This window comes from Topomyia yanbarensis, chromosome 3, assembly GCF_030247195.1.
Source record: "Topomyia yanbarensis strain Yona2022 chromosome 3, ASM3024719v1, whole genome shotgun sequence".
NCBI lineage: Eukaryota > Metazoa > Arthropoda > Insecta > Diptera > Culicidae > Topomyia > Topomyia yanbarensis.
The window spans coordinates 209,143,138-209,215,226 of record NC_080672.1 but is presented as its reverse complement, the minus strand read 5'-3'; the positions used below and the strand labels follow the sequence as shown (position 1 = coordinate 209,215,226).

Sequence of the window (72,089 nt, the reverse complement as noted above, 5' to 3'; positions counted from 1 at the left end):
TTATACACCGGTGTGAATATTGATAACCTTTCACAGCCAGATTTCGCAAAACAAAAACAAGATAATCTCGAAAGAGTAATTCAAATTTTTAAAAATAAGAACGACAATGTAAAGGATCCCACATATTCAAATTATAAACCAAATACGTATGCATTCGAAAAAGTCAATAGTGTCGCTAAAAGGGACCCCAAATTCAAGAAAATCAAAATCAAAGAAAATCATACTACTTACGTTATCGATAGTAAAGACAGGAAAATTCAGAAGTCGAATTTGAGGAAGTTTTCCAAATGATGATGTTCAAAGTTCTATTACCTTTTCTCTTCTCTTTTCTCTAATTACAGACTAGGTTTAATTGTTTGTGTCAGTGCGACACTTCATATTCATAATATAAATGAAAACCCGGTAGCCATAATACCTCTCGGAGAGGCTCAAATAAAAAACTAGGAGTGGGTAATGTCCGGGACATAACCGCGGTGTTGACGTAGGACTAAACTTGGGCATATCATATGACATTCATGGATAATTTGAGCCAATGCCAATTTTGAATGTATGTTTACTGGAAATTTCATGTCGAATGAGATTGCCACATTCACTGATTTTCTAGGACTTGCAAAAACCTTCGGATTTGTAGATTAATTTGATAAACATTTGCTTATATGAATCACTGGTACATGTACAGAAGAATTAACAGGGGCAAACTCAATCCAAGTTATTAAATGGAACTTTCTAATTCAATTCTTTCTCTATTATGTTTTCATCCTAATAAGAACGGTTTTCAGATAACTATTTTTGGTGATACCAGACGAGAATCCTTTCTAACAACTCGAACCTTGCCCAAATTCGCTTCTGCTGAGTACATACACGAACACTCCCCTTTTGCAGCTCACATCGAATGAGCATTGTATATCGCAATGCGATCTCTTTTATAAACTTCTTAGTGCAGATGGAAGTCCATCCTTTTGTGCGACAAATGGAAATATTTTCATCATTCTTTTTGGTGTGGCTTTCGCTTATTAGCAGGGTTGCCACATTCACTAATGTTCTTGAAAGATTTGCAAAAACCTACGGGTTTGTAGATTAATTTGATAAACATTGGATTATATGTGTCACTGATAAAGTACAGCAGACTTGACAGGCGTAAACTCAATGCAAGTTGTTAAATGGAACTTTCTAATTCAATTCTTTCTCCATTATGTTTTCATCCTAAAAAGAACGGTTTGCAAATAACTATTTTTGGTGATACCAGACGAGAATCCTTTCTAACGATTCGAACCTTGCCCGAATTCGTTTCTGCTGAGTACATACACGAACATTCCCCTTTCGCAGCTCACATCGAATGAGCATTGTATATCGCAATGCGATCTCTTTTATAAACTTCTTAGTGCAAATGGAAGTCCATCCTTTTGTGCGACAAATGGAAATATTTTTCATCATTCTTTTTGGTGTGGCTTTCGCTTAGTAGCAGGGTTGCCACATTCACTAATGTTCTTGAAAAATTTGCAAAAAACACCAATCAAAGCAGGCTAGTTAATGCTTTTACAAAATCTATCAAAATTTACGGTAAAATCTACGGAATCTACTACACAATTGTTTTGATTATTTCCCAACGAATCGCGCAAATATCTGTTTGTTCCGTACAGCACAGCGCAAATAATTGACGTTGGAAAACAAATCGGCAACTTCAGCTGCCAAACACGATCGAAGCATTTTTCCGTCAATGTCACTTTTCTGACTCAAATTTTTGTAGGTATTTTCTTGCTTCCGTCCAATTGGTCAGTTTGTTAGTTTTATCGTACATTTTTCGGATATTATTATAGAAAATAACTAACCCGATAAGAGGGAAGTTATTTTCCAAAGCACGAAATGGAAATTTCAATTGTAATTCTTCTGAGAACGATTTTGTGGTCCTAATAAAAACCGTTTGTTGTGAATATTATTTCGCCGTTTCCCGCTCGGCATGATGATTATTCGCTTGGTATGGATAGCGCACAGATTGGTATCTTCCAACAAACTAACCAGGCAGGCCTCGCTGGCTTCATAGAGGGCCATTACGGCTGAGCTCCGGAAGAGTAGATCGGTTTTGAAATGCTGTGCAATCTCACAGACCAGGCACTGGAAGAGCAGCTTGCGAATTAGTAACTCTGTCCACTTCTGAGAGCGAAGAATTTCACGCAGGGCGACGACAGTTCTTGGTTGGCAGCGATAAGGCAGTAGCTATGATTTGGTTGGTGGTCAAAATGCAGCTTCTCGTTGATCAGCACACGTACGTGCGTTCTGCTCTGTGGCTTACACACGTCTGGCTTTAAGTAAAACTGTGACACCCATATTTATAGGTTCTAGCATTAATGTTGATTCGCATTAAAAGTAGTTTTTGAACTTTTTAAACAAGTTTTACATAGCAAACAAGGTATCAATAGCAAGCGTTGAACGTTTTCCTTTAGATTTATGAAACAATATTAGTAATTCCATTAGTAGGAGAAAAGTTATTAAGGTTCAACGTGTACGTAACGCATCCGTTTTGAAAATTTTGAAATGACACCCGGTATAGTAAAGAAAGACGTAAGTCCTACGTCAAAAGGGGTATGTTAGAATCATACACCCGATTGATTTACAGGAAATCGAAAATACAATAAATAACATAACCGACATTTATATAAAGCAGGATGTTTTTGGTCCATTGTACGACCTTATTCAAGCAAGGAAGCAGACTTTCCGACTCTTTTCTAAAATTAAAATCAATAAAATTAAGCCGCTCCAAGCGATGGGATGCGATTGGAACCGCCTGGAAGTGGATTGGAGGAAACCCGGATGCAGACGATCTACGAATGATCGAGAAGGCATTAAACTCGTTAAACACGGAGAACGATAAGCAAATACGTATCAATAATGCCATTGAGATTCGCCTAAATACCATTACCGGCATCATAAATACCATCCTGCGAAACGAACGAGAGCGCGACCAACAGTACGTTGTTTTCATCAACCTTTTGATCGTGGTATTCATCATTGAAGCTTTGCAAGAGCAGCTGGACATCATCGAAGATGCTATTACCATCGCCAAACATGGAATCCCAAATAGCAAACTATTCATTACCAAAGACCTGATTTCCGTTGTAGACTATTTGGATTCACAAGATATCATCATTCGAAGAACTAATGTCTTTGTCATCCGCCCAAGTGATGACGAATAATACTCATGTTGCATACATGTTAAAGGTATCGCAAATTACTAGACAGCAATACGAGTACAGCTATTTTGAACCTCTAATCAAATTCGGCAAGAGAGTTTCTACTATGTACAACTTCTACATTCTTCTATCTACACAACGAAACCCAATTTTTCTCATCAGATCGACCATGCAAACCAAACAATAATCAAATAAGCCAAGCTCCCGAATGTATCCACCGACTTGCAAATGGAAAAACTTCGAATTGCACATTTGAAAGAGTTGGCCCGACTCAAGGATCGATCAAAATGATCAATGAGGGAACAATACTCATAAATAACGCGGTAGCCGAACTTCTGTCCAATTGCAGCGACCATGTCCAGAATATAAACGGATCATATTTGATCAATTTCGAGCGATGCACATTACAGATTAACGGAGAAGTTTATACAAACGGAGAGGCTACTATGAAGAGACGCCCTTATCTTCCAACAACGGGTATCCGAGTGAACGAGATGAATCTAATAAATGCATTGCCGAGAGAGTATCTTCAAAATATCACGCTGGAACAACGCGAGCAGCTGGAGATGGTAAACCTGACTTCGAGAAGTGGATGCTTGGAACAATTGGATCTATCGAAGTTTCTACGGTAATTCTGTTAACCATTGCCGGAAAATACTTTATCTATTTTCTCAGAAAACGAATAACCAGAGTCAACATCAACATCTCGCATGGCGAACCACTCGCGAGCATACAGCCAAATCCCTAGTTCCAATAACTGCTTTGAGGACAAAGCAATTTAAGAGGGGAGGAGTTACCAACATCGTATCGCATCGGCACCGGCGTCCACCAATTAGCAACGTAAGGATCAGCATACCTCAACACCGGATGACAATCATAAAACGTTCAGACGAGGTGAGATTGCGACCCGACAGGATGAGGTACAATTATCGAGCACACCGCCCCGACGACGACGGTCACCATTGCACACCACCTTTCCAGCACGATGTTTACGATGAGACGTGATCGGAAATCCCGAGACAGGACATCCCCGCAGCACACACATCAATGACGACGGTACCTGCACCTTATCGGAGCATAGAATGTAAGAAGTGTTAGGTTATAAGTAAAAGTGATAGCTCTTAAGGATTCATTCTTTTTCTGTAACTCGTAGAAACCAGAATAAAGATTATTAACTTATATATATATATATATATATATATATATATATATATACATATATATATATATATATATATATATATATATATATATATATATATATATATATATATATATATATATATATATATATATATATATATATATATATATATATATATATATATATATATATATATATATATATATATATATATATATATATATATATATATATATATATATATATATATATATATATATATATATATATATATATATATATATAAATAATGCTTCGGGTTTACTTGGAAGCATAAAAAAAATATTATTTATTTCACTTTTATGAACGATTACAATCACATTCAGGTTAAGACTAAAAGCTAAATTGATTTTCCCTACTATTTAATGGATTAATCTATGTAGTCAGCATTTCTGATCCGCGCCGCGATCGCCGTCTGGCTGCTAGGTGATTATTGAAGCCTCAGCAGAATTGTCCTATTTGCTGGCTCGATAGTCGCCGTTGCCGTGTGATCGATGTCGCCGCGTGGAACCACGTTATTTCATGTGTTTTCGTGTATGGATGGTGCACCGGAAGCTAAACTGATGCTTCAGCGTCGTTTCTGGGCAGGATACTTTGTAACGTCTCCCCCTACAAGTATCAGACGACCTCGGCTGACTTTTAGCGAGAGCAAATCTTGGTAGCTGCAAGGGTTTTTTCTTGTTGGACGACGTGGTCTCTAAACTGTTCCAGAGTTCTTGGTGTTTCTCCTTTTTGGTTATGTTTATTTCTATGTGACTGGTATGGTCTCCGTCGCTCTGGTTAGTCCACTGATTCGTACTGTAGAGACTTTTGCAGTATACGAAACATCTAAAAGAGATATAAAATGTTAATAGAAACACGAAAGCTAATGCTCCATAGCCAACGGTTCGTTGGGTGTTGTGCAGTGATAATTGAACTGTTCCAATTTTTTCCAAATTTTGCAGATGCAATTGTTGTACATCGTTAGTTTCTATTGATGAGTTGATAATTTGTAACGTTTTCCCATAAATCGGGACAAGATATTCTTCGTTGAATATTTTGAGTGGGTCATTGGAAAAAGTATAGTTTAGGAAGTTCACTGTGCAGTTATTGGTTTCTATGATGGTTGGCTCGGATATGATCCGCTGGTCGCCGCAAGAATCTCTAATGAGGATGTTTTCGTTTGTATCTACAAGAATAATGCCTCTTTTGATTTATTTAACTCGCGTTGGTTGTTGTCTTCTGATGAGATGACATTTTGGTGTTTGGTGTGTTAGCAGATTGAAGATGCAATCGTCTTGTACTGGTTTTGTGTTTTCGCAGATGGTACACGTGGCTGATTGGGCGTAAATTTTGTTGAGATGTTTGGCTACAAGTTGAATGTTAGTGTTAACTGTTGTTCCGTTTATGTTGACTGTCTCCAGGCTGATCAGATCGTATTGGTTTTCATCTAGTTGAGGGATTTTGACCAGGATTAGAATTTGTTTCTTACCGAAAGATACACTACTTGTGGTATATTGAAAAATTTCATCTACTACTTTCAGATTTAACTTCTGCCTTCTAAGATTGTTGAAAATATACAATTTTGCTTCTGATGATAATATGTTTTTGTTTAACAGGTTTGTTCTGGAAAATGAGATTTGTTCTGCTATATCTTCTAATATTTTTATAATTAGATCAGTATTGAATATGAGGTTAACAAATTCCAAATCTACTATTGTTTTGTGCGTATAATTGTGGTTTGCTGCTAACTGCGAATTAATTTTTTTCAATGTAGAGGTTATTTGATTGTTTCTGTCTTTTAGTAATTCGTTAATTATAATTTGCTTGTTTTGGTTTTGAATAATTTTGTTCTCATTGTTTTCTAAGGTTTGAAGGCTGTTTTGAATCATTTCCAAATCTTTACTATCTGGGTTAGCAGCTATGTATTTTATTGTAGTTCCTAGAACATCTATTAATGCACGTTTTTGTCTTCTGGGATACAAATTATGTAGCTTTTCGTTTGCAATTTTTATCTTTTCTGCTAATGTTTCTTCTAGATGGTCTGATATTTTGTAATTTTTGGTAACTTTTTCTATGTAATTTAGGTTGCTTTCAATTGATTTTAAATTTACTTCGTGAACTATTCTCTCATATCCTATTTTCACTCTAACTTTATCTAATTTTATAGCTATTGTTTGTGGCACTAAAAACTGGATTCTAACCGAACTGCGCACTTACTACTCTTCTATTAAATTCTTCTCATAGACTGGTTAGTTCGACTGGTCTGTCTATGAAAGTACCATCTCTATCACTTGAAATACATGTGTTTTGACAGCTAGCAGTTTTCAGTAGCAGTTTGATCACTCGCACTTTGAAAGTGCGGAGTCCAGGTTGGTGGGAAGTGCGCAGTACCATGCCATTATTGTGTGCAATGCCTTTAAATGTGGTCGCGTTTATGAATTTGACGATTAACAATCTGAAATGAAAATATTGACTTGTTTAGAAGTTGTTGGTTTGTTTAATATTTTATTCGCTTTTTATGTATTTTTATGTCGTTGATGTCTTTATACGTCAGTAGGTTATTTTCTTTAACTGTTGAAATTTTATACGGGTCTTTATCTTTTGTTTGTCTTTGGGTTATTTTAATGAAGTTTTTGTCATTAGTTGGTAGTTCTTTAGGTTCTTCTTTATGTTGATGTTGTTTTTCATATGCTTCTTTACGCTTGGTTAGTTCGTTTTTTATGACGGTGTGAAGTTTATTGGCATTTTGTGTTATTTCTTCTGTATTAGTGGTATTAGCGGTGTTAAATATTACGTCGCGTGGTTTGTTTTTAATTACCGAGTGAAATGTGTTGTTATAAATATCTGTTAATATATTGATTCGATCTTTAATTGGATGATTTTTATATTTGAATTGCATTGTCCGGTACAATTCGATTAATGTAGAATGGTATCTTTCGACTGTTCCATTTGCATTCGAGTTACTCGCGTGGTGTATTTCGATTCCGAGTTCGTTGAGAAAGCCGACAAAATCTATAGAAATGAAAGATGGTTCTTGATCGCAAATAATCGTATTTGGTCGTCCGAATTGCCGAATGTGTTCAGTAATCGCGTTTTTCAAATCAACAATCGTTCTAGATGTGAGTAATATCGTGTTAGCAAATTTAGAAAAGGAGTCTACAATGGTTAGCCATTTATTTCCTTTCATGAAAAATATATCGATGTGAACTCTATCAAAAGGAGTTTTCCCAAAAGTGCTTTTTCTGATTAATTTTGGAGGAGTTCTATCATATTTACTTTTCTTGCAAATATTACAAGAGTTCACAAAGATTTTTAGTTTTCTGTCAATTCCTGGAAAGAAATAATTTTGTATAATTTGTTGCTTGTTTTCTTTCATCCCCCTGTGGGCTGCTTCGTGTGTTTGCCTCACGATTGCGTCCTGTGCTTCGTCTAGTCGCACATCTTCTAGTAGGGTTTCTGAAATGAGAATCTTATAAATATTGTTTTCCGAAAAATGTTTTCTGTACGTTTCCTGTACAAGCTGCATCAATGAGACGGGGATTTTTAAACAGTTTACTCCTTTTGGGTTCAGAAGTTCTTTGAAAATAATTATTATATCTTGTTCTACGAAATCTTGTTGGCATATTATGTGGCGGTGGCATCCCGGAAAAATTTCTTCGTAAATTTTTGTTTGCACTCTCGATATTCTTAGTATAATTTGGGTCCTAAACATATTGATGGGTTTCTCGGTGCATGGGATGAAATAGTCGTCACTCGTGTCGGCTGAGTGAACAGTCATACTGTCACTGCTTTCGTCTGATGAATCTTCTTCTGTATTTTCATTATTTAGTTCGGTCAGTTTTATTCTAGACAGTGCATCTGCTACTGCGTTTTGTTTGCCTGGTTTATATATTATTTGGTAGTCAAACTCTTCTAAATCTAACTTCCATCTAATAATTTTATTGTTTGTGTTAGTCATACTGTAAGTAAGTGGTTGATGGTCTGTATAAAATTTGAATTGTCTGCCGTATGGTATTCAAGGTGTGGTCTAAAATGCTTTACTACCCACACTATAGCCAAGAGTTCTTTTTCTGTAGTGGAGTAACGTTCTTCAGTTCTGTTCAATGTCCTAGATGCGTAGGCTACTGGTCTATCTTTACCCAATGGTCCTTATGACAAAACGGCTCCGATAGCATAGTCGCTTGCATCGGTTGTCAATATGAATTCTTTGGTAAAGTCGGGGTAGATTAATATGGGATCTAACATGAGGATTTGTTTACATTTTTCGAAGCAGGCAGAAATTTTCGGAGTAATTGTGAAATCGGAATCTTTTCTTAAAAGATATGTGAGAGGTTTAACTACTTCAGCAAAATCTTTAATGAAGCGCCTATAATAACCCAGTATTCCTAAAAATTGTCGCATTTCTTTTTCTGATTTTGGAATGGGCCATGACTTTATCGCTTCGATTTTATCGCTGTTTGGTTTTACGCCTTCTTCAGTTACGTTATGTCCAAGAAATTGAACCTCTTTTCTAAAGAATTCGCATTTATCTAGTTGAATTTTCAAGTTTGCTTCTTTCAGTTTTTGAAAAATTTTCCGAAGATGATATTTGTGCTCTTGGAGTGAGCTCGAGAATATAATGATATCATCCATGTAGACAAAACAGCATTTTCCGACAAATTCTCTAAGTATACAATCCATCACTCTTTGGAACGTAGCAGGGGCATTTTTCAATCCGAATGGCATTCTGGTAAATTCATATTTTCCAGAGTTTATTGAAAATGCCGTTTTTTCTGTGTCTTCGTCAGAGAGTTGAATCTGATGGAATCCAGATACTAAATCAATTGTAGAGAAATAACAGGCTCTCCCGAGTTTATCGAGGATGTCGGTTATTTCTGGGATGGGGTATTTATCGTTTATAGTTTTCTCATTGAGTTTTCTATAATCGATAACTAACCGAAATTTCTTTTGCCCTGATGCGTCTGCTTTTTTTTGGAACAATCCATACAGGAGATGTGTATGGAGAGATGGATTCCTTGATGACGCCATCGTTCAACATTTTGCGAACTTGCTTCTGAACTTCTTCTTCAAAAATTTGTGGGTATTTGTAGGATTTTGTATGAACTGGAATATCATCTGCCGTCCGAATTTTATGTTTAATTTTATGTGTAAACGTTAGTTTTTGGTTCTTGTCGTATAGAATGCCGCGGTATTCATTTATGAATTGTTTCAAGGCTTTTTCCTCTTCCATGTTCATGTGGTCTTTCCTGAAATCGTAATTAATTGCTTCTATTTTTGAAGGAGTGATTTTTTTCAGTGTAATATACTCATTTTCAAGATCCATTTCGTTTAGATTAATTTCTGTAACGTTGTGTTTGTTGTTTTTCCGTATTGCTACTATGGCCTTTCCATCATTACTCTTGTAGAGACCGGGTAGTATACTGAAATGTTCTAACTGTTTTTCCTCTTCGATTAAAGAATCACCTTTATTCTTAACTTTAATTTGAATGAATTGGTGCGTTTGGTCGTTTAAATTTATTGTATGGCTCCCTGGAAATTTTTTGTTCAATTGGAAACTTTTTCTTCCTACTTTGAGCGTGTTTTTCGCGATGTCAAGTTTTGCATTTAAATCACGAAGTGTTTCGTAGCCAATCAGGCCGTCGAAAAAATCGTGGAAATCGAATATAAAGAACTTAACGTTTTTCTTTATCTGAAAGATGTCCATAGAAGCTAATTTCTTAATTTCGTGAATTCCTCGGATATTTGTTACTTTTATTCCAGATTCGGTTTTGCAATTTTCTATTTTAACGTGTTTGGGAGAAATGTAGTTTTTGTTAGCTCCCGTATCGACCAAGAATTTCATATTACCTTTGGAAGTGCTAATAGTCAAATAAGGTATAAAATTGTTACTTTTTAGGTTTTTAATTTTTCGCCTAGTTCCAGATGAAAATTTAATTCGTCTGAGATGAAACAATCATCGTCGTCAGAGTCCATTATCGAGTCGTCGTTAATATTTGCTGGGTCTATTGGAGAAGTGTTATCCTCTGTTTCTGGTTCATGATTGTTTATTTGCATTTTTGATCTATGTGTTCTCATAGATACGTCATCGTCCGAATTTCTATTCTTGAAGTTTCCAGATGGGGTTTTATTCTTAAATTTAGTTGAATTCCCAGAGGTTCCAGGATTTGAATAATTTGGCTTAGCGAAGTTTTTATTGTTTTCATTTGATGATTGTCCCGAAGTTCCGTTGTTTGAAAAATTTGATCTGGTATTATTGCGTTCTAATTTCTGCCGATAAGCAGCGTTCGAAGATTGTGTCGCACAAGTGTACGCTTCCTCTAATGTTTCGGGTCTATGGCTCCTGACTATCATCGAGAGAGACTCACTTAGTCCGTCAATATACCTCGTCGTGATCATCATGCCGATAAAAGAATTTATTTGCTTTGTGGCCCCGCTGAATTCGCTCATAGAATTTTCGGTGCTCTTAATTGCAGTGTCAATCTGCTTGATTTTGTTAAAATACTCTGTCAAGGTTTTTCTGCCTTGCGTTATGTAAAACAACGACTGAATATGAGACGTAAGGTCTCGTTTATCGCCGTATGAATTTAGCAGTACATCTTTTATATCATGCCAGCTAGCCGGGTTTCCTGCTGCTATGAGGATTTCTTTTGCTTCCCCGATAATTTTGCTATTGACAGCTTTTACTAGTTGTGCAAAAACAGGTTCATCTCTGCACTCAATAAAGAGGTCTAAGGCTTCTTCTGCCTCCTGTATCCAGGCAAGCGTTTCTCTTCTATTACCGGAGAAATTGCTTAAATTTGTTATTGGATCCGGTGTTTTGTAATACTTAAACGGATCGACCGGAGGGCGCTGTTTGATGGCTGCCAACTCCGCGATTAATTTGTTTTGATTTTCAGTGAGCTGCGCGATATGCGCTCGAAGCTCGTCCTGACTCATTTCAATCTGTTCTTCTATATTCCTATTTGATTGGAATTTCTTGTCGCGCTTCTGTTTCGCGTTTAGTTTTTCCAGTTTTTATGTTAGTTTACCTAACCCTAACTGTGATATTTCAGGCTTTTGCTTACCGCTGGTGGGGGAGCCGGCCTCTGAATTAGTAGTGTTTATTGTGTGATCAGAGTGAGCTACTAGTTCGCGATGAACAGCGCTCGCTATGATTTTTAGTATTATTATTCAAGCAGTAGTACTTACAGAAGTAATGTTTTTAACATCTTCCGGAGTCCCTGGTGATTGATGATTGGTTCTTCTTGTAGGTCCTTTCGTGGAGACTCCTGTGACTCGATAACCGCAAACTGTGTGATGTCCGCTCACCAGTGGTTTCCCGGGTTGTCGATGATTCGCGATGAATGTGTCACACTTGTTCTTCACAGAATTTTAGGTTTATTTTCAATAATGGTTGCACTCACTCAGCCGTAGTCTAGGCTGGCACTTCTCACTGATGAAAATTACACTAAGTTCCTGTTACTAATCCACAAAAAAAATCTCTATTGACTGCGCCAGTAATGCTTCGGGTTTACTTGGAAGCATAAAAAAATATTTATTTCACTTTTATGAACGATTACAATCACATTCAGGTTAAGACTAAAAGCTAAATTGATTTTCCCTACTATTTAATGGATTAATCTATCTAGTCAGCATTTCTGATCCGCGCCGCAATTGCCGTCTGGTTGCTAGGTGATTATTGAAGCCTCAGCAGAATTGTTCTATTTGCTGGCTCGATGGTCGCCATCAGAGCTTAAAAAAATTGACATCGCCGTATGAACTTGAAAGAAAACAAAATTCAATTCATGGCCGCTGCGATGAATGAATTTTTTTGTTCGTTTCCATCGTCATTCGTTCTCCCGACGCAGCGCTTTCAGGTACGGACATGTTCGGTTTCAGAAGCAAAGTGAATTTTATTTCTATGCTAGCTCTGAGAGGGATTATTGATCAAAAGTGCGCCAGATATAGATTACGCAGTTCACTTATCCTCGAAAATGTAGAAGATGCTAACTTCTGCCTTCAAACTATCGACATAATAACAAATGAATGCTATGGTTGGTGAATGAATTAATATTTCCTCTGCACCCAGGCATTCGATTCTGCATGAAATTTCAGTCAGTTGGAAAGTGAATGAATGAGGGAGGCGTTGAAGCTGAATGTCGGTTTCGGTAAATGCAAGCAGAAATAGGTAACTGATTTTGAAATTTCGTAACACTGGTCGCCATTGCCGTGTGATCGATGTCGCCACGTGGAACCACGTTGTTTCATGTGTTTTCGTGTATGGATGGTGCACCGGAAGCTAAACTGATGCTTCAGCGTCGTTTCTGGGCAGGATACTTTGTAACGTGTATATATATATATATATATATATATATATATATATATATATATATATATATATATATATATATATATATATATATATATATATATATATATATATATATATATATATATATATATATATATATATATATATATATATATATATATATATATATATATATATATATATATATATATATATATATATATATATATATATATACAGGGTGTTTGGTTCATGGTTAAGAATCTCTCGGGGGTGATAGACAGCCATATTTGGAGAAAAAAATTGTTACACATACCATCAAATCTCAACCGTTAAAGAGTTATTGAACTTTTTGTGTTGAAAATTTATTTGTCTTAAAATACCTCTAACTTTAAAAGTATACTTTGTATTTTAAATGTTTTATTTCCATTCGAAAGGTGAGAAAATTTCGCATTGAGTGATGTCGTCACATGTTTCAGCTAATGAGTTTAAGTAGCCTTTTCAAAGTAATTTATTGAAAATTAAACAATTTTGAACGATTTTTCGTTCATTTCTTGAAAATCCTAATAGTTAACCTCATCCTTTTAATAATTCAGATTGTTAGTCTTGGTGAGCTGCTTAATTCGTTCTTTGACATGATACACTTACCTTTTCTTATTTTCATGATTTTGGGTTATTCAACATGGATATTTTTATCTCATTTTCACTAGTACCAGCTCTAATTGAAAAATTATGGCACTTATTGTACTTTTTTTTTCTTTTTATTCGAAAGCCAGGAAAATTTTACAGTGGGAAAAGTATTAATACCTTTCAGTTAAGTGAATTTAGTATTCTTTTAAAAGTAAATTAGTTTAAAGTTAGTGCTATTATTAGCATTTTCGTTAATTTTCTTAAAATAGTAAATAATAAACATCACCATTATTATCATGGAAATAATGCATCTCAGCAAGTTCTACAGTTCTTTCTTTGACTCCATTCAATTATCTCTTTTGGTTTCGACGCAAAATCGTTTTTATCACATCGTTTCATATGCAAAAATAACGATTTCGAACCCACTACATTTGTGGCGAGCTCATGCTGTGTTAACTATTAAATAGCAGCAAAATGAAAAGTGATATAGACAATGTGTCAAATAAAAAGTTATAGAGAACATTAAGGGGCATCAAATGAACAATAGTAACGATAAATTTTGTTGATTAATAATTAGAATAATTAAAAAACTCTCCAAAAACACAAATTTTGAGTTATTTCGTTAGTAAAAAATCATTTAGTACACTTAACTAAAAGATATTTGTACATACACTGATAGGAAATTTTCTCAGCTTTCCAATGAAATCTTGTAAATAACGATATAAAGCATATTTTTTAGATTAGAGTCTTTTAAGCACTTGCAAGTCGGTTACAGGAAAAGTATAGTAATGAAATTACAAAGAAATGAGAAGAGATAGAAATATGACGTCCAACAACAAATTATGAATCGTCCAAAAACCCAACTTTTGGATAATAGATATTGCTATAATCATACTTCATTATTTCGAGAAAATTAGCAAAAACACTAACTTTTAACTACTTTACAGCTAAAAGGTAATTAAAACTAATTACTTGAAAGATATGAGAACACCATTCAATAGGAAATTTTCTCACCTTTCGAATGGAACTGAAACATTTAAAATACAAAGTATACTTTTAAAGTTAGAGGTATTTTAAAACAAATAAGTTTTTTACACAAAAAGTTCAATAACTCTGTAACGGTTGAGATTTGATGGTATGTGTAGAACAATTTTTTCTCCAAATATGGCAGTCTATCACCCCCCGAGAGATTCTTAACCATGAATCAAACACCCTGTATATATATATATATATATATATATATATATATATATATATATATATATATATATATATATATATATATATATATATATATATATATATATATATATATATATATATATATATATATATATATATATATATATATATATATATATATATATATATATATATATATATATATATATATATATATATATATATATATATATATATATATATATATATATATATATATATACAATAGTCTAATAAAAATCTATCCCGGCATTCGAAAGGCAAACAGAGATGAACAGCAGCAATCATCATTAAGATTGATGCTAATCGTCGACAGGTTTTCAGTGGTGATCTTAATTTTTGTCGGTTCTCACGGTAAAGTCACGTCTATCATTCGGGACACATGTTAGTGAACTCGGGTGATTCGTAGTTATACTGCCTAAGCTCGACCCTCATTAACAGAAGACAAAGATTAAGCCCGCACGATATTAAGCCTGTTCTAATTAATGAGAGTGCAATTTATGTTCAGTGCATTTTTTTTTTTAACTGTCTTATCGCTTGATACGTGAACACGGCTCGCAACCTAAATGTCATACTTTTTCCGGTTTCTTTCACATCACATCATTGTAACAAAAAGTTCGCAGAATAAACACGTTTTCGTTTAAGTGCTACAATCGAATTGGCCTTTTTCGATCCGAAATCTCTTTCCGCCCATAGGTTATGGGCCCAGGATCGATTCCTGGACGCGAAACGGTCGAGTCAAGTGAATTCCGGTCGTAGTGTCGTGAAATAATTTAAATGGGGGAACACGAGAAAGAAGAGAGCTACCGCGTCGCGTTGTTTGATGGATTGAACTTTCCGGCGTGGAAATTTCGGATGCTCACACTTCTAGATGAGCACGATCTAGTGGAATGCGTTGAGACCGAAATAGATGACGTTCCGGAGTTCAAAGTCGAAGAAGGGTACGTGCAAGCCGTTATACAGTGGAAAGAAAAGGCCCTGGAGAAGAGGCTGAAGAAAGATAAGAAGTGTAAAACGATGATAGTGTCTCGGATCCAATGTTCAAATGGAAAACATACAAGGGCGAAATACGCCGAAACAAATGTGGGACTCGCTAGTGAAAGTCTTCGAACGAAAAAGTGTTGCGAAGCGACTGCATTTAAATCGACAATAACATGAGCTGCGGTATACTGGCGGCAGTCTTCAAGAACACTTCCTGAAGTTCGACCGCTTGATCCAGCTTTTTCGTGGTACCGGCGATGTGATGGATGATATTGATGTGGTGTGTCGGATGCTTCTATCATTGGGTACGGAGTACAACGCAGTGGTGACGTCAAACGAATCTCAGCCAGAAGAACAACTCACTATGGATTTTGTGAAGAGTAGACTGTTGGATGAAGAAATAAAAAGAAGAAGCGCCACCTCGGATCCATGTGGTGTAAAAAGTGAAACCGCCGCGTTTTATGGCACCGGCCAGAAGCAAATGAAACTTTTAAGTGCTTTGGTTGCCAAAAGGAAGGGCACAAAATTGCAGATTGCCCTGAGAAAAAGAATATAAGTGATGTGAAAAAGTTTTCTAAATCATCGGTCCACGTCGCGAGTGAACGAAAAGATGGAATAATTTTCTTGAGCGATGACGAATCAAAATTGGGCGAACGTAGCAAGATTAGGTGGTACATTGACTCGGGTGCAACCGAGCATATATGCAACGATAAACGATTATTTGAAAAACTCGTTCCGATGGCGCAGCCAATGGAAATCGCTGTAGCCAAAAGTGGTGAATGGGTTACTGCGAAACTGGTCGGCGATATATCAGTGATTTCCATGCTAGAGGATAAATCAATCGAAGCAAAAGTTTCAGATGTTGTGTATATCCCGGGGCAAGGGCAAATTTGTTTTCCATTAGCAAAGTGGAGTCTGCTGGAATGCGGGTAGTGTTCGAAGGCGGCCGCGTTGAAATTCTGCGCGGCTCGGTGGTGGTGGCCACTGGGATACGGCGAGATAATCCATATGAGCTCAACTTCTACACACCCAAATGTATGTGCGATTCTTTATTTTTTCCCGGGCAGATCAATAAGGCAAGTGAACTTTGGCATCGGCGCTTCGGCCACCTGGGGGAGAGAAGTCTGACAGGGAGAGAAACGGTCTGCGATCTGTGAACCTTGCGTAGCGGCTAAACAGACGTTCCGACAATGGCGGGGAATATTTCGGTAAAGAGATGCGTTCGTTTTGTCGACAGCAGGAAATCAGAATGGAGTTCACGGTCACCCGAGCAAAACGGAGTTAGCGAACGAATGAATCGAACGTTAGTGGAGAAGGCCCGTTCGATGCTGCTCGACTCCGGTGTAGACAAGTCATTCTGGGGAGAAGCAATTGAAACTGCAGCATTTCTAACAAACAGGAGCCCTGCTTGTGCGATTGGCAAAAATATCACACCAGCGGAGATATGGAATGGCAAGAGACCGGATGTTTCGAAATTGAAAGTTTTTGGCTCTCCGGCTTATTGCCACGTTCCAAAGGAAATCCGTAAGAAGTTGGACCAGAAAAGCTGGAAAGGGATCTTCGTGGGATACGGAGTTAACGGGTATCGTGTCTGGAATGATAATGAATGACGCATCGTTACAGTTCGCGATGTTATCATTGACGAGAACACAAAAAGTAAATCAAGCGATAAGGAACAATCGAAGACAACGATAATTCGTGTATCGAGTGGATCGAATTCAAATATGAGCGCACAGGAAAATCTAGAGTGCGAAAAAGGCATTCACAATGAATCGGATATTGAAGATGGCACGGAAACAGAGGATTTTGATAGCTGTGCTGATACTACGCTTGAGGAAGACAGTGGCGTCGGTACTCGGATTGTACCCAGTGATGGACCAACTACTGGAACCCGGCATAAGAAGCCTCCTGTGTGGCAGCAGGATTATGACATGACGTTTGCAGGTTTCGCTTTAGGAGCAATGGAATATGTTAACAATTTGCCGAGTACTGTAGCAGAGCTGAAGAAGAGGAATGACTGGCCACAATGGGAGGTGTCCACAATGGGAAGTAGTACGTGGAAGATAGTGAAGCTTCCTGTGGGAAAGAATGTGGTATCTTGCAAATGGGTATTTAGAATTAAACCCGGGAATGGAGTAGAACCAGACAAGTATAAGGCACATTTGGTTGCGCGTGGTTTCAGCCAACGTCTTGGTTATGACTACACTGAAACCTACTCCCCTGTTGCTAGAGTAGACACACTGAGAACCTTGTTGGCTATGGCGAACAAAGAACGAATGCAGGTCCATCAAATGGATGTTCAATCGGCTTTCCTCAACGACAACCTTGCTGAGGAAATTTATATGTCGCAACCGGAGGGTTACGAAGTAGGAGAAGGATTGATATGTTGTTAGAAAAAGGCGCTTTATGGCCTCAAATAGGCCTCAAAGGTGTGGAATGATAGGTTTGATAGTTTCATTATCAAACTTGGATTTCAGCGCAGCAAGAATGATACGTGTGTAACCAGTGTATTTGTTTCTGTATAAGATTTGTGAGATTGTCGCGTTTAGTTTACGTTCATTAAATCAGTGTATGTCAAGAAAAAATCTGTGAAGTGTCTAAAAGGCGAACACCGTCAGAAGGCCAGAACGCAGCCAGGAAAACTCGCCATAATTTCCGTAAACCACCACCAGGTGCCGGATTCAGCAAACAGGCGGCCATTGGGGGTGGCGATAATAGAGGATTTGGGCGGAATTCATTGGCAAACCAAAGGGTCAACGGTCGAGGGTATGAGGTCAATAACCACCAAAACCGGAGTTCAATTGCCCGATAACTGTCGACGAAGAAAGTTGGAATTTTCAAGTCAAGCCAGAAGAGTGCAATAAAAGTCGAAGCTTACAGAAGTGAAGCTGAGTGTTAAATCAAAAAAGAGTGAAGTGAAGTTAAAAAGCAGAAATGAGGAACTGGATAGTTAACCGGAGAATCCAGACTTCCAGGTAATTGACCGTCCCCTAAACTAACCAATGTGACGCCTCGATCGTCCCCCAAAGCCAATCCGCCATTTTGACATCCCCCATTGTGTTCGCAGGACCCCGTAGTTTATGCCTTGAAGCCGTGGTTTTAGTGTATAACCCCTGTGAACCCGGAAAGCCGTACCGTGTCCGACCGTCGAATACTCACGCGGAAAACCGGGCATAGCCGACGAATAGAACCCCTCGTCGAAGCTCGAGATCGTCAAACACTCGAGGCCGCGTAGGCGACCGGTAGCGAGCGACGTGCAGTAGCCGTAGAACATCGTGTGGAACCGCAGAATCAACGAAGCGAAGCAGTGGAGTACGGGGGTGAAGTGGCAGCGACAACGACTGGAGTGGAAAAGGGGCCCCGAAGAGAACCGAAGAATAAAGAAGATAGACAGTAAGAAAGTGGGAGAAAAAGAATAAAAGTGTCGACGAAAAGGAAAATAAAAGTTGTGTTTGCTTGAGGATAAACATCAGGTGTTTTCTTGACCGCGATTAGCCACGAGCGTATGCCGACCCTGAGTCGTTGAGAAAGGGAGTCTCATATTTGCTAGGCAGTAGCGATACGCAAGTTACACTTTGGCGCCCAAGTAAAATAGTTTAGGCTAATTGAACAAGAAAAACACTTGAAGAGTTGATAACACGTCTTTGCAGAAGTCTCTTGGAAAACGTCCAGAAATCTCAAGCAAACTTTGACTTCAGTCGCACTGATATTATAGTTTTTTTTCATTCGGAGTAAATTTATTAGATATTGCGGAAAATTCCGGAACGTTTTTCATTAACGGTGAAGTGCATTTCGGAAGAGTTGAGTAAAAACACCAGGCAAAACGTTCAGTTTATTTTAGCGTAACTTGAATACAATTTTTAAAATTTGATTTTTTTCTTGATTCGCTTGAGCGAACTTTTTTTTTCAAGTTATCGCTCAGTAATTTTCCTTGAATTTTGTGACCAAGATGGAGATGAGCCATTTGATGTCGCGGTACCATGGGATGAATACTGCCCATTTATCTGTTGATGAGCTAGAGCATGAGTTGAAAATTCGTCAGCTAGCCCACGATGCTCCGCGCAGTCAGCTAGAGAAAGTACTGCGAAACCGCCTGAAAGAGGAAAAGAATTTGTCACATGTTGCGTTTGATTTTGATAGTGAATCGGTGGTGAATGAGTTGATTGAGTGTGATGAAAAACTAAATGATATTAAAGCTTGTTTGGAAGGTAGGACGCAAAGAAGGCCCCAGAACAAATTTATAAGACTAAGTTGCTTCATGTTCTTTTTCGAATGGAACGGCTGAAGTCAAATGCCGTTGAAGAAGAAGATTTGAACAGCCTAGCAATGATCGCTGGGGACTGTGTGAGGTTACTCAATGTCTATTTTTCCGTTACCTCCCACCTCCCAGAAGTGAGAGAAGCTGAACGAACCATTATCAACGAGAGCATAAATCAAATGCGTCGAACAGACACAGAGGCAGGACCGAGCCGCCAAGAATTGAACGAGAGAGTCCCGGAGAGAATGTGGATGAACTCCGAATGAGATCCCCGTCGAGGTAGAATCAAATGTGGAGAGTGACGATGAAAGCATAGTGGAAAGAGCGGTCAACGAAGATACAGAGGGTGGTGAGCAGGTGGAAAATGAGGAAGCGAAGCGACATGATAGGCTAGCAGAGGAAAATAAACAGCTTTTGTCGGGTGTAAACCAGTCGTTGCAAAGGATTCAGGTACTTGAGGGAAAATATGCGGAACAGATAGGGATTAAAGTGTGTAAAATCAGCAATAGTGCCCAGATGGAAGAAAGTAATAGTGAGAAGAGAAAGGAAGGGAAAATTCAGTCGGACAAACCAGATTTCTAAAGGAGGTAGAATTTAATGCGCGTTCGGAAGGGTTTACAGAGGCAGAGTTGCTCGTCAGTGCACACCATCTGTTCACGCAGAAAGCCAAGTAAATGGAAGTAAATGGTAGCAATGAAATTAGAACGTGGAAGGAATTAGTACAAGAATTGAAGAGTGAGTTCTTACCTGTCGATATCGATTACGTCTATGAGCGGCAAGCCAACAACCGGAAGCAAGGCGCAAGAGAGAAGTTTCAGGACTATTATTTGGACATGGTCCGGATCTTCCGGGGTATGTTAGTTCCTTGGGATGAAAAACGGAAGTTCGATGTTCTTTTCCGGAACACACGCGGGGAATGTCGTACAGCGATGCTCGCCGCCAATATCAGCAACATTACTAAAATGAAAGAGTTTGGTAAGAGGTTTGACTCAATCAATTGGCAGTTGTACCAAAGGAAGGAAAATAGGTTCCCATCGCAGAATATGCAGATTGAGGAGGTACGAGAGCAAAGACAATTTCAACATAAGAATAACACTCGTAACCAAAATAAATACCAAGGCAGAGGAAATCATTTCCCAACGGATTACAACCAAAAAGGACAGAGGACGAAGTGGCAACAGCAACCACCAGGTGGTGAACAAAGGAACAAAGAGGAAAAACCAAAGCCAAATACACACAGTTCTGCTTCTAATGAGCCAGTTCCAGGACCAAGTGGAACTAGTGCTTTACAGCGGATTGTTGGGGCGTACATTCCGGTGAAAAGGGATGTTTGCTTGAATTGTCTCGAATATGGACATAGTTACGCAATGTGCCAAGAAACGAGATGAGTTTTGCGAACGATGCGGATTCCCCGGGTATGCAACAAAAGAGTGTCCCTTTTGTGAATCAAAAAACGTTCACAAGACTGCTCAGTGAGGCGAGTCAGTCGTGAATCAGACTCCGCAAGGCCTCACGAAGCTGATCCTACGGAAGTACTTATGCAGCTTGGCTAGAAGTAGAAGAGGAGGAAGAGGATGGCGAGATAGCAACAATGCTCGTAACTCTCAGTAATGATCCTCGACCATTTGCGAAGGTCGAAATGCTGGGTATTTCAGTAATCGGATTGCTAGACAGCGGAGCAGCAAGAACAGTTTTAGGGATAGGAGAAAGGAAGCTAGTTAAAGATTTAAAATTGAAAATTAGACCCACGGAGATGAGTTTGAAAACAGCTGCAGGGCAGGAATTAGAAGTTGTAGGGTGTGTAGACATTCCAATAACATTCAATGACAAAACAAAAATCATACTAGTGGTGATTGCTCCTAAGTTGAGTCGTAGATGCATTCTGGGTTACGATTTTTGGCAGCAATTCGGTATTAGTCCTACAGTGCACAAATTCGTGGACGCGATCGAGGATGGATGCAGTGACTCTCTGGAAGAAGAAGAAGAAACGTTAAGCGAGGAACAAATTCAGCAATTGGAGGAGGTCAAGAAGTTGTTCTTAGTAGCCAGTCCGGGTAATTTTGGAAAGACGGATCTAATTGAACACCGTATAGAACTGAAGGAGGAGTTTCAGGCAACGGACCCGGTTCGGAAGAATCCCTACCCTCGGAGTCCTGAAATACAGAGGAAGATTCACAAGGCTTTGGACAATATGGTACGAGATAACATTATTGAACCCTCCAATTCGGATTGGGCCCTACCAATAGTGCGGGTTAAAAACGAGATAGTGAGGATGTGCGATTATGTTTGGACGCTAGGAAGCTGAACGAGCGAACAAAAAGAGATGCATATCCTCTCCCACACCAGAACAGAATTTTAAGCCATCTAGGGCCATTTAAATATTTGCCGACCATAGATTTGACCCAGGCTTTCTTACAGGTGCCCCTGAATCGAGAATCTCGGAAATAAACCGCTTTCTCGATCCCAGGAAAAGGCCTTTTTCAGTTCATACGGTTAGCGAACTTACTGCACCTCTCAGAAACAAGCCGAAGAGAGTGCAGTGGAACAACGCAGCAGGTGAAGCTTTCAAGGCTATCAAAGAGAGGCTGATTTCAGCGCCTGTGATGGCCAATCCGAACTTTAGCGTGCCATTTTCAGTACAAACGGACGCTAGCGATACAGCTCTCGCAGGAGTTCTTACCCAGTTACAAAATGGAGAGGAGAGGGTAATTGCATACTATTCGGAGAAACTGAAGGGAGCAGAGCTGAGCTATCATGCAGCGGAAAAAGAAGGGCTCGCCGCTCTCCGATGTATTGAGTAATTCAGGTGCTACATTGAAGGCACAAGGCTCACGCTGGTGACCGACTCATCCGCACTTTCATTCATTATGAAGACGAAATGGAAGTCATCGTCACGTCCTAGTCGTTGGAGCATAACTTTACAACAATACGACATGGAGGTAAAGCATAGGAAAGGGAAGGAGAACATAGTTCCTGATGCGTTGTCCCGGTCCATAGAAACAATCGACACGATAGCTGAGGATAAGTGGTACATTAATTTGTACGGTTCGGTAGAGCAATGCCCGGAGAAGTTTATGGACTTCCGGATCGAAAATTCGAAACTGTACAAGCTTGTTTCAGCACGTTCCTATATCCTCGACTATCGATTCGAGTGGAAGGAATGCGTACCAGAATCTAAGCGACTACATATAATGAAACAGAAGCATGACGACAATTTTCATATAGGGTTTGAAAAGTGCATCGAAAATCTGAAACAGAGATTCTATTGGCCTAGAATGTACGCTGACCTAAAAAAGGACATAAGTAACTGCAAAATGTGCAAAGAAAACAAACATTCAACGGTGTCTACTGCACCACAGATGGGCAAGTAACGGATTGCATCCAAGCCATTTCAAATTTTGTGCATGGATTACATTCAGTCTCTTCCCCGGAGCAAGCAGGACAACGCTCACTTATTAGTCAGTTTAGACATTTTTTCTAAGTTCTGCTTACTTGTTCCGGTGAAGAAGATCTCGTCCAGTGGTCTGTGCACTATATTCGAAGAAAAATGGTTGCGGAGGTTTTCGGTTCCCCAATTTGTAATCACTGACAATGCCACGACTTTCCAGTCTAAAGCATTTCAGGAGTTGTTGCGGAAATACGAGGTTCAGCATTGGGCGAACGCTTGTCATCGAAGCCAGACGAATCCAGTTGAACGCTTAAACAGAACGATAAACTCCATGATCCATACATACGTTCGCACGGATCAAAGATTATGGGACACCAGAATTTCAGAAACGGAGCATATTCTGAATAACAGCGTGCATTCGTCAACCAAATTTACCCCACATCGAGTCGTTTTTGGACACGAGATGGCAACTCGTGGATCAGATCATCGTTTCGAAAGAGATAAAGAGGAAAGGATGAGCAGGATGAAAGGAGTGAGTACGAAACTTTTGGATTTGGTGAGAGACAACCTGAGAAAGGTTCATGAGAGCACGAAAAGGCAGTACGATTTACGCCACAAAAGGTACTCACCCACGTTTAATGTCGGACAACTTGTTTACAAACGATCATTCCGACAATCATCGGCGGGCAATGCATTTAATGCGAAGCTTGGTCCTCCGTATACTCAGTGTATTATCGTCGCCAAGAAAGGGACAAGCTCATATGAAGTCTCCGACTTGAATGGCAAATCTCTTGGAGATTTTTCTGAGGCTGATTTGAAGGCGTAGAGCTCTAAAATTAGAAGAAAGGGTTCTGTTTTTGAGTGAAGGGAGGTCAAATAGGGTGACGATAGTGTTCCGTTAATATCCATGTCTATAACACGCATTAGCTCTCGTTTGCATAATCCTGAAACAAGAAGAGAACGGATTCTCAGAAACAACATACAAATCTAATGCAAAGAAAATTTAGAATAACATCAGAGGAGAATAGTGAGTAGTAGTAGTGAAGTGTAGTGGGTAGTGGACGCGATGCCGCGCATCTTCCGAAAAGTCGTTTTTTTAGCGAAAACGCCGTCGATTAAATCTGTGGGGTGTTATTTAGCTATCTGTTGGTTTATTATTATCCCGTATTGTGAGGTAGTGAAACCTAAATTGATTAACAAATCAAAAATTGGTTTTCAGTGCAGTTTCCCAGCCTGGCATGGCTGTTTTATCATGACTGTTTATGCTGAATAGCATGGTGTTGTGTGTGTGAATCACCACACAGTGGTAGTGTCTAGTGTGTTTGTTTTCGCAGTCGATTTCTGCGATCAAACTTAATTCCTGTGCCGTTCCGCATTTCTCTTTGTACGCGGTATTATATCGTGATGGTTACAGTATCACGTTGATAAGTTGTTTAGAGCAGCTGTGTCGTTGGGATTTAGAACCGACTTGGTTCTAGCTTAGCAACGACGTGTTACTGAGCTTCGCACTTACTTCCTTATTGGATTTGATAAAGAATTTATTTTATTTTTGGTTTTTAAAGTTTCTTTTACCCGGAGGGAAATCTAGCAGGTCATAAGCCGGAAGTACGACTTATGATGACTACGGTTTTCCTAGCGGGTTGTACCTTGGAAAGGAGAAAAAGAAATAGATTATATGATAAAGTATACTTCACTACCAACTCCTCTGTTGGTTTGATTGACGTCTGCTGGGCGCTGGTAGGGACCTCTTTAACTGCGAATCACTACAAAGGAAAAACGTGTCATCGGTTTCTACTTAGAAAGAAAAACGACTAAACACCTGCTATGGGAAAAAGCGACTGAACGACTGATTTAATTTCATATTCTTAAAACTATATATACAAATTCCTAATCTAACTATTCACCTACCTACTTAGTTCTAGCTATTCACCCTTCTCGCTCACTCCTACCGTGATGTGTTTTTTATTCCTTTCCGCCGTCCATTCGGTACGGCCGGCAAATTATGTTCCTGCCTTCTAGACTGTTTTAGGGTGGGTAAACAATTCAAATGCTAAACCCTTTGCGCTGGTAAACAAATCAATTCTATATCTTTCGGCGCGGGTAAAATTATCTATTTGGTATCGGTCTAGACCGGATACCTTTACGTTGGATTATTTTCCCAGGACCGTCGCTAGATCACTTTATTATTATTTTATCTTTTACGGCCTTCGTGGCGGTACTTGCGCCTCGCCGGGATCGCCTACGTACACAATGCTGTATTATTTGGCAACCGTCTGAGAGTTTTATTACTATCGTCCCTTCTAGACGATAATTGCTTTCTTCGCATTTCCTCATGGTCCTTGCCAAGTAACTTACTATCATAAATTTCACCAGTTACCTGGAGTCTCGTCCCTGGTGGAAGCTTAGACCACCGTATGAATTGTGTATGAATTGTGCAATTAATGCAGCTTGGGACACGAGGGTCGATGAGTAATTACGGCTATCATGAGGCCTTTTGTTATTATTGGGTAATTCGCCCACTCTCAATATATGCTTCCTTGAGCAATTTACTGGTTGATACATGAACGCTTTCAGCCAACTTCAAACGTATGCATATATGTACCGTGAAGCGATCCTGAGCTCGACATTCCCGGCCCCGTAAATCTTCCTGAAGGTTTACTACTGTTTATGATCGAGCGACTGTCGCAGAATATAAAAATAGATATACTTTTTTTTTTCTTTGTCTAATTTGTTTGCTAATTATAATAATTATAACTCGTTATTATTGTTTACAATGAGCTTTCTGTAATATTTCTAGAAGTGGAAACAGATGATCCACTGTACTTCTGGTTTTACATTGTGGTGCCAGATATACAAACATGGCTGTATTCTACAGACTGATACAGACGCGGCTATACATCTACAGGATTTTACACTAGAATAACTGTATTTGAATATTTGATTTCTTTAGTTTAAATCTACTTTTATAGCAATGTTCCAAGATATAAAGGCTTTACATAACCATCTAAAGACTTCTACATACATTTTAATTATTCTTCTATAGTCACCTAAACATGTGGAATCCCTGATTGTAGCACAAGTTTTTTTCTTTTTTTTTTTAACTCGTAATAAATGAAAACAATTTTTTTTCTTCAAACCTACATACTTCAACAATATAATTCTTATCAATTCTACATACTTCAAAATATGATACTTATCCATTCAATAATAAATATTCCAAATATATATAAATATAAATTCTACATACTTCAAATATGCTACTTATCAATCCTGTACTCATCACATATTTCAAAACAGGTTGATCTACATCTTGCTCTGTCAATCAGCTGGGGATACCTATCCATCTGACGAAGTCTTAATACTTAATTGAAACAGCAAAGTTTTATAATCTCTCTTTTAAATCAATAGGAATTTTCACGAAATTCTAAAACGTCTTCTTCTACAGTGAAAGAACGTATCTGTCAATTTTTCTTCTGCTAACTGCTTTTGTATTTCACGTGACACATTCTGTCACGATTTTCTGGTAATTTTCTTGTTGATGAGAACTACTATTGTTGATGCTGCCATTGCTGGTGGAAGAGTAACTTTCGGTGCTGGAACATGTATGATACTGGTTCGTTATATCCAACTGCGGTACGGTGAAATCTGGGCTGTAGTAGGGCAACTGATCTCAGTGGCCTTTGCGATGCTCTGAAGTCCAATAGTGATAAAAGACACGAAGAATCCATCTCTCCATTGTTCAATTTTGCGACAAACGTTGCCTTTTGTATTTGCCGGCGGCGCTTCAACATATCAAGCTTGCAGCGGTGAGGATACGGTTGAAGATTTAACGGATCACGCCACGGAAGATTCCATAATACCGTCCGGATGAATCTTCTCTGGACACGTTCAATTATTTGACTCCAAGTCAATTGGTACGGGCACCAAACTAGAGAGACGATTTCGGCAATAGGATGTACAAGCGAGCAATATAAAGCATATATCGTGTTCATATTGGTGCGCCATTTATCCTGTTTCATCAGACTCGTGCCTATGTGGTCGATAAATACTCCATCCTGGACGACTCTGACCAACAATGAATTTGCCATACTGAGAACTGCTGCCGCAGTTACCATAGCTGTGAATATAGAAATTGGAGAAAAGCGAATGAATGGCCTAATTATCTCATTTAATATACTACTTTTTCTCTGCTCTGCCTGAGAAATTCTCACAATTTCTCGTTTCATTTTAATTCGGCGATCTTTAAAAGTAGGATCAACGGATCCAAGTTCAGATGCATGCATTACACCATGCTCTGATTCCTGTCTACTCTTCGCCGATTTTGGGATTAAATCCTTTCCTTCGACGTCTAAAACTGCTAGTTCAGCAATCGCGTGTTCACGGATTGCCCCTTTGCTAAGGATCTCAGCCTGTCTAACTACGCCTGCCATTCCTAAAATCGCATAGAAGGAAGTCAAAGATTGATCATTCACATCCTTCAATGTTTTATGGATTAGTGGTCGCAAACTGACAAACCACTCTGCTTGAATGAAGGTTGATCGCAACACTTCACTTATAGGTGTCTTTTTAGACATATCGTCTATCTTGGCACAGAGCACTTTCTTTATAGCTCTGCTCAACCTTTCCCAGACGGCTCTAAAATGTGGAGCTGCTGGAGGGTTGGAAATTTCAAACTCCGTCGGCTCTCCTCGTTTCACTCTTGAATTGAGATATTGGGGAAGCCGCTCTAAATCTTCTTCGGTCTCAACGAAGTTGGTTTCGTTGTTGCTGTAAAGCTGAGTTACTTTACCTCTATGCCACTTGAAACATAGGAAAAAGGCATTGCTACTAATATTACCTCCCAATTCAATATGCTTCTCACGAGTAATTAAACAAGCGAAAATTACTCCCCATTTATTTTCTTTGACATTTCTAGCTTTTTGAAAATAGAAAGGTCCAAAATAATCCTTTCCGCTATATTCAAACAGAAACGCGTTTAAATTAGATCTTATCAGCGGGATATGAGTCGTCCCTGGAACTGTTACATAAAAAGTCTTCAGAATACATCTGTATTCCAATTTACTTCGCGCTCTCATGACTCCAGTGTTGATGTCAATGAGGGGATATACTTTTTTAAAATAATCATCTTTGGGCACATAGTCCCTTATTTGCTTTCTTTCTTCATCATTTTGGATGTCATATTTTAGCATCCTTTTCATTTCTTTCGCAAATGCTTCTATTTGAACATTTACCATCTGTGCGCGTGACGGCGAACTAATCGACTCGAAAATCATTACTTGCATTTCGTATACATCACGCTCTTTATCGGTTCGGCATCTCTGCCATAAAAATCGTTGAACTTGCTGATCAACCAATTTTATATGGCCTTGGTGGAACATTTTCTTAATGTCTCCACAAACCGCCACCTTCAATAATACTTCGTATAGAGAAGCATCTAGTCCCGACAACAAATTGGAGTTAAACAATATACCTTGAACCTTTTGTGCCGCATCAAAATCTAATCTTAATTTTGGCGGAATTTTACTAAAATGAGGTATACAAAGTACTCGTTCAAACGGATACTCAATTTCCTCCTTACTCAATTCTCTAATGAATCTATTTGATTCATAGTTATTAAAGGATGCCATTGCCCATTCCTTTTTGTTAACATTCACATTTTGTTTCATTATGTTGAGTTTGTTCAAGGCATAACTCTTTGGAAATTTGACATCATCATTTTTCCAAAGCTGTCCAATTTCATAAATGCTCTCCTTCTTTTGGAGAGAACTTCGAATTATTTCCTTTGAGCACTTAGGCTCTTTAGTTTCAGGCGTATTTGGAATTGTAGCTCCGAAATACCCTGTGGAAAGTAATCTTTTTACTATCTTCCTACTCTGAAAGGAAGGTTCGAGAGGTGATACTGTCCTCTCGCTTGTTCACATCAACGTCTCGCGTATTTGCGTCAGCTCAGCCATTGCTTCACTGTTTCTATCTTGCGCTTGGAGTGTCACATTTTTCATCTCCAAGTCTTTTGCTCTTATCTTATTCTGAAAAGAGTTCACGATGGATAACAAATTCCTCTCATGAATTTTCCACAGCTCAGACATAGATTTGCTACCATCTAATGCTAATGCTTGAAGTGCTATATTATTCATCTTCAAGTCTTCCATCCCCTTCTTATTTAGAAGGGAGTTCACGAGGGATAATGTTTTCCTCTCGTTCTTCTTCATCAGCTCAATTATCATTTCGCTGTCTTGGATGGCCTTTTTAAACATCTCGATGTCTTTCTTCAGCTTAACCTCTTCTTGGTTGCGCTGCTGGCATTTTACACAATACCAAACATCTGGTATTGCGGGTCGTTCATTCATCTTTACGCAACATTTATGAAAATATCTATCGCAATCGGAGCAGGTTATCATATCGACCATTGCTCGATCTTTCCTTGTGCAAAGCCGACAATTGCCATTGGGATTCGACACGAATTCCATATTTGCTTAGAAGTATTTATCAATCAATCTCTAACAATCTTTCCAATTGTAGAAAACGTAACTTAAATACTCAATTTTAAATAGTTGAAAACTATTCAAAATACTTTTAATAAAATTTTAAGGAAGATTGTGCTCCGCTCCTCTCTGGAGCCACCAAAATGTCGTTGGGATTTAGAACCGACTTGGTTCTAGCTTAGCAACGACGTGTTACTGAGCTTCGCACTTACTTCCTTATTGGATTTATCATATAATCTATTTCTTTTTCTCCTTTCCAAGGTACAACCCGCTAGGAAAACCGTAGTCATCATAAGTCGTACTTCCGGCTTATGACCTGCTAGATTTCCCTCCGGGTAAAAGAAACTTTAAAAACCAAAAATAAAATAAATTCTTTATCAAATCCAATAAGGAAGTAAGTGCGAAGCTCAGTAACACGTCGTTGCTAAGCTAGAACCAAGTCGGTTCTAAATCCCAACGACAAGCTGGTTTTAACCAATCTCTGGCCTTCCTTTTTATGAGCAGCAATGGCTCGTAATCAGGTTTGGAAAATCTGAGCCCCCTGATAAGTTTTTCAGACAATCAGTGTATCGCATGTGACCACCACATGCGCATTTGGATTACTTATTGTTTACGCAGCGATTGGCCGTCTATTGCTTGGCCATAATCACAGCTATTTTAAATTTGTAGGTATCCTTCAACAGTGTTAAACTATGTACTGTTGAGCGAATATTGTCTCAAGTATAGGTGCGGCCAAGAGTGAGGCTTATTTTGTTTCTGAACCCTCAGATACGCAGCACTGTCTTTGGAGCAGTATGGTGAGGCGCGCTCAAAAATAAAAGCAGTAAATGCTTTTACTGAGGGATTCCTTCGCTGTGGTGTTTTTGCGACGGTGTTGTGCTTTGGAGGGTTACGAAAACAAGCACAGATTGAGAATAATCTCATCAACAGTGGTGCGCTTCCGTTCAGATGTTTTGGAACAGGTATGAAATAGTTCGATTGGCTCGGTTTCCCGGGCATCTTCGGAGACACACGATGGTAGTTAGTTTGTGTGTCATTGAGAAGTCATCACTTGGTGACACTTTCAGTCACTCAAATGTTTAATGTCCGTCGTGCTCTCTCCGTATATACTTCCGTGTTCCCTTGTTCATGCAGCTTTTACAGGGATGTTTCGGAAATTTTGAGCGACAGTGTACTACAAATTTCAGATCTAGATACTTTCTGTATGTGCTTGGTAGACTGAAATCGTAGCCACACTAATCTATTGTGGTTGGTGTTTGTTCTCGATCTTCCTAGCTGTCAGTGTACTTCTACTTGCGGTTCTAATGTGTTGTATTTCAGTTAAGTGGTAGTGCAAAACTGAATTTTATTGTGCGAAACTTTCCACAGTGCAAATTCCCACTCTTTTGGATCCAACCGTTGCTGCGTGCAGGTCACCTCCACTTTTTTTCGGCTTTTCGCTAAATTTTTGGTATCATGGAATCGAAACTTGAGTCTCTTCCTGCAACATCAGGTGTAAACACTGATAGTAGTGAGAAGCGGGCTCTTTCTAAACCCATAAACAGGGGTAAAAATTTTGATAAAAATCAAAGAAAAAAGCGCAACCGCAGTGATGCTTCTCCAAACAATGCTTCGACTCATGGTATAGAGCCTTTGTCTCTCAATAACCATCGAGTACAAGTAAGGTTGGAGAAAGGTCATTTTACGGTTGCACTGAAGGACGATCTGTTAAAAGATCTTCATGGGTGTCTCTTTTCAATCCCACCTGACTCCTTCATTCCCAGCTTCCGTTGATTTGGCTTAAGGTATGGCATTGTTTAGTACTCTCCGGATAACGAACAAAGCTGTATCTGGCTGAAACAGAAATTGGAGATGATAAGTGGGAAGGCAAGAGACTTCCGTTTTATTGTCGAACCATATAGCTTTCATCAGAATAAGATATTCCTTTATATTCCTTGGAATTCCAAGGAATCTTTGCGGAGTTCTGACGTTTTGATGAGGCTAGATTTTTCATAATACTGGTTCGCGGGCAGTTTGCTGGGAAATTCTGAGAACCAAGTCGATTACAGAGAAAATACAGCAGTATTTTTGCAGTATCGACGACTTTCTAGCAAGGCATGGTTATAAACTGAACTATGGCTTCCAAAAAGTCACGGCGAAGGTTTATAAACCTAAATCGATTTAAGTCGAGTTTGAATGACAATATCCCTTTGGGAGTGTTGTCGTTCTGTTGCCTCAATATCCCTTCGAGGGTGTTGATGCAACCGCTCTAGCTTGCTTGGAATTTCTGAAGGGCCAAGTCGATTACAGCGAAAATACAGCGGTATTTTTGCAGTATCGACGACCGATCTTTGGTATTTCTGGCGAAAATTGTTTAAAACTGAAGTATGGCTTCTAAAAAGTCACGGCGAAAGTTTATAAACCTAAATCGATTTAAGCCGAATTTGAATGACAGTATCTCTTCGGGGGCGCTGTCGTTCCGTTATCTCAATATCCCCTCGGGGGTGTTGATATATCCGTTCATCGAGAAGTGTCTTTAGTCCCTTGGGAGTGAAGAATACTTCCGTATTGTCTATGTTCTGTGTGTCGTTTATTTCCTTATCCCTAACCTTACCACTTCCCAAATCCTTCCCATCAGGAAATGATGAAAAGACAAATCATGGCAAGGCACAAATCTCCGATCAACATGGGGAACGTGCCACTTGAGCCAGTCGCTACTGATTCCTGATTCCTGATTCTGTTCTTGAGTGAAGGGAGGTCAAATAGGGTGACGATAGTGTTCCGTTAATATCCATGTCTAGAACACGCATTAGCTCTCGTTTGCATAATTCTGGAACAAGAAGAGAACGGATTCTCAGAAACAACATACAAATGTAATGCAAAGAAAATTTAGAATAGTGAATTAAGAAGATTTCAAAAAGTTTTAACCCTAAATCCAGGGAGAATTGAGGAGTTGATTCATTTAGAGCCCAACACTCAAATGCATTCGGGTGCAATTGATCAGCTTGAATGCAACGTTGTAAACAAGTCTTTGAGGTTGCAGTTCAATTGGTTATTGCAAGGTACCGCAAGTGTGAGGTTGTGTGTAGGCGGAGATAGAAAGCAAGGCACAAAATTGCGTTCAGACCTTGAACAGATCATGCATTCAATAAATCAACAACACGGAAGCAGAAGATAAATTAGAAATACAGAACAGGATAGAAAAAAACCCTTTTGTGAATAGGCTACTTACCTACATAGCCGCATATATTCCTCATGTTTTGCCCAATGGACTTCTATTTAGGAAAATCAAGAAAAAATGCAATCCGAAGAGAACTAAAATAATAATAATGATCATCTGGCCAGACTTCGTCGACGAAAAGTCACCAAAATTGATAAAATTCTTCTTAAACGCACAATTTTCCAAAATTTTTCCTAAATAAAACCCCATTGCACACTTACCATGTTTTACAATAGCCACTTTTGACAAGATAGTGACAGCTCGATCTTCCGTATCTCGCACACACCGATGAAAGGTGATAACGCTATCAGAGTGCAGTAATAGATTAAATGGTCAACTCCGGCAAACGAAACGTTTCACGAGTGATGAAATAAATCATGTACCGCACGCGAGCGCTAATTTGTAATTTGATAATTATGTGTATATATTTCCGGAAATTATTTTAAACTATATAATATTATGCATGTATAAAATAATGCATGCAAACTTATTTCATTACTTTTAATTCTATTATTGTAAATTTAACTGTATATAATGTTATTCATAAAATTTTAATTTGTTTCTCATCAATGTTGGTTTATTAAAACAGTGTTATGAGTTCGTTGGAGACCGGAATCGAAAGATATTGATGGTCAGTACGGGTTTATCCTTTAAATAGCGCGGAGTTGGGTAACCGACGGTGAAGCCTTATGACCCCGACTCATCTTAGCTCTGTTTGAAATGCTACCCCTTGCCCCGCTTATTTCTGGATTTCTGATAATTTAACAGCTTTCATAAATTTAAAAAAAATAATTATGAAGTGTGATATGTGGTTAATTTTTATTTGTGATAATTCAGGTTCAGAGGTACGCGGCGTGTTTTCGATTTTGCTTGTGTATTTGTTTTGTATTCAAATATTTAAAAAAAATATTAGCTTGACTAATATTTTTTACCCGAGCAGGGGGAGAGTGTAACCAGTGTATTTGTTTCTGTATAAGATTTTGTGAGATTGTCGCGTTTAGTTTATGTTTATTTAGTGTCTAAAAGGCGAACACCGTCAGAAGGCCAGAACGCAGCCAGGACAACTCGCCACAATTTCCGTAAACCACCACCAGGTGCCGGATTCAGTAAACAGGCGGCCATTGGAGGTGGCGATAATAGAAGATTTGGGCGGAATTCATTGGCGAACCAAAGGGTCAACGGTCGAGAGTATGAGGTCAATAACCACCAAAACCGGATTTCAATTGGGTCATTAAGCCATATATAGTTTTCCGTTCCATTCGAAAAATTTTAGGTCCAATATACATAATAAAACATTATTTCAAAAAAAAATTCGTTGTAATACCTTAAAACGATTTTTTTGTTTTTTAAACTAAATCTTGTAAACTTGGCAACCATACATTGGAAAACTGCGGTTGTTTACATCTGGCCTATCAAGACAACACCCAAAATGAAAAAAACTATATGCAAAGGATGGTGTTTATGTCAATTAAAAATAATCCTCCGGGAAAACCGAGAAAACATGCCCTAATTTTTTCTGACAGGGCATCATTTGTCGTGAAATTCGATATGTCAAATCCTTCCTATAGCTTATTGCTTGTGGCACTAAAAACTGGATTCTAATCGCACTGCGCACTTACTGTTTTTCTATTAAATTCTTCTCATAGACTGGTTAGTTCGACTGGTCTGTCTATGAAAGGACCATATCTATCACTTGAAATGCATGTGTTTTGACAGCTCGCAGTTTTCAGTAGCAGTTTGATCACTCGCACTTTGAAAGTGCGGAGTCCAGGTTAGTGGGAAGTGCGCAATAGTATGCACCTCTTGCGAAATGAGGTCGCGAAATATTTTTCCTTCTTCCGTACGGAATTTTGACATTTGCTCGCGAAAACTAGTCTGTGTGTTTGCTGTTAGATGTCGCTTTTGATAACTGGAAAACGACATCAGCTGTTGTTTATTTCTTTTTTATATTTCTGTTGTCATTTAAATGTTTTAAATGATGTATTTTATTAATTCATCACGGATGTGTATGAAATCAGTAACAATTGTAAACCTATTTGCCATTCATGAAGCTCTCAGGGAAGTGACGTACTCAGCGTGAATCATATTTCGAGCATGATTAATCATAATGCTTATTTGTGACGGTTCCGGATGTCTCGGGGAAGTTCAGTCTGACCAATTTAGACAGCACAATTCCTGCAATCGGAAATTTAAATCATTGGCTGGCCATTTTCTATCTAAATTGGCTGCTTCTACCGGTTCTAGAAGACCCAGGGAAATGATCGAAATTCGCTCAAACCAAATCTATTGTAATTGTCCGAATCGTAACTCTAAGTCGGCGTTTGACCATTAAGAAGCAAATCTGATTGCCTTGGCCGCCTTTACCGCTTTCACAAGTCTCGGGGAAACTACCTTTCGAAACACGTTTCGGAATCCGGAAATATAACGCAAATATAACAACCGACTCCTACTCAATCGGTTTCAGGTCGAACCAAACCCTAGGCTTTAAACTTTGACTGACGTTAAAAATCGATTATGATAACAATGGCTACTACTAAAGGTTCTGGAAGTCTCAGGGAATGCTACCAATAATCAGTACGGATACAAACCTATTTTTGGTATAACAATTGTGAGAATCGTAATTCAAATTTATTGCCATAAGTAATTCGTGGTAATTCTTATTGAATGAAACACTAGAGAGGTTTAAGGAATTGCGCATATTGCTACTACTTGTATTACTGCCGCAAGAAACATAATTGTCCCATGTGTATAGGGATTCCCATAGTTTTGCTTCTAGCGGCAGAATACCTCACACAAAAAATGCTGTTCAAGTCTGATATTACACCGAAAGTTAGACGAATTAACTGAATTCTGATTTGATGGTCAGATTGACCCTGTATGTAAATTATGGAAAAGATGTTATAAGCCTTTTACAATCAGTCATAATACAATAATATGTTATAATCCATTTAAAACGAGTGTATTGCTAGTTAGGCACTTTTCAATCAGTTAGGTCCTTTCATAATCAGTTCGGTCATAAAAATCAATTAGGCCCTTTTATAAATTGTTGTAAAATCGCTATCAAAATTCTTCATAATCAAATGTTGCGTTATGTACGTGCTCGGGTAGATATTTGTTAATAGAAAACATGAAATTTCAATTTGTTACATTTTGCACTTACTTTTCAAATGTTTGGATAGAACTGGGTAGAACTATATTGTAATTGTAAATTTAATAGCTTACGATACCCTGTTGGTTACATTTGTATACCTTATGTCAGATCAAGGAAAAAAAATATAAAATTATAAATTCAGAATCAAAACAAGTATGACCCAAAAAAGCTCCTACGCCTTTCACCAGTAGCTGCTCGAAAACACTTTACGGTGCGATCTTTTCAATTTCGTCCGAGCTCTCCGCGTCTAGTAACTGAATCTTTTTCCGGAAGTGTTTTTTGATTGATCTGCAAATCATCATGCTTCGATCACTGCCCACTAGGTTGATGGTGATTCCGTTCTGTTAAAGAAGTGGGAAGAAATACAATCTATAGGATCACAAGAATGAGTCACACTTACCGAATATACCGGTGCGTCTAATTCGATGTAGATACGTTTCGCAATCGGCTCGTCCCTGCTGATCCATCGGCAGGTCGAAGTTGACGACAATGGTCACCTGTTCGACGTCGGTACCTAAGACGAAAGAATCTCTCCGTAACCTGGTGCTGTAGCCAGAATCAAGTGGTGGAACTTACCCCTGGACAAAACGTTCGTTATAATCTGTACCTTCTCTAGTCCGGTTCGGAATCGATCCAGAACGTCCAACCGTTGCTACACCGTTAGATCACCGGACAGTACCGCTACCGAGTGACCATCCTGGGACATCCTGCCGGTCAACCAACCGGCCATTTTGCGTACCTGTTTCGATCGATTAACAGTTCTGAAAATAAGTTTACTTGGAGTTTACAACTGTCCTATACATCATATGACAGAAAATGATCGCTTGTCCGACGATAATCACACAATTTCTCGTCTTGGTTGCGGAACATGACGTAGTACTGTTTGATGTTATCGAGTGATTCTTGCTCCCGCGCCTGCCGAATGACGATCGGATTGGGTACGATGTACTCGGCAAACTCTAGCTTCTAGCTCATACGTGGCCAAGAAGAACACCAACCATAACACCCGCCTCGTCCAGTACAAAAAGGGAAAACTAGGTCGTACGTCCTGAACTTTATACCCCAGTCCATTAGCTTGCCGGGTGTTCCGATGATGATACGATTAGTCAGCTTCGCCCCTTTGACGGTATCCTCACCGCGAACGGTGTAAGGAAGTTTGATTTCCGGACAAAACTTTGCCATTTTGGCAGCTACTTCCCCCTTCTGAATTGCCAGCTCATACGTGGGGGAAAGGCAAATCACCTGCAGGTTTTTTAACTGATGGACTCAAGTGAGCATTGCCAGCACGAAGGCAGCGGTTTTTCCTATTCCCGACTGACTCTGGGCGATTATATTCCGTGGCGGACCGGCCAACAGAGTAGGTAGAGCCATCTCCTGAATATTGGAAGGGGCGTTGAAACCCATCGCATAGACTCCCTGTAGTAATTCCGGCTTCATGTGCAAAGCTTCGAAAGTTTTAACCAACCAATCGGCGAAGAAGAATCCTTCTGCTGCACCTCCAGATCCAGCTTTGATTCTACTAAACCTTAGCGAACATCTTTCATTAGCAAACTTGCACCCGCCGGGCTAAAAGATTAGTCATGGATAATTTTAAAGCTGATACTAAATATTTCGGGAGAAAATTTAGAATAGGACGTAAGCAACAATGAGATTCTCTTTGGGGTCGTTCTCTTCTGTTTATTACTCGGTCGTTTCAATATTTAGTACTCAACTCTTTGCCTAATATTTTAGTAAAAACCATCGGCTATGTACTGGAAAATTAGTGCAATGTGTTGTAGTGACGTCATAATAATCGAAAGAGAAAGTAAACAACGAGAGTCTCTCAATGTTCCTTATGTCCTAATCAAAATTTTCTGCAGATTTCGACTTACTTGAATGCCTCTGCATCTTCCGCGGAGGAAGCTGTTTTTTCATTTTCTCTTGCAGATTGTTTTTCTTCAGGAGCTGCTAGAGTCAGAATTTCCGTAGCTACCGAACTCCAAACATCAGGTGCAGCTTTGGTTCTACTGCCGGTGGACTAGGTTTTTTCCGCATTCTCTTTCTCTGGACTGCCAGCCGCCGGCTCTGAATCCTTATCCTTGGTGATATGTACTCAGTTCGCTAACCTATTTGTATTGAAAAGAAAAATTCAAATCCCATCCCAATGATCGCTTCAAAAATAGGTTATAACAAATAAACACTTACCGAGTGCAGAAATTTCTTGATCCATCGTCTTTCTGACCTAGTTATCGGCAGCGCTTGCCATCGTTTCGATCGGGTATTAAAATTCAATAGCAAGGTACAAAGTATGGGAAATCGTCCTGAATCAGCACGGGTACTGTCCCTCGGGTGGTTTATTCCTTGCAATTCGCTGAAATTTTGACCAGAGCGACCTTGCGGAAAAAAACGATGCCTTCTTTTGGCTGCTCACTTCCCTTGCCATGAAATCGATGATGAGCGCTTATTCCAAACGGTTAGCCGATTGAACATGACGTGCCATTATGTTTGTTCTGTGAATTGATAAGGACATCTAGATATGCAAAGGAATGTTTGGAGGAGGGATGCTACTGGTAAATACATACCGAAAGAGAAAGTCCTTTCCGAGCATCTTGATGTTGTGTTTTCTGTTGGCTCATTATCACTGCGTTCTCTTGCTGGGTGTTTACTATGATAATATGTTGCTGGTGTTCGATCTGAAAAAATCATAATAAAAAAATATCCGTAAATGAGTAAACTCGAGCTTTTAAAAGAAGAATAGGGTATTACATTACAATGTACTAAACACGGTACTGATCCTTTCGAAATAAAAAAGGTAATAAAAATGCCTCACCTTGCCGCACCAACTGAATAAAAAGTCCTCCTGCACACCGCATGGTACAGTATAGTATGCTGCTACTACTGTGTTTGAATGTGCTGTTGCTATCTTTTTTGCAGTTGGTCAATGGTCTTCTACATTTGTCTTTGATCTATTGCACTAATTGCGGTTGCTGACCAGGTTGTACCGTCGGTTGAACGTTATTGCTACCGACCTTTAGGATGATGGTCATGGTCTGGAGGAAATCTTAATTTTCTGAAGTTATGGTTGAAGGTGGTTCTGCTGCTGAGCTTGCTGTGAAATGTTGCGATAAGCATTCGAATAGTGATTGCTTGCTGCTGCTGGAATGGAATCACGAGCACTGTGGAGGCAGTGATATTTTCATGCAAGGAACTGGTATGAACCAAGGCTGGAATATGACGTTTGTGCTTGACTCAGATTTCTCTAAATCAGGAAGGCAACCGCTGGTAAAAATAGTGGCAGGCAAGTTTTAAGGCAGAATGTACCGATGAAATATTTTCCGATGTGTCCATCATTCGTAAACTCCTGTTGTTCGTTTGAGCAGTAATTGCTATGTGGTCCTTTTTTGAGGGGTTGATGGCTGTTGCTGGATTGGGAGTTGTTGGTACTGCTGCGGTTGCATCGATTTAATGTTGGTTGGCTGATTGCCAGATCCAGGATGTTGAGACAAGATTAGTTGAGCTGATTTGCTTTGTTCGGGTGTGCTGCAAATAATATTAATTATTTAAATTTAATTGTTTAAAACTAGAAAAAATCACACTTCCAGTAATATTTTTAAACTTACAATTCAAATTCGAAATATTGAATTTCTAAACTACGAATATTGACAGGTTGCGATGAAAAAAATAACAAAAATTACCAATCTTGTGTTTTATTATATTTTTTCATTGCAACCTGTCAAAATTTCGCGAGCCTCCGTGCGAAATAATACCGCTGACCATTATTTCGCAAGGAAAAAGTTTGCCTTGGTGACAGCGCATAGAAAGCAGCGCTGTCTCGCGGAAGTATTATGAAACTTATCGTTTGTCGAACCGTGTCTCAGCTAACTTCATTTTTCGTTATCGTTTTCGCGAGAGCTGCGTACCGCTTACGAAATGGAAACGAAATTTTTTTTCGCGAACATTTCGCGACGTTTTTTATGCATAGGTTTTGTATATGAAATTTCATTTCGCAAGAGGTGCATACTTAGCTTATAGTGTCAAATCCAGACTGTCAACATATTTCTTTATTTTAATTTTTAATATTGTTTTCACGTTTCCTGAGTTGGAAAAAAACATTGTTGCAATCACGAAAATCAGCTTTATCGATGTAAGTAATAAAAAACGACTTTTTTTCTCATTTAATGCCCAATTGCCCGATAACTATCGACGAGGAAAGTTGGAATTTTCAAGTCAAGCCAGAAGAGTGCAATAAAAGTCGAAGCTTATAGAAGCGAAGCTGAGTGTTAAATCAAAAAAGAGTGAAATGAAGTTAAAAAGCAGAAATAAGGAACTGGATAGTTAACCGGAGAATCCAGACTTCCAGGTAATTGACCGTCCCCTAAACTAACCCATGTGACGCCTCGACCGTCCCCCAAAGCCAATCCGCCATTTTGACATCCCCCATTGTGTTCGCAGGACCCCGTAGTTTATACCTTGAAGCCGTGGTTTTAGTGTATAACCCCTGTGAACCCGGAAAGCCCTACCGTGTCCGACCGTCGAATACTCACGCGGGAAACCGGGCATAGCCGACGAATAGAACCCCTCGTCGAAGCTCGAGATCGTCAAACACTCGAGGCCGCGTAGACGACCGGTAGCGAGCGACGTGCAGTAGCCGTAGAACATCGTGTGGAACCGCAGAATCAACGGAGCGAAGCAGTGGAGTACGGGGGTGAAGTGACAGCGACAACGACTGGAGTGGAAAAGGGGCCCCGAAGAGAACCGAAGAATAAAGAAGTGCCAAGGTAGGAGATAGACAGTAAAAAAGTGGGAGAAAAAGAATAAAAGTGTCGACGAAAAGGGAAATAAAAGTTGTGTTTGCTTGAGGATAAAGATCAGGTGTTTTCTTGACCGCGATTAGCCACAAGCGTATGCCGAACCTGAGTCGTTGAGAAAGGGAGTCTCATATTTGCTAGGCAGTAGCGATACGCAAGTTACACGTGTCTCTACTTTAGAAGCCTAGGTGGCAAGAAGGTGTTTTTGTTATTATATGTTGACGACATATTGATAATGGGTCACGACATGAATCAGATCAATGTAATCAAGGGCTGTCTATCCAAAGAGTTCAGAATGACGGATGCAAAGGTGGTATCATGTTTTCTCGGAATGAAAATTGAGAGGAACATTGAGCAGATAATAATGCGAAGCAGCCAGCGAAGATATTTAGAGACCCTTTTGGAAAGGTTTGACATGTCTGAGTGCAAGCCGATATCCGTTCCGATGGAGCGCCGTCTACGCTTGCAGAAGGGTGATCGGAATCGAACCGTACGTCCAAGCCGTATCGAGAGCTGGTGGGCTGTTTGATGTATGCTACGCTTACCAGTCGACCTGATCTTTTTGTGGCGATCAATTACCGATGAGCATTGGACTCATTATTGCGATATGTTAAGGGTTCGTTGGGCATTGGACTGACATTTAAAGCCGACAGTGCGGCGCCTGTGCTTGCAGCATATTGCGATACTAACTGGGCAAACGATGTGGTAGATAGACGCTCAGTAACGGGATACGTTTTCAAGGTGTTCGGATGTACGGCTGTCTAGGGAACGAGGAAGCAGCAATCAGTGTCATTGTCGTCCACTGAAGCTGAACTGGTTGCCTTGTGTACAGCTGTTTGCGAAGGTATGTGGCTTAAGCGGTTGATTGAGGGACTGGGTTATAAAATGACCACTGCTGTATCGTATTATGAAGACAATCAAAGCACAATAAGGATTGTTCGTGAGCCAAAGGTTAGAAGCCGCCTTAAGCACGTCGATGTTAAACATCAGTTCGTCTGCGATTTGGTTCAACAGGGGCAGTTTGAGTTACGGTACGTCCCGACGGAACAATAAGAAGCGGACATAATGACGAAGGGGTTTCCTGCAGGACAGTTTCGTAAGTTACGGGGAAGACTGAATCAGACAAATTGAGCAGGGGTAATGAGAGTGCAATTTATGTTCAATGCATTTTTTAACTGTCTTATCCCTCGATACGTGAACACGGCTGGCAAAAACACGTTTTCGTTTAAGTGCTACAATCGAATTGGCCTTTTTCGATCCGAAATCTCTTTCCGCCCATAGTAATGACCCTGCCACTTCTAGTTTTCCGATCTGTTCACTTCACATCCTTGCTCTCACTTGAGTACTATGGCTCTAATTTTCATTACTTTCCTTACCCAGTAATCTCTAGCTAATTGAATGTCGTTAAAATGTAAAAAAGAAAATGTGACTAACATAGTCGAAATAAAAAAGGAAAAAAGAAAAAGGAACTGATGGGAATCCATCGACAGCGGTGGGTAGCCGCTGTAGACACAGCCATTGCCTTACACAATGTAGTAAACCCGCTACGACTTTAAGCACAGTGACAATAGTTGGGTTGCAATTGACCAATCTATCGGATGAGCTGTTCTATCTCACAATGAAGCCTCGTAATTTCTCTTATAAATTTCCTTTTCTTACATGAAAATTGAAAAGAACGAGGTATGGTGGGTGAACTGGGACAATCCCGGAGTTTTGCTTGTTTGATCTTATCACCATGTTCATATACCGTATAAAAACGTTTATTAATACTGTTTAAAAAACAGCGTTTTAATTTAGTAGCAAACAGACAATAAAATTTTCAATACATTCATCTTAACGAATTTTCTACAAAAAATCTATCAAGCTGCCAACAATACCCAGAGGCCTAAACGCAATTGCGACGGAAGCGGAACGGCCACGGAAAGCGGCTGTCAATTATAATTTTGAATATATGCAAGTCAATGCGGTTGTCCGCAATGATGGCGGAACGGTAAACGCGGCGTTGTACTAAAAGAACAAAACCGCGCTTTTTGAAAAAATTCAAAAAGAGCGGCAATCGAAAACGCGGTAAACAGATTGTTTTAATTCAAATTCACCGAATTCCATATTCAGTGGAATCTAACGTATTGTATTGCGGATATTTAGGTTGGGCAGAGAGTGAACTTAATAGCAGCTTTTTTGTTTCATTCGATTTTAGAGGTTTTAACCTTAGGGTCATTCGCCTTTTTTGGAGTAGAAAAAGCTTTTTTCTAAAAATCTCCAATCATATATGCGGCTTTTGGAATCGAACCCAAATAAGCAATTTTCGTGTGCGTACTAATGGACCAGAAGAAATTCAAAGATGGCGGCATGAAAAACATGAACGAAATTCACTGTTGAAACTGTACTCATTGAAAAAGATCTCTGTTACTTTTTGTTCTTTTAACGAACAGTTTTGTGAATTAGTGCATACACAAGATAATAAAAAGCTGGGAAAGATAAGAAACGATTTTTTAACAAGAATAAAAGATAGTTTGTTCGTTCTAGCACATTTGGTACAACGTCAATACACTTTGGATTTTGCGTACTGTTGATTTATCGACGTCCATCAAACGAACCCAGGCCCGTAGCCAGGATTTTGTTTCGGGAGGGGCTTAAAAATTATTGCATAAATGTATTAATTCTGATGACTTGAAACAATCACTGGAAACTGAACGTAATTATGAAAAGTTCTTAGTGAAAACAATTCCAAAAATAAGACAATAGACACTAAAAACTCTAATAATATGTTGCCTGTTACAAGAAAGGCTATAGTGCATCGACGAATTAAATTTGATTATTTTTAATTTACAAGTTAGAAATTTCTCTAGTTACAAAAATGAATAGTCAAGAGCTCAAAGTATTAAGGGCTGCTTGAAAATGCTACGCTGCATGCTACGCTGCTTGAAAATGCTACACATTCGATACACCTTTACAATTTGTAGAAGACGCTAAATTGGAGTGAGTAGAAAAATATCCAAAAACCCGTCTCATGAAACTTTACACGCATTTGCTAATCAGAAGAACGAAACCAACGTCAAGGTTGTCCCCATGAATAGGAATATATCAGTGTGAAATCAAAGTTTACCGTTGCAATGAATGTCCGAACAAAGTGAATGTCGAAATTTGCTTCAAATCTTCTGATAAGGCAGGCGATTTGTAGATGCAGAAAATAGGTTCAACTCCTATTTTCATGATCAGGTTTCTTTCTACTATTACTAGCTCTTTGACTTCATCCGAAGTTTGCGTTAACTCGACTTTATGAAATTTTCAATTTAAATGATACTGATCATGTCGTAATCAAAACAATCCTGAAAAAACACATGTTTTTTTTTCATTTGACTCTCATAGGTAATGGGTTAAAGACTATCTTCGACAACATTATCAGGCAACTCAGAATAACTATTGTTGATTTTCCAAATCAGTAATACACCGGCTATTCGTTCGAAGTTTGCGGTATATTTAACATTTCTGAATGAAAGGAATATAGTGTTTTAACTAATTCTATATAAATATGTGAGATAACTTACGTTTAATAACGCCTAATTTTTTAACCCGATTCTGAGCTGCTTGCTGCTCCAGGATTTGCCTACGGTTCTATCACGTGCCAGAACGCTGATACTGATTTGAGGTTAGGATATCGAAACTTAACGTGGTTCTTCATATGAAATTAATTCAGCAATAGTAATAATAGTAAACCTTAAGAATTAAATTTATAATGTTACCTCCTTTTCTAGGCTAAGCTACCCAAGTAACCACGACGCTTCAAATGATGTAAAGTTAACAGTCTTAAATGAGTCGTTCGTCGAATGCGATAAAATGCTTCATTGCTGTAAATGCTACACCAATGCTTTTATAAAGTGGAAAAGGGCGATTAAGCGACTGATGTAAGAGCTGTTAAAGAAAGCATTTATTTTACATTAATAACGCTCTTATAAAGCTTCAGTCTGCTAAAGGCATTACTAGATGCTGCAATAATGTTTGTTTCGTTTTGACAGATCGATGTTATACAACACTACATAAGGCTGATATAATATCAAAATGAAAATAATTAAAATGAAAAATGAACGTTTTCCTTTTTTCCATTTCTTCTTATTACAACATTAACATCACCACAAAATTTCAATTCCTTCAGATTTTTTAAATTAATTTTAGGGGATCCGAACCATGATCATCTGACATCAGCTTCATACGAGGTAGGCCGTTAGCACTCTTATCTGTGGAGGATAGCTGCCGACGGAATGATATTTGCAATATATGAATAACGTTTTACATTATATAGCCTTTGTTAATGCAATGACACGCCGGTATAGAAGGAGAGGTGCAAACATTTGTCATTTTTTGAGTAGATTAGTATTTATCGGGTGGCTCTCGGATCGCGAAATATAAACATCAACAAACGAAGCAGAGATCAGTTTTTAGTAGAGATTCCGAAACATGGTTAGTATTGACATCAAATTGTGCAGATGAAATAATGAGCATTTAGTGGTTTCTCTATGATATGCTTCATCTGAGTTGGAAATTATAGGGATGCATACTCGTGTTGTTTAGTTTCATGTATTCCTCCACGGAAATAGGATTGGTTAAAAGCTATAGGTGCTACAGCGCTCCGATATTTTTGCCCCATTCGTAGAAAATTGTCCGTTTGCCACACTACTCTCCATGTTGTTTCAGGTTGATATTTTTTTATTAGAACATTTTCTTCATAAACGTCAAATTATTTTAATGTTTCGTAACATTTAGTTCAAGCATTATATGCTTTTCAAATGTAGCGCAGCAGAGCGTCAAAGCATTTGTAAATGCAATGCAATCAAACACTAAACCGTTGCTCTAAAGGTGTGTATAATGCCTGTTACATTGCTCATAAGAGGCAATGTCTTGAAACATTTGGGATGTTGTGTTATGGTAGCACTGCTTTAAGAAAGTAGTTTTAGAGCAAATGAACATTATCGATGTTAAAATAATGCTTCAATATAATGCATGTGGTTATTTGGGTAGTTTAAGTTCACAATGCCCAATTTATATTTTAGCTCTAAGTAATTTTAAGTAAATTTAGTTAAATAACAACGATATATATATGCTTTTAATAAATCTCCGATAACTGATTACTCATGTCTGTCATTGCCCTGTCTTTATTCTGTCATCTATCCACGTCACTTGTTTCGCGGTAGGGATAGTCTATTCAGGGGTGCGCTAGAACCCAGGGGTTCGCTAACACTCCCCCCCAAGTATGCCGAATCTATTCAGAGCGGCCTACTCCGCAACGCACCCTACGTCAAGAACTGCCAATTTAACAGCTGGTCGTTCATAAATACCTCGTTCCGTTTGTATCGTAGCTCTTCGAACCTGCCCATCCTTGTTGACTGTATTAATGACTCGTCCTTTGGGCCAGCAGTTCCTGGGATGATCAGCATCCACGATCATAACAATGTCGCCTATTTCAATTGGTTTTACTTTATCAAACCATTTGGAGCGCCGCGTTATTTCGGGTAAGTAGTCACGAAGCCATCTCTTCCAGAATTGATTAGCAATGACCTGCGATGTTTGCCACCCACGTCGTAATGAAATCGAACTATCGTTCAAGATTGTCAACGGTTTAGATCCATCTGAGGATCCTAACAGGAAGTGGTTAGGTGTAAGTGCTGGTGCTGATTCGTTATCCACAGGTACGTGCGTCAGAGGGCGCGAATTCAGAATACCTTCGATTTCCAGCAGTGCATTCCGTAATTCTTCATCAGTTGGGCGTCTGGCCTTCATTATCTCCGATAGGTTTCGCTTTATCGATCGTATCAGCCGTTCCCAGCTCCCCCCCATATGGGGAGCCGCCGGTGGATTGAAGTGCCATGTAGTCTGTGGTGTTGTAAACTCTTTTGCCATGAGGGTTTGATCGATACCATGTATAAGCCGTTTTAATTCCCGATCACTACCAATGAAATTTGTTCCTCGATCGCTGTAGAATGCAGCAGGCATTCCACGTCGTACGGCGAAGTTTCTCAAAGCCATAATACAGGAGCTTGTGTTGAGAGAGCTAGCTATTTCCAGGTGTACTGCTCGGATAGTAAGACACGTTAGCAGGACACCCCGCCTTTTTTCTACCCTTCGTCCCACTGTTACTTCCATCGGACCGAAATAGTCGACACCTGTATGTATGAAGGGCCGATCGTACGCTGCTAATCTGCAAGGAGGTAGGTCCGCCATCGCTGGAGGTTGCGGGTTTGCATCACGTATCTTGCAACGTTGACAGCTCGATCGAATCTGGCCGTAGAGTCTTCTTAGTCGTGGAATACAGAACCGTTGCTTGACCTCGTTGATAACCGCTTCCTGATTCTGGTGATGATATTTTTCGTGGAAGTCAATTACAGCTAGTTTGGTTATATGATGATCCCATGGGAGAATAATTGGACTAATAGCCTCTGCATCCAGATAGGGACACGCCCCAGTTCTTCCTTTCATTCTTATTAGTCCACTGTGGTCCAAAACTGCATTCAATCCGTAAATTGAACTATTCCTAGGAATTTTTCTAATTTTTGCTTGTTCTTCCTTCTCTATTTTTAGTATAAACAATTCTGCTGGATACGCATCTTTCTGTGCTTGCCTGAAATGATACTCTTCCGCGCGCTTTATCTCATCGCCAGACAGGTAGCTAGAGGTTTTAGTCAACTGGTTGCGATGAACATTATTTATGAAGCGCAGCACGTAAGCTGTAACGCGAATTAAGCGTCTCCAGGACGAGAAGTCCTTCGCCAACAAGATCGGATCTTTGCCTTTGATGTGGGTATGAACAGTAACACGAAGCTCCTCCTCTGTAACTCTCAATTCAAGCGGCGTCACGACCCATTCTGTCTCCGGTAGGTGAAGAAACGTTGGTGCATTGAACCACCTACTATCAATTGTTAGACTCGGTTGCCGTTGCCATTTGGTTCCTTCGTCAGCAACATTTTGTTTTGTTGGAACCCACCGCCAGTCTTTGAGCTCCGTCAGTTCAAGAACTTCACTCACACGAGCCGCAACGAATTGACTGTATCTTCGATGATCCGCACGGAGCCAGGACAGTACGTTTCGAGAGTCACTCCAGAAAAATCGACGGGAGATCTTTATGGAAAGACTACCGGCAATAGAATCAGCTAGCCTTGCACCGATTACCGCTGCTTGTAGTTCTAACCTTGGAATCGTGAGATATTTTATAGGAGCGACACGTGTTTTTGAGCCGACCAATGAACATTCTATTCTGGCCCCTCTTTCAATTCGAAGGTAAACTACCGCAGACATTCCCAACTCGCTAGCATCTACAAAAGTATGTAGTTGGACATCTATTAAATCGCCTGCGATCGTGGTTGGTAAATAGCACCTTGGAATTTTCAAATTTTCTACTTGTGGAAGAAGTTTGAGCCATGTGCGCCACTTGTTGTTATGTGTTTCTTCTATTGCGTCGTCCCATCCTACAGATGACCGCCATATGTCTTGCAAAAGCACTTTCAGGAACATCAAATAATGTGAAATAAGTCCTATTGGATCGTAGATGGTCATGAGTGTCCGTAGTACTTTTCGTTTTGTAGGGTGACGACTCCCATTGAGAATGTTTTCATCGAAACGGTGCCAATTGATCTTGAATGTGAAGCAATCAGAAGCAGTGCACCACCACATTCCCAGAACCTTTTCCGTAGCTAAGTCCGAAGTTAAGTCTTAGCTCTTTTCTGTCCACTGATCTTCGTTCAAAGCAGCCAACACGCGGGGGGAATTTGACATCCAATTTCTGATTTCGAATCCCCCTTGCTTGTGAACGAAATAGACTTCCTGCGCCAGACGAACGGCCTCATCCTCTGTATCAACGCTGCATAACATGTCGTCGACGTATGTACTTTTGATGATTGCATTCACAGCTTCTGGATAGTCTTTAGCAAAGCGCTCCGCGTTGTGGTTTTTGACAAACTGTGCGCTACAGGGTGAGCAACACGCCCCAAACGTCATCACCTGCATAACAAAAACGCTTGGCTCCTTCTGCGTACAGTCGTCTCGCCATAGAAACCGTTGAAAGTTTTGGTCCTCCCGACGCATACGAATTTGGTGAAACATTTCACAAATATCGCCACATATGGCAAATCGACGTTCACGGAATTTGTAGAGAACAGATATCAAAGAAACCAGCAGATCAGGACCGGTGAGCAGTGCGGAATTCAGAGAGATACCATAACTGCATGCTGCCGCGTCCCAGACTATCCTCACCTTGCCTGGTTTGTTTGGATTCGTAACGGGAAACACAGGCAAATACCAAACATGCTCATGCACTCGGTTGATTTCTTCACTTTCCAATTTGCGTATATATCCTTTTGCGCGATAATCCGCAATCTTCTCGTTCAAGGTATGGGATAGTATTTCTTCCCTTTCCATGCGTTTTTCCAAGCTTTTAAAGCGCTGCAATGCCATCGACTTGCTGTCTGGCAGTCGAATCGCACCTTGTCGCCAGAGTAGTCCAGTTTCGAAACGTTGCCCATTGATACGCGTGAGTTCATTTAAAAGGTTTAGGGCGTATTCATCATCTCTGGAACGGATATCTTTTACGGGTCTCGTGACACCTAAGCTGTCTAAGTTAAAGTATTCCTTCATTGTGCGAACAAGAGCGTCGTCATGATTGCCATCGCATGAGCATTCGTGATTGGTAAAGTGTGTCATGGTAACCGATTGTTCCGTCGACGATCCACCATAAACGATCCAACCCACGTTGGTTTTAATTGCAATGGGTTGAGATGGTTGCCCCTCGCGGCTTTTACGTACTAGCGACACACTGGCATGTTTCACACCAATCAGAATGCGTGGGCAGACATCACGATAAGATTGCACGGGTATACCTCGAAGATAAGGATGTAAATTCTGAAGACGTTCAACGTCTAGTGTTTGTCTGGGCAGCTGAAGTTCTTGGACAGTGCGCACATCGTCCATGAGATACCGTTTGCCATTCTGTCCGGAGATGAACAGGTCTACACTTTGTGATTCAGCTTCGTATCGCTCAGTGCCACCAGTCCATTTAAGGCATAATGGACGTGGAATACCTGCGAGCTCTAGTTCATTAGCAATCTCTTGGTCAATGAGTGTCAATTCTGATCCGTCATCGAGAAACGCGTAACATTCAACGCTCTTTTGTTTACCGTGCAGGACAACAGGCACATAACGGAAAAGACTTGAATTTGGTTGGGTTCGGTGGGTATTACATGATTGGGCTCCGTTTGGTGTACATGTAATTGGTGATTCCGCTTTAAGAACTTTGTGTAATAGCGGATGGTGTTTAAATATACATCCATCCCTACCACATGGTTGATAATTGCATCCCCCCTTGTGATTTTTTAGGCACTTTCGACAGACCTTGAACTCACGTACAGCAGCCCATTTTTCATCGTACGATAAATTCTGGAATTTTTGGCATCTTTCTAGTGATTGACATTCTCCTCGGCAGATGGCGCAACTCGCGGTGTTCTCATTATCAAGTGCTCCAGTTGGTGCTTCCTGTTTCGGCGACTTCTCATATTGTAGGCTGGATCCCGCCAATTCAGAGTGCACGTTTAATGTGGCTTTTCCTTTGCGTGGCCCATATTGGTCGTGAAACTGCTGCTTGTCGGTATTCCCAACGACGAGACAGGCATCCTCAGCAAGCGTATAAACCCATTTACTGAAAGCGGCTAAATTCACCTTTCGAAGATTTCTACACTGCCTGGCCCAGTCTAATCTGATAGAAGGTGGAAGTTTGGCTACAAGTTCCTGCAGTAAAGATACGTCCCGCAAATATTCTTTATGCCCACATGCACCGATGGTCGCATACAGATTTTGCACAGCCAACGCGAAGTCGATAAGTTTGTCAATTGCATCTGGCTTCAAAGGCGGTATACAAAGAATTTTTTCCTTCAAGGCGTTGATGATTGAGTGTGGTTGACCAAACCGCAATTTAAGAGCTGCCATCGCTTTGTCCACAGTAGAAGGGTGAAGAAGAAAACTTCGAACCGATGTGAGCGCATTTCCCTTCAGACAGTTTCGAAGGCGGATCATATATTCGTCGTCCCGAAAACCGCACATTGATGTAGTGTTCTCATAAGTTGAGAGAAACATTGGCCACTCCTCGGGATTTCCGGTAAAGATAGGAAGTTCCTTGGAAACGATCTGACAAGCTGCTAACTGATTTCGAGTCAAGATACAGGATGTTGGTTTGCACTTAGTAGCGGAATTGTGCTCTCGGCTCATTCGCTTGTTACCCTCGTCTTTGGGGGTGGACCGTTTCTTTGGACAAAAGCTACGTGCTAGTTCTAGATCCGCTTCATCCTGGTCGGATTCGTCCGTCGAGTCTCCAGATTCATCTTCTTCGTAAGAGCTTGTTTCTTCTGATTCGGCGAGTTCATTCGCTTTAGATGATTCGCTTTCATTTTGAGAGATGTTCATTTTTTCAGAAAACTCCTTACTCAGCCAGTCGTGAACCCGAGAATTGCAGTCCTCATGCACGCTTTTGCTTCCCCGCTCGCTCTGCAGCTCAGCCAGTTCCTCCATAACGCTCAGTTGTTCATCTAGAAGCTTTCTCTTCTCATCTAGTATAGTTTGTTCAGCCTCCAGCTTACGAAGCTTAAGTTCCAGCCGCGCTTTAACTGAATTGGAAACAGTAGATTTAACCGATCCAGCTTTCGAGTGATTTCCGACTTGTTCTTTCGCGCGAAGCTGGTACTCCGTATTTTTACCGTTGATTTTCACATCCGATTGCTCTTCGATCGATTTGCGTTTTCGAGGTTTACCTGGCTTCTTTGTTCCTATTTTTCCTGACCAGCTTCGGCTTTGTTCCTGTATACTTTTGTTTTCCTTTTATTAGCTTCATAGAACTGCATTTGATACAACACCAATCTTCGTATTGCACCAGCTGCGAGACTCCTACACACGTGAAATGGTGCCAATCATCACAGTTATCGTATTGAACCATTCTGCTGCTATCGGCTAATGTACATGTTTTGCAACTATGCCCACTGTAAATTTGCTTGGAGCCTTCGCCCATCGAAGCACGATCAGAGGCTACATCAAGATCCGTGATCATTCCCCGTGATTTGCGGTATATTTAAAATTTCTGAATGAAAGGAATATTGTGTTTTAACTAATTCTATATAAATATGTGAGATAACTTACGTTTAATAACGCCTAATTTTTTAACCCGATTCTGAGCTGCTTGCTGCTCCAGGATTTGCCTACGGTTCTATCTGGTGCCAGAACGCTGATACTGATTTGAGGTTAGGATATCGAAACTTAACGTGGTTCTTCATATGAAATTAATTCAGCAATAGTAATAATAGTAAACCTTACGAATTAAATTTATAATGTTACCTCCTTTTCTAGGCTAAGCTAGTTTAAGTTCACAATGCCCAATTTATATTTTAGCTCTAAGTAATTTTAAGTAAATTTAGTTAAATAACAACGATATATATATGCTTTTAATAAATCTCCGATAACTGATTACTCATGTCTGTCATTGCCCTGTCTTTATTCTGTCATCTATCCACGTCACTTGTTTCGCGGTAGGGATAGTCTATTCAGGGGTGCGCTAGAACCCAGGGGTTCGCTAACAACTATCTTTTTATCTGTTTAAGTTGATTCTTTTTAGGTACTTTTTATATCATTGTACTTATGAATTAAAAATATCGTAGACTGATTTTCCTAGATCCCTAAAACTATAGTAAAAGTCAAAATGTAAAGTGAGTGCAAAAACTACTGATTTCACTACAAAGCAAAAATGCCTTAGCTCTATTGACTTTTGACAATCTTGCAAAACCGTTGTAACTTGAGAAGATTACCTAGATTAAGTAAATATTATATTTGAACATTTTGGTTTTATTTATTTATTTGAAGGTTTTATTTCGGAATTCGTGGGGTTTTGGACAATGTCAAATATATATTTCAATGATTTAATCTACTAATGGAAACTACCCAGAATTTAATCTACTGAGCGAAACTGCTCAGAATCTATTCACAAATCGAAAGAAAATTACTTAGCACTGATTACTCAATGCTTCTAATTTACATAAAATTTGGTAAATATAACATTGATGACACCACCAAAATAACTAGAGACTATAAACATAGATAATAATTTCAGCATCACTTGCTTCCGACACATGGAAGAGAACACATCGCACTTGCACCTAATTTGCCGAGGCTTTCTTTTAGAGTTGTCTGTTTTAAATTACAGCAAATTATCCGTTTCCTGTAAAACTTTTGCAAAACTCTTTGCCAATTCATTAAACAAATATGAACACTAATCTGTTTAGTAATAGGTTTGATTGTGAATAAAAATAATTAGCTCTTGATTTTTTTCAATCATCATCAAGATTGGAAGAGATGTATGATTTCTTGAAGAAAGTTGTAATGTTTGTCTGATTACATGTTTGTTTTATCACTATTTGGGAAAAAGTTTCAATTAAAGTTGTTGCACCTAACGCAACGAAGACGAAATGAGAAGATCAGAGCGCAATTCGGAAAGAACTCGTGTTGAGTGTATAGTAAAGATAGAAGAGTGATCTTGAGTCGATTTAGATTGGTTGATTTTTTCCTCTCTTTGCTCTCTTATTTAAGATTATCTCTCTCATTTTATTCCATGACGAGCAAAAACGGAACGAAAGACTGTCACATACTTAAGACATGAAATCGAAACTGTTATCCCAACTTATTGACTTATAGATTCAATCAGTCCCAACATTTTAGTCCCTCTTCGTGATTGCCTATTATTTTAATAAAATAATAATATTTTTTTCCTCACCAACTATGTCTTGGGGGGGAGTAGTTCATTTCTATCTCGTTATTGTACATTTCCGTGTCATCATCGTAGTTGCTGCCTTTATGTTCGCGAATATCTTCCTTGCTTTTCGCCCTCAATAATTGCCCTTCCAAATAGATTCCATTTCTCCCAAATGTGACATTAATCTGCGAGTAAGCGGTATCCGATTTTGTAGCGGAACATTCATTTTCTCATAGTCCATATACAGAAGGATCTTAATTATAGCATTGTCACACACAACCTTGTGCTTTAAGTTGTGCGAAATGAATGGTTTCGTCTGCACTAATTTGTTGAGCGCTAAATGCCTGCCATGGTAGAACTGGATAGAGCCGGTTTCCGAAAGTCTAATCTCTATTTACACCTTCAGGATGCGAATGATCAATAATTTTATAATCACCGCATTTGGCTGGAGCACCAATTCTTGCTTCTGCTAATCACTAATCTCGACAGATTATTACAGCTACAATTAAAGTAACAGTCTCTTGTATTCTTCAGACAAGGCACACAATATAAAAGTTACTTTTTTGTTGTTCGCTTCGCACTGGCTCGAGCAAAAGCATAAAGCACACTGAATTTCGTGACCATTACCTTCGGTGGTTAGAAATAGCCTTCTTTAACTTTTTCTCAATAATTTGTTCAAACCAAATAAGCAACAAGTTTTGTTAAAAGTCACCGGTTTGTTAAATTTATTTTTGAAAAATTTCGGGGGGGGCTTTAGCCCCCTAGCCCCCCCTCTGGCTACGTGCCTGAACGAACCATTATACAGATGCCACTAGTGTAACAAAGTATTTTAATTTAAACAATTAAGGAAACTGGCACGTCGGTGGGCATATTACGGAACCGTGGTTATTTTATCTACTAGACAGCTACGTTTCTTGTTACTCTAGTTTTGTTCACAGTTTACGTTCTGACGAACGCGAAAAATCATTTGGATGCACAGACCAACTTCGTAAGCCACTTTGCAAGCAAGTGTACAAAGCAAGCGTTAGCCAGGATAAACTAATTGACATTGATTGAAAAGGAGAAACCCGCTACCGGATACGATACGTAAACCATTTATCTGCAGTATATCAAAGATACTGGTTCATGGTTGGGTCTTTGGTAGAAAGTTTTGAATATAATCAAACCTGCGATTCTCAAGATTCGGTTACAGGTTTGGTCAAAAGATCTGAAGTCGTTGGATGCTTTCGAATCGATGGTGTTCTTCATTGTTCGTTTTTCTATTGGTGTTCTTCATTATTTCAATCAGTTTAGGTTCGGATTCGGAAGTTGTATGACCAGCTATTTTGACAAATGCGATGTCTATGTCCTTCCATAGCACCCACTTGGTAGAATTGACAACCGTTTTTCTTTAAAAAATATAGATGTCATGCAAATTGTTCTACCGAATTCCGACATGGCTATACTAATTTCTTGCCATGACCTGAATATTTGGCGTTACGCTATCCATAATTTACATCTTTATCCAAATATACATATACCCCGCAGCAGGTGAAGCGATTGTAATCAATCATCAGATATCTAATCTATTCCCCCTTCAGTGAAAGCATCAAGGACAATCTAACAAAAATATTTCACATGATTAAACCAGGTTTGTATTATTCGAGCATGCAATGATTAAACCAATTTTTGTATTAGAATCCGTGAACAAGGTTGTCGCATTGTAGTTCGGATGGATAGTATCAGTAGTCCTGTGCCATTATTTACTACATCATTGCTGTATTAATCAAGGAATCGAGTGGACCGACCACGATTGATAAAGCAGACATTCACTGCGATGAGCTTTGTAACAGAGATGCCAGGTACTTTTTTCAAATGTCTGCAACAATAATTTTAAATGTCTGGGAAGAACAAAAATGTCAGGAAAGCTAGTGTAACCAAAAGCCTTTATATTCAAAAATCTGCAAATATCTGCAACAAAACTAAAAAATCTGCAAATATCTGCAACCAAACTAGAAAATCTGCAAATATCTGCGTCATCGAAAAAATCTGCAGCTTAAATTAAAAGTCTGCGAATTTGCAGACTTGTCTGCAAATCTGGCATCTCTGCTTTGTAAAAGGAAAGTCGCTTTGGTTTGGTCCAAATTTGTCAACAAAGGAATGTCAAGCGCTATTCGAGCTCTAACCGCTGATGTTCATTGCGTTTTGAATACGCGGCAATGGTCGCGGTTTTTTGACGTAGGACTACGTCTTTGTTTTCGATATAGGGGTGCACGTTGCAAATTCTACAAAAATGGTATGTAACGAAAAGTGGTCCAATTTTAAACGCATATAATTCAGCCATCTCACGATAAATTTTCAAATTTTTTAAACAAATCGCCCCGAAATACTTCTAAGAATAGATTCCAATAGATAAACCCAAAGATTTTTGATATCATAGCATTAAAAATTTAAATAATATACAACCTTGTCAAAATATCGCGCATTTACACACAGAAGATAGCGCTTCCCAAGCCCTGTACGACAGATTGGTGTACCTAGCGCGCTGTTGAACGGCTGGCGAAGCAGATCACTGCGCTGTGTTTTTTGCAGCCAGTGTAGCTGAGTTAGAAGTCCGTTACACTGGCTGTGGAGGGACGCTACACTGTGTCGTCCAACAGGCGACCGCTCCAACTGCTTCCTAAATCCTGCTGTAATGTTGCCAGTAAATTTTTGGTTTAACTAGCACATGTATTTGCTATTCGCGCTTGAAATTAAGTAATGTAGTAGTAGTAATAAGCTTCCCATTTTGGTTTAAACGCATCACGAATATTATGGCAGATGGGCTAAGCGCGGCCGTTCCTTTCAATCGGAAAAGGCCGCGTGGAATTTTGGTGAAATGCGCTAATAGTGTCGTGGTGGTACTAGTTGTCTCATTCGCTCTACCCATCATCATCAGCGTTGACTCATTTTGCATTGTACGCTTGGGATCAATGTTTGGGGCGAATGTGTTGGTAGGTAGGGGAACTGGCGGTAAAATGAACACGTTAAGCAAAGTTATTATTTTCTAACTAATAAGTGAATGAGATATTACAATCACCTTATGTTTCTTGTTAGACATGTTTTGTACATATCTGGTAACAATACTTCGTCATAAACACATTTTTTCAAACATGATTCTTGATTTCTAAACATGTCCAAAAATGAGACACGCTATAAACATGGGTAAAATGAACATGTGGCGGTGGTAAAATGAACAGCTCCTGGTGACCTGCAAAATGTCCTGTATGTATGCAATGCGCAGCGTTGGAAAGCATTTTCCGATCAATGCTAATATCCCAACAAATCATGAGCTTTGCATACACACAGGGCATTTTGCAGGCAAAAAATTGTCACGGAAGAATTGAATTTTCATGACATAATATTAACCATTTTACAATCCTGTGGCATCGAAACACATCTACAAACTTGTATTCATGGGTGTTTTAACTTTTAGTATCTGTCTGAGAGCAACTAGAAAGCTTGTTCTATACATGAGATGTGATTATATTGTCTAAAATTTGATTTTTCTTCACCGGTCCGGGTGTTTTTTTCCCACACACTAAATACTAAGAAAATAAATATTTTACATTACGTAGTATAGTCCTACGTCTACAGTTCGTGCAACCCCATAGGGCTGCCCCTTGTAGTTTTTAGTACAATCCGCGACAATTCCGCGTACCGTTGCCGTTCCGCTTCCGTCGCCATTGCGTTTGGGCCTTTATAACGATGAGGGTGGCAATCGACATGTACACAAAGCTAAGCTACATCATGCATAGGACGATGCTGAAATACTACGTCGGTGATACGGACGAGGATGCGTACGATATCAGAAACTTAAAGTTTATAGCGATACCATCCACACGTCGGTTTCGGATTATCGTACCGCGTTCTAGTGTTATCAAAACTATTTCAAGTGCCCGATATGCTAAATGAGTTTATGCCAGATAGCCCGCATCCCTACTAAACAATTTTGAATGAATTTCTAAATATTTATTTATTTTGGAAACTGTTGTATAAAAAAAATAAACATCAAACAGGTTGGGCGATATCCAAAATGTATACGACGGAATCGCTAAGCCATCTGATCCAGCTTCCTTCCGTTCCTCAAACTTATTTTTCTTTGGAAATAGAACACAATCTTATGTCGTTTTTGCTTGATGCGAAACTGAATCAGGATCTCACCCCAACTGCTGTCAAAATGTATGAACTGACAGCGGTTGGGGTAGAACCTGACTCAGTTTCGGGCAAAAACGCCATTATTTTTTCGTCCACTCTCTGCCAGTCCATATTTCGACACATCCGCAGCATGTATACCATGTCGTGGCTATCGACGTACGTCCCAACACGCCAACCAACTATGTTTATCCTCAAACCGTCCTCCGCTCTGTACGACAACATACAGCTACCTGGTTCTGAAATAAGCTCAAATTTAATAACAAAAACAAAAAGCACACCTACAACTATTTATTTAGATTTTCAACCTCCTTATGACAGGTTTCGCTCAACGCATCTAGTACCGGTGATTCCGTCGGGTCGCTATAAGACACCAGTTTGATCGGATCGTCCATTCTCGATGAAGCTGATTATTCTCCCAAGACCTTTCTAGGCCATGCGGAAGACGCACAATCTGTTCCGTTTGTCTTACCAAACGAACGCTTTCACCCCAAGCTCGATGAATTTAATATCAACGCAAAAATATACGTTTTTCTTTTTACCTTCTCGACAGAGTGTTTTTTTTTAGCTTAAAATACGTTTATTTAGGGCCAAATGCTGTAGCTTAACGAGGCCGATAGTTCATTTTTTTTTTATATTACATGTCACATGTTAGTGGGGGAAGGGAAAGCCGTATTTAGGGGCGGTTTGCTCCCCTCTTATGTAAGTAAAGGAAAAAGGTAGGAAGTGGGATACATATTGTGTAATTGACATCGTCGTTTGCTGATTGATCATTGTGGCGGATATGCACACTTTGTTGTAGTGTTGTAGTTTCCAGCCTGTAATCGCAGGGGCGAGGGGAGGGTCGATATTTCGGATAATTATTGGCACTCTATATCATCTGCATGTGCGGTATGTCATGATGTTCTGGATAGACGGTTATCAAGAAGAGTGTGCACCGAAGACTCGTGAAGCAATGCCATATTGTAGATACAGGGATAGGTTGGTGAGATTCTACTGTGAATGAGAGAGGGTAAAATGTATTAAACTTGGACATCAATGGTTTTCAAAAAGATATAGATAAGAAAAATATAGGGGTGGTCACGGCTTGCCAGGACGTCCCGGACTGGCACATAGGGTGATCTACCTCGGGCCCGAAGGGAATCTATTAGTTGGGACCTGGCAACACAGTACTCTGCGCACAGCCAAACAACATGCTCGATGTCGTGATAGCCGTTCTCACAAACACAATGATTATTTTCAGCAAGCCCTATACGACGGAGATGCGCGTCAAACGAGTAATGGTTGGACATGATCCTTGACATCGTACGAATAAAGTCCCGGTTCACATCCAACCCCTTAAACCAAGCATTCGTTGATACCTTCGGGATAATGGAATGTAGCCACCGTCCCAGATGCCCATTGCTCCATGAGGTTTGCCAACTATCGAGCGTCCTCTGACGAGAGATACTGAAAAATTCGTTGAAGCAAATTGGTCTTTCGTAAGTGTAGCCTTCTAATGCGCCCACCTTGGCTAAAGAGTCCGCCTTCTCATTGCCCGCAATAGAACAATGTGACGGGACCCAAACCAAGGTAATCTGGTAAGATTTTTCAGATAAAGCACTCAGATATTCCCGTATTTTCCCCAGGAAATACGGTGAGTGCTTTCGCCGCACGGATGGCCTCAATGGAGCTGAGACTATCCGAAACGATGAAGTAATGGTCTGAGGGCAGGGTGTCAATGATCCCGAGAGTATACTGAATGGCAGCTAATTCTGCGACGTAAATTGAAGCAGGATCATTGAGTTTGAATGAGGCAGCAAGATTTTCGTTGAAGATACCGAAGCATGTGGACCCGTCGAGAATTGATCCGTCAGTGTAGAACATTTTGGCGCAGTCGACTTGATGGTATTTGTTATAGAAAATATTTGGGACAACTTGTGGGCGAATATGATCCGGAATTCCATAAATCTCTTCCTTCATGGATGTATCGAAAAATACAGTTGGATCAGAAGTATCTAAGAGATGAGCACGGTTGACGTTATATGTAGATGAATTGATGTTCTGTGCCATGTAATCGAAGTACAAGGACATGAATCGGGTCTGAGAATTAAGCTCGACAAGCCTTTCGCAATTTGCAATCACCAATGGGTTCAGAATATCGCATCGAATGAGCAATCGATATGAGAGGTCCCAGAATCGATTTTTCAGCGGAAGAACGCCCGCCAGCACTTCGAGACTCATCGTATGGGTCGAGTGCATGCAACCCAAGGCAATACGCAAACAACGATACTGGATTCGCTCCAGTTTGATGAAGTGTATGTTCGCAGCGGAGCGAAAGCAGAAACATCCGTACTCCAACACTGATAATATCGTTGTTTGGTACAACCTGATTAGGTCTCCTGGATGGGCACCCCACCATGTTCCAGTTATTGTACGGAAAAAGTTGATCCTTTGTTGGCACTTCTGTTTCAGATATCTAATGTGACATCCCCAGGTACCTTTAGTGTCGAACCATACCCCGAGATATTTGAATGTTGAAGCCTGAGCAATAGTTTGATCCATTAATTGAAGCTGTAGTTGCGCTGGTTCACGCTTTCTAGAAAATACGACTAGCTCAGTTTTCTCCGTGGAGAACTCGATACCCAGTTGGAGAGCCCATGCAGACAAATTGTCCAAGGTATCTTGCAGTGGTCCTTGCAAGTCGACGGCTTTAGGACCTGTAATAGAGACCACACCGTCATCTGCAAGCTGCCTTAACGTGCAGGAATTGACAAGACATTCGTCAATGTCATTCACGTAAAAATTGTAGAGGAGAGGGCTTAGACATGAGCCCTGGGGAAGGCCCATGTAGCTAAATCGTGATGTCGATAAATCGCCATGCGAGAAATGCATTTGTTTTTCAGACAACAGGTTTAGCAAAAAGTTATTTAAAATTGGCGAAAGACCATGCTGGTGCAACTTCTCATAAAGATTGTTGATCGAAACTGAATCGAAAGCCCCCTTAATATCCAAGAATACTGATGCCATCTGCTCTTTGTTAGCATATGCCATTTGAATTTCTTTTGAGAGCAACGCAAGGCAATCGTTCGTCCCTTTGCCTTTGCGGAAGCCAAATTGTGTATCTGACAGTAAGCCATTTGTTTCGACCTAATTGTCGAGCCGAAACAGGATCATTTTCTCGAACAACTTCCGGATACAGGACAGCATTGCAATCGGACGATACGAATTGTGGTCGGAGGCTGGTTTTCCTGGTTTTTGGATGGCGATGACCCTCACCTGTCTCCAGTCATGTGGGACAATGTTACCCTCAAGAAACCTATTAAATAAATTCAACAAGCGTCTTTTGGCAGAGTCTGGCAGATTCTTCAATAAGTTGAATTTAATTCTATCTGGCCCCGGGGCTTTATTGTTACATGATAAGAGAGCAAGTGAGAACTCCACCATCGTAAACGGTGTTTCGTTCGCGGTATTGTAAGACGACGCGGCGCGGTAGATTTTCTGTGCCGGGGCGGAATCCGGACAAACCTTCTTGGCGAAATCGAATATCCAACGGTTTGAATATTCCACGCTTTCGTTAGTACTGTTTCGGTTTCGCATACGTCGGGCCGTGCCCCAAAGAGTGCTCATCGATGTTTCTCTTGTTAACCCGTCGACAAACCGGCGCCAGTAACTGCGTTTCTTAGCTTTCATTAAATTTTTCATTCGCTTTTCTAATATCACGTATACTCGATAACTAGCAACTAAACCGTCGTTCCGGAAGGTTTTATACGCGGCAGCTTTCTCCGCGTACACGTCTGAGCACTCTTTGTCCCACCACGGGTTGGGAGAATGTTTTTGGGTGTTCACGTCGGGTACTCGTTTCGTCTGAGTTTGAATTGCGCTATCGAGAATCGAGTTGGACAAAAATTTATATTCTTCCTCCGGGGGAAGTATCTGTGTTGAATCGATAGTTTTGGATATCTCAGCAGCGTAGCTCTTCCAATCAATGTTTCGTGTGAGGTCATAGGGAACATTGATTGGTGTCGATGGTCTTGAACCAGTGGTGATTGCAATTACAATTGGTAAGTGGTCGCTACCGTGGGGATCAGATATTACCTTCCACTTGCAATCTAACCGTAGTGATGTCGAGCATAAAGATATGTCCAGTGCACTTGCTTGCGCAGGTGGTCTAGGAATTCGTGTCATTTCCCCTGTGTTCAGAATTGTCATATTGAAGTTGTCACAAAGGTCTTGAATTGTCGAAGATCGATTATCGTCGTATAGACAGCCCCACCCCGTACCGTGAGAGTTAAAGTTTCCAAGAAGCAGGCGGGGCGAGAGAAGGTGTTCAATCACGTTGGAGAATCTTCGATATCCCATCATGGCCCTAGGAGGAATGTAAATAGAAGCAATGCAAAGATCTTTGCCTTTGATTGTTGTTTGACAAGCGACAACTTCAATGCCTGGCGTCGAACGGGGGTTGATTCGATTGAAGGAGTAGCACTTTTTGATCCCTAAAAGTACCCCCCCCCCCATATGAGTCTTCTCGATCTAAGCGGATAATGTTAAAATCGTGAAAGTTGAGGTTTATATTAGAAGTTAGCCATGTTTCACATAGGGAAAATGCATCACAATGATTGTAATTTAGCAAGTGTTTTAATGAATCAATTTTGGGGATAATACTTCTGCAGTTCCACTGTAAAACAGTGATCAGATCCCTGATTCCGTCTAATAAGTCAGCCATCGAAGGAAACGATCGCTGTAAGGAGGGGCCATTGTTCAGTCAACTGTTTTAAAAATGTTCTTACTGTTGGTAGAATAGCAACCAGCAAGCTTTTCATAGGATCGGTAATGTTGAAAGCTATGAATATCCTGTCCACAATGTCAGAAAATTTAAGGAATCCCGTTTTAGGTTGAGTTTCTGACTGTAAAATTGGAGCACTTGGGATTTTTGGTGCCCCGGGGAATGCTGGGAACTCCTGGTTGTATCTCAATTTCCCAAAACCAGGAGGTATTATCTTCGGATTTGTACCAGCACTTCCAGTTGATGAATTATTTTTATTTTGTACCCTTGTTTGGGACAACCTAGGACCCTTACGAGGAAGTTCAGGTGAGTTTTGATTAGGTCTTTTCCTAGAGTTTCCAAGCGGAGCCAAAGAATGCCCCTCGCAGGGGTCGTTAGAGGCGTTATCGTCAGTTGGCAAGAGAGCGAATGGGTTTTCGGAGATAAGTGGAACAGCTCCTTTAAGCATTTCTGCGTAAAAGCGTCTGGAGCGATCTTTGGCGGATCGCTTCAGTTTATCCGCGCGAAGTTTGTACGTTGGGCATGTCAAAAGTGCATGCGGATTCTCCCCACAGTAAACACACTTCTCAGCGGGCCTACTGCAAGTATCATCCGCATGGCGTTCCCCACATTTACCGCACCGTTGCTTGTTGCTACAGTAGGTGGCCGTGTGACCTAGCTGCTTGCAATTGGAACAATTCATGACCCGCGGTACAAACAGGCGTACAGGTAGACGAGCTCCTCCCACTTCAACGTAGCTCGGAAGTGCAGATCCGGCGAAGGTTACGCGAAACGAGTCTGATGGATAGTAATTACCATCTTCGATGGACTTTGAGTGCAATTGCTTGCACTCCAAAATCTTAACTGATTGAAGGTTAGGGTCCTTAAAGCGGCCAGCCCCATCATTCATCAGATCATCGACAGTTAGACCCGCATCACTTACCACACCGTCGATCTCCACATCACGAGAAGGGATGTAGACGCGATACTCCAGCGTAAAGAGGCTATTGCTAACGATATCATTGGCCTGTTTCAAGTCAGTAACGACTACGCGCAGTTTATCTGACTGAACCTTTTTAATCTCGGTTACGGCCGAGTAACGTTTTGTCAGCTCCCGTGCAACAGTTATACTGTTTAACGGTTTATTTTTGGGCCGAAAGTATACCACCCAAGGACCAGCGGATCCATCCTGGTAAACCTTGACTCGGGGGGGCTGTGAGACATTGGGGGAAAGTGGGGGAAGTGGATCGACCATAACATTATCTGTCTCAGTATCAGATATACGTTCTTCTTCTTCATAATATTCCTCTTCGGAGGGTGATCCTTCTGTTTGTTCCATTTTGTTGCGGGAGCAACATGCTCGACCGCACTGTTTAACTTAAATCAAAATAAAAAATCAAAAGCAATAAAAAGAAAAAAATCGATAAGAAAAGTAAAAAACGAAACACTTCACCAGTTGGTTCCTGACGAGCTGGTAGGTGAATTGATCCTTCGTTTGTTTTATCCGTCACCCGCGTGACCTTCACACAGTAGAGCTTATATAGCTCGTCTAAACAAAGCCGTCTTTCAGGCAAGAAAAATGTTTAGTAACGCACTTCACTGCACTACTTTAACTGATATCGCAGGTAACAATTATCACTCGCGGGACTGTTTATTAGTAATGCTTTACTGCAGCCTCTGCCACAGCAAGCACCTTCGTACCACCGAACAAAACTAAACCACACCGGAGAGAACAAAAAGCACTTGTTTCCCGGTACAAAGTTGGGTTACGAATGACGACAGAGTGTTAGCAGGATGGTTGGATTAAATTCTGCAATAAGAAAAGGATGAACATCTTTCGTCTTCTACTTGGTTGAAATAAACATTCATCTTACCATCCGAAAGCTGCAAAATTTGCCTCGCAGACTCGTATATTTCCTCGGTTCTTTCGAAAAACGCGAGTGGATCCTACTTGAAGCAAAACAAAATGGAAATTGATGTGCGGGATAATAGACTAATATTACAAAATATTGAGCACAAAAATTTTAAAAAATACTCACGTCATTTTGCTACAACTATCCGCACTCTACGACGGCTGCACTAGAAACCACCCAGTTAAACTCATTCCGGAACCGGTTCGGATTTCTGAATGGAGTCATTATGGATTCCAAATCAAATGCAACAACCGATTCCGACTCAGAATCGGTTGTTGCATTTGATTTGGAATCCATACTGACTCCATTCAGAATTCCGAATCAAATTCCGAATGGTTTGACCGGGCACCCACATAGCCAGATCCGAATAAATTCCGAATCGATTCCGAATGAGCGAAAAAAAGTCAGTCATGATTCCATATGGATTCCTGAATGGATCCATAATGGAATCCGAATCCAGTGCAACAACCGATTCCGAATGAAATTTCGCCGCCAATCGGTTGATTTGGAAATCATTCGGAATCGAGTAAGAAAATGCGGACTGACTTGACGTTTCGTTTTCTTCTTTTTCTTTCTTTTTTTAGTGTTTGTTATGACTTGGATTAGGCAAAAATGAAAAAAAAACGATATGCAAATTATTTTCATTTATTTTGGCACAAGATTTTTTCATGGATCGCGTTGTACACTGTTTCTTCACAATTTCTTTGATTGCAGCTACCAGTTATAGCTGATTAGAGATATCCGGTTTGTATGTAGTGGATGGAACAAACTAGAATATAATATATTATAATTATATATGCGTCGTACAACGTAAATTTAATCTAATCTTACGCTTCATCATGGAACGCTTGGTGCCCATCATATGGTAGATCCGCTGCCAGCTTTTCTTCGAAAATTGTGGTATAGTGGCATTTCTTGTTGGGTTTGTACCGAGCGAGCCGCGTAGGGCGGCGTGGCGGTTGAGCATCTTTCGATCCTAAAACAAATGTGTTTAAAGGTGCCACTGTGCGTATGGATTATGTTCCAATTAAAAAACCACTGAAAAGCAGAAAAATGTAGAGGTTTGTAATACTACAATTCGATTATTTACCTTTTATCTTATTGATAGAAAGATGAGTTGATTCCAGGAAGTATATTCGATATTCCAGTTGCAGCGGACAAATAAAATTTGTGATGCTTGACGGGTTACGTGAAATTCCCTACCGCTTGTATCGTAATGAATTCGATCATGAGCTCCCATAGATTTTTTATTGAACTTGATTTCGTTCATATCTTTTATGCTCTTGTCGTATTTGTCGATACATTAATGTTTAACGTCTACATTGAGATGAATGAAAACTGATGGGAAGCAGCGCTAGCATAGTAACAATCCATCTGGTTCATCAGCAAAACTATGCCGCTTGATAGTAATACGCTAGGACAGTCAGCCCCTTGAACTGTCAATGGGCAGCATCGTCTAACTGATATTTCGACTCTCCTTTGTAATTTAGAAATGGTTAGCCCGAAAAACGATCGTACGAACATGCACCCCATATTCGGTGATCAGGACATTTAAAAACTGGCATATCTGTCGAGGTGCAAATATCATAGGAAATCTTTTGTATGCGAATGAACCGAACTTGAAGTTCTCGGAGGTACATCATTACATTGTGTTTGTTGTTCCACGGGCGACAAAATGCGAATTTTCTGCATCACATGTGCTTCAGCATGCTTGAAACCGGCAGCGTTTCACTTCCAGTACCATCGGTGAGACAAACCTCCAAATAAAGCAAAAATCAGTGTCAACTTTTTGGAATTTTGCTCCTTTTTGCCTTTCTCATATAATGATGGCTGAAACGATTTGCACAAATTTAATCTCAAATGAAAGGTACAGTCTTTCGATCGACCACGATTGGTTTTTTATGGGTTGGAGATCCAGTTCTGTATTTCCGCGGGTTGAAGAGTGCGGCCACACAGCAACTGGTACCACCATGATATTTAAAAACTATGTAAAACATTGAAATGGGTGCAAAATTACTTGGATTCGCCACTCTAGATCAGTCATTATTGATCTAGAGTGGCGAATCCAAGTAATCCAACCGCTTTGGCCATTTTGGCCCACTACGAAGATTCTTGATTCCATACAAGCAGAAACTGGAAAATGTTCAAAAAGGGGAGTAAAGGAAAATTTAAAAATTTAATTTCTAATTATAGAGCCAAATGTCTTTAAAATACACAAAACGTCGAGATGTGAGGTAACTCCAAATTTTTTTGTTATGAGAACTGTCTTGTTTGGACTTAGTTGATTTGACACATTTGTGCCTTTCTCATATGGAAACGTTATGCCATCTCTCTGAAATCTGCAACGCAATCTCAATTCATCATTTTTTTTACTAAAATAGGTTGTCTGGAATTAACAGGTGCGTAGCTAGGGTGTAAGGCAAGTGGCTATCCTTTCTTTTCTCATATCACACAACCTTCCCCTGCCCCTGCCCCCAATAAAACCCCCTCCAGATCCCTTCCCATCTCAGTTCCTTCAAACTACCACCCCATTCCACCTTTCTACGGACCTATCTTTTTCTCACCAACCACGCATATCAAAATAAGCAGGGGGTCGGTTCGGTTTACCTTCTTCCACACACTCACTCTCACATGTCAAAATATGTTAGAAGAAAGGAACATTTAACTAATGCTGATTAAGCTAATTGTATGGCAGTTTTGCTTCAAGTGTTGCAGCGTCGACACGTAGTGCATCAAGTTCGTGCCTGGTAAGCCTGGTGGGTATATAGGTGCAAAGTGTACTAAGAATGTAGTAGACATGTTCACAATAAAGTTTGGGAAATGAGAAAGGCATAATTGCACTACTAGGTGAATTAAAATAGGTTTTTTTTATTTTTAATTAAAAGAGTGACAATAGGATATGAGTGTAGATGGGCTTCGCACTCAGGGTCATCGCAGTTTATAAAGAACAGTTACGCAAAGTTGAACTATGGCTTCATCCATAAATGACGTAGCATTGAAGGAGGTAGGGGGGATTTGTATTTTGTAATTATTCTGGCATGCAAAAAATATTGCACCGACTCTTGATCATTAAACTTCAAGTCTTGTTATGCAGAGTTGAATCGATTGCTCTGTATTAGGCATTCCACAAGACGTTTACTGGACGATTCAGCTGTAGGTTTTATCAACACATTGCAACTGTATCGGTGTCCTAGACGTCAAATAACTCAATGCTTAAATTTGACAGTCTAAAGCTCCCTCCTGGTGTCGAGATCTTCGGCTTCGCCGATGATCTAACCTTGGTGGGCTACGGGGAGTCAATCCCCGAGATAGAACTGACTGCAGCACACGCGATCAGCACTGTGGCGGAATGGATGAGCGCGAGAGGCCTGGAGCTCGCTCAACATAAGACGGAGGTGGTTATCGTTAACAACCACAAGTCGGTACAACATGCAGTTATCCAAGTGGGAGAAGTCGTGATCACTTCAAAGCGAAGATTCTGAAGATTCTTGGGGTCATCATAGATGACAAGCTGACCTTCTGCAGCTATGTCGACTATGCGTGCAAGAGGGCTTCGACGGCTGTGGCGGCATTGTCGAGGATGATGTCCAACAGCTCTAAGGTGTGCGCCAGCAGACGTAGGTTACTGGCAGGCGTTGCCGTATCCATCCTTAGGTACGGCGGCCCGTCCTGGGCGAGAGCACTGGGAGTAATCAGTTACCTTCGGAAACTGGAGAGCACCTACCGCGTGATGTGTCTCAGCGTGATATCTGCCTACCGCACGGTATCACACGATGCATTCTGCATGATAGCGAGCATGATACCAGTCCGGCTGGTCATCCGGGAAGACGAGGAGTAGTTTGAGATGCGTGGCACTAGAGGAGTCCACAAGCGTACCAGGGTGGCTTCGGTCGCTAGATGGTAGCGTTAGTGGGATAACTCCTCGGAAGGTAGGTGGACCCACCGGCTGATACCTAACATATCGAACTGGGTGGGTAGACCCCATGGGGAAGTTCACTTCCATCTGACACAATTCCTGTCAGGCCATGGCTGCTTCTGACAGTACCTCCACAGGTTTGGGCACGCGGAGGCTTCCGTATGCCCTGACTGCCGAGGTGTCGATGAAACTGCGGAGCACATACTGTTCGTATGTCCTCGTTTCGACGTCGCAAGAAGGGTAATGCTAGACGTCTGCGGCAGGGACACAACCCCTGATACCCTTATGCAGAGGATGTGTCAAGCGGTGGAGAAGTGGAACCAAGTCTCGACTGCAACCACTCAGATTTCCTGCAGGTTGCAGAGCATCTGATGCGCATGACTAACTTGTGATTGGTTAGTTAGAGCGGAAAGGGCTGAACGCGGAGAAGTGAGCGAATGGTCTGCTCATGCTGAGGCAAGTGTGGCACAGCTGGTGGCATCCGCGATAGTCACACCGAAGCATGGCAGAAGAGAAAGTGAATAGAGCCGAGATGGGAGGGTCGTAGCGTAGAATGTTGGTACCTATCGCTATTGATACCTCGTGGAGTGGCAGAGGAGTGTAGGGTAAGCGTCCAAGTATTGGGACGCCGGGCGGTTTTCCTCGAGCCGGCAGGGGTTCCTCCAGACGATTTCGTAGTACGGCTCAGATACGGATCGGAAACACACCGCGCTGCGCGTGTGATGTTGTACTGTAGATCTCGTGTTGTTGGTTCATTCGACAGATGTTTTGTCTCGTCTTGGAGTCATATCAAACCATCGTTGGGGTACGGTAGGCGGAAGAGGGCACTTCTGGGAATGATAAGAGAAAAGATAGGGGCATTTAAATTTGGATATTGATGGTTTTGAGGAACGTGTATATAAGGGACATGTAGAGAATATCGCGGCTTGCTAGTACATCTCGAACCGGGACATTGGGTGATCTTCCTCGGGCCCGAAGGGAATCGAATAGTTGAGATCTGGCAGAACAGTACTCGGCGCATGCCCAGACAACATGTTCGATTTCGTGATAACCGTCGCCACAAGCGCAGATACCGCTATCCACGAGCCCAATACGCCGGAGATGTGCGTCCAGCGTGTAGTGATTGGACATGAGCCGAGACATCACGCGAATGAAATCCCGACCCACATCCATCCTCCTGAACCAAGGTTTCGTCGATACCTTAGGGATTATCGAATGTAGCCACCTTCCCAGTTCACCATTGCTCCATGAAGTTTGCCAACTTTCGAGGGTTCTCTGATGAATAATACTGAAAAATTCGCTGAAGCTAATTGGTCTTTCATATATGTCACCTTGTAAAGCCACCTTAGCTAAAGAGTCCGCTTCTTCATCACCTGGAATGGAGCAATGCGAAGGAACCCAAACTAAGGTAATCTTGTACGATCTTACAGACAAAGCACGCAGACGCTCCCAGATTTTCCCCAGAAAATATGGAATGTGCTTTCTAGGTTTCATTGAACGGAGAGCCTCGATTGAGTTGTGCCAGTTGAAGCCAGTGGAGCCGTCGTGGCTTGACCCGTCGGTGTAAAACATCTTGTTGCAGTCGACTTCTCGAAATTTACTATGAAAGATGCTTGGGATCACTTGCGGACGTATGTGATCCGGGATTCCACGAATCTCATCTTTCATGAATGTGTCGAAGAATACAGTTGAATCAGAAACATGAAAGAGATTGACACGGTTGGGATAGTATGAAGGATTGATATTTTGTGCCATGTAATCGAAGTACAAGGACATAAATCGGGTTTGAGAATTGAGCTCGACAAGCCTTTCGAAATTTGCAATTACTAACGCCCGACGCCCGCCAGCACTTCTAAACTCATCGTATGTGTCGAGTGCATGCAACCCAAAGTAATACGCAAACAACAATATTGGATTCGCTCTAGTTTGATGTATGTTCGCAGCGGAGCGGAAACAGAAACTCCCGTACTCCATCACCGACAATATTGTTGTTTGGTACAGCCTGATCAGGTCTCCTGGGTGGGCACCCAGCCATGTTCCGGTTATTGTACGGAGAAAGTTGATCCTTTGTTGGCACTTCTGTTTCAGATACCTAATGTGACATCCCCAGGTTCCTTTAGAGTCGAACCAGACCCCAGGATATTTGAATGTTGAAACCTGAGCAATAGTTTGACCCATTAATTGAAGCTGTAGTTGCGCTGGTTGACGCTTCCTTGAAAATACGACTAGCTCAGTTTTCTCCGTGGAGAACTCGATACCTAGCTGGAGGGCCCAAGCAGACAAATTGTCCAAGGTATCTTGCAATGGTCCTTGCAGATCGACGGCTTTGGGACCTGTAATAGAGACCACACCGTCATCTGCAAGCTACCTTAGCGTGCAGGAATTGACAAGACATTCGTCAATGTCATTCACGTAAAAGTTATAGAGAAGGGGGCTTAGACATGAGCCCTGGGGAAGACCCATGTAGCTAATTCGTGATGTCGATAAATCACCATGCGAAAAATGCATATGTTTTTCAGACAGTAAGTTTAGCAAAAAGTTGTTTAGAGTCGGTGGAAGACCATGCTGGTGCAGCTTCTCAGAAAGAATTTTGATAGAAACTGAATCAAAAGCTCCCTTTATATCTAGGAAAACTGATACCATCCGCTCTTTGCTAGCATAAGCCATTTGAATTTCTGTTGAGAGCAACGCAAGACAATCGTTCGTCCTTTTGCCTTTGCGGAAACCAAATTGTGTATCTGACAGTAAGCCATTTGCTTCAACCCAATTATCGAGGCGAAACAAGATCATTTTCTCGAACAACTTTCGGATACAGGACAGCATCGCAATCGGTCGATACGAGTTGTGGTCGGAGGCTGGTTTTCCTGGTTTTTGAATGGCGATGACCTTCACTTGCCTCCAGTCATGAGGGACAATATTACCCTCAAGAAACTTATTAAATAAATTCAACAAGCGTCTCTTGGTAGAGTCTGGCAGATTCTGTAACAAGTTAAATTTGATTCTGTCTGGCCCTGGGGCTTTATTGTTACATGATAAGAGAGCAAGTGAGAACTCCACCATCGAAAACGGTGTTTCGTTCGCGTTATTGTGAGGGGACGCGGCGCGGTAGATCTTCTGTGCCGGGGCGGAATCCGGACAAACCTTCTTGGCAAAATCGAATATCCAACGGTTTGAATATTCCACGCTCTCATTAGTACTGTTTCGGTTTCGTAAGCGCCGGGCCGTACTCCAAAGCTCATCGATGTTTCTCTCGTTAGTCCGTCGACGAACCGGCGCCAGTAGCTACGTTTTTTGGCTTTTATCAAACTCTTCATGCGCGTTTCCGCCATCGCGTACTGTCGATAGCTAGCTGGCCGCCCGTCATCCCAGAAGGTCTTATACGCAGCGGCCTTGTCCGCGTACACGTCTGAGCATTCTTTGTCCCACCATGGATTGGGAGGACGCCCGCGTGAGTTCGCGTCTGGTACGCGTTTAGTCTGAGCTTGAATCGCGGTATCGAGAATCAAGCCAGCCAGAAACCCGTACTCTTCCTCTGGAGGAAGCTCTTGAGTGCACTCGATTTTGTCGGATATCGCGGACGCGTAGCTCTTCCAATCAATATTTCGTGTGAGGTCATACGAAACATTGATTGTATTCGGTGGCCCTGAACCGTTAGCAATATTAATTACGATTGGCAGATGGTCGCTGCCGTGGGGATCAGAGACTACCTTCCACATGCAATCTAACCGCAGCGATGTCGAGCAGAGGGACAGATCTAAGGCGCTCGGTCGCGCTGGAGGGGCAGGAATTCGTGTCATTTCACCCGTATTCAAAATAGTCATATTGAAGTTGTCG

The 72,089-nt window shown here is 40.4% G+C and overlaps 2 protein-coding genes, 1 long non-coding RNA gene and 1 pseudogene across 4 annotated transcripts in view; all 4 read right to left on the bottom strand.

Moving 5' to 3' along the window:
- Window positions 1-35,751: 35,751 nt before the first annotated feature.
- On the bottom strand, window positions 35,752-37,987 carry LOC131687619 (DEAD-box helicase Dbp80-like; annotated as a pseudogene).
- An 8,024-nt stretch (window positions 37,988-46,011) lies between these two features.
- On the bottom strand, window positions 46,012-48,285 carry LOC131687618 (uncharacterized). Its single transcript, XM_058971706.1, has one exon. It carries the CDS (start codon window positions 48,283-48,285, stop codon window positions 46,012-46,014), a length of 2,274 nt encoding a protein of 757 aa, XP_058827689.1.
- Window positions 48,286-48,441: 156 nt separating this feature from the next.
- LOC131687616 (uncharacterized) lies at window positions 48,442-51,817 on the bottom strand. Its single transcript, XM_058971705.1, has 2 exons — window positions 51,662-51,817; window positions 48,442-51,588 (listed from the first exon to the last, which is right to left on the bottom strand). Exons 1-2 carry the CDS (start codon window positions 51,815-51,817, stop codon window positions 48,442-48,444), a joined length of 3,303 nt encoding a protein of 1,100 aa, XP_058827688.1.
- Window positions 51,818-64,989: 13,172 nt separating this feature from the next.
- The window catches only part of LOC131690675 (uncharacterized), a 14,948-nt gene continuing 7,848 nt past the window's right edge, over window positions 64,990-72,089 (bottom strand). For both annotated transcript variants that reach the window (XR_009305619.1, XR_009305620.1), the window contains 3 exons: window positions 65,430-66,096; window positions 65,171-65,377; window positions 64,990-65,108 (listed from right to left, as the gene is read on the bottom strand). This is a non-coding gene — a long non-coding RNA (uncharacterized LOC131690675). The remainder of the gene's footprint in view (window positions 65,109-65,170; window positions 65,378-65,429; window positions 66,097-72,089) is intronic.

Coding starts and splice junctions, on each gene's coding strand:
- LOC131687618 (XM_058971706.1), bottom strand. CDS start 48,285: ATGACCATCTACGATCCAATAGGACTTATTTCACATTATTTGATGTTC.
- LOC131687616 (XM_058971705.1), bottom strand. CDS start 51,817: ATGATCACGGATCTTGATGTAGCCTCTGATCGTGCTTCGATGGGCGAA. Junction 51,589..51,661: donor ATTGGCACCATTTCACGTGT/GTAGGAGTCTCG, acceptor AGCTAATAAAAG/GAAAACAAAAGTATACAGGA.